Source organism: Theropithecus gelada, chromosome 20 (genome assembly GCF_003255815.1).
Source record: "Theropithecus gelada isolate Dixy chromosome 20, Tgel_1.0, whole genome shotgun sequence".
Classification (NCBI taxonomy): Eukaryota; Metazoa; Chordata; class Mammalia; order Primates; family Cercopithecidae; genus Theropithecus; species Theropithecus gelada.
In genome coordinates this window covers 18,075,448-18,147,536 of record NC_037688.1, presented here as the reverse complement: position 1 = coordinate 18,147,536, position 72,089 = coordinate 18,075,448, and positions in this window count along the sequence as shown.

Below are 72,089 nucleotides of genomic sequence, written 5' to 3'. Positions count from 1 at the left end.
TTACATGATATGCCTGATCTGGGCATCAACTGAATTAACCTCCTCATTGATACCCTTGCCTCTCATTGCCCAATCTCTTCTCTTCTGCAGTTCAACACATTCACCACTCTTCTGCCAGACCAATGTTTCTGAATAATTGTTTTTTCACTGTCAACTTCCTAAGAATAGCTTTTAGACATTTTTCCCTAATTGTCTCTCATGACATTTTAATACTGCAGGCATATTATGTATCTATTCACTTACGGCTTATATATCTATGCTTTATACATAGCAAGATTAAGATTTTTCCTTTCCCAATAACCAATTTTCACACCCTTGCCGGTGACATCATCCACGTTGAGAATGCACGACATCACCTACACTGAAAAAAAATTGACTGTTTCTCAAAGGACGGACTACTGATGTTTGGAGACATGTAATTGTTCACTCTGCAGGACCAATCCACAAATTTCAGGACCCTTAGCTTCCTTGAATCTTACCAAGTAATTATCAGTAGTATTTCTAGTCATTGTGATAACAAAAAAACACTTCCTAAGAAAAGAGACAAAGTTTCCTTACAGAAGAATTTCAAATAATACATGTAGATACTCCTTACTTAGGAGGAGAATCTTTATCCCTCCCCTCCCAACGGTGGGCTGGATGTATGACGGACTTCCAATTAAGAGTAGGGAAACTAGAAAAAGGTAAGGTTACCACGGAGGGACCTACAAATGCCATCCTAACCATGTGATAAAGTTTAACATCCCCAGTGATGTCATGAAAATATAATGGAGCCCCAGATAGGATGTGACAAGAAGAGCACATTGCATCTGTAATATTCTTTCAAAATAGCCATGAACTTGGTCTAACTAAGAAATCTTAGAAAAATCCAAACTGAGGAACAAGCTATAAAATTTCTGATCAGCACTCCCCAAACTGTCAAGGTCACAAATAACAACAACAACAAAAAACTGAGTAATGTCACAGACCAGAGGGCACTAAAGAGACATGACCATTTAATGCAAGTGACATCCTAATTTGATCCTGGAAACAAAAAGATGACATTAATGGAAAAACTGGTGGCATTCAATTAATGTCTGGAATTTAGTTAATTGTAACGAACCAATGTTAGTTTTGGAAAATGAGCTATAGTAATGTAAGATGTTTAACAATAGGGGAAAATTGAGTGAGTAGTACATGGAACTGTCTCTACTAGCATTATAGTTGTGGGGTTATTTTGAAATCTGAAATTATTCCAAAATAAAAAAGTTTATGTATAAAATGCCTTGCAAACACACACACACATGCAAGCACACACACACTGCCAAACTCTGAACAACAGTGCTCTGGGTTGAGAAGCCTGTTAGGCTAACCTTTTTAAAATGCACATCCAATCATGTCACTGCCCTGCCAAAATTCTTAAATGGCCATCTCCCCAGAACACTGATCATGGAAGACCTTCATTACATGGCTTTTGATGACCTTTCCAAGCTCATCTTCCTCCACTGCACCTCAGGTGCCCTTCACTAGCCCCAGCCCCTTTTATTTCTCCAAGTGCATCTATTGTTTCATGCTTCCATACCTTCACATTACCTACTATCGTGATAGGAGACATCATTTAGAAATGGATTACAGTGAAGATTTGTCTGAGTTTAAGAAAGATTACATAGGCCAACGAGAATGGCTGTTGGTGTTTACTTTAGTTATTCCCTGCTACCTGCAATAGTCATCCTGTCTGACTGAAACTTTTCATCAAAGATCTGGTCACGTAGATTATTGCTTGCTTGAAAAATGGCCTGTGGTGTCCTAGGAATAAACTAGAGATGAAGCAGTCCATAGTTCATGCAGTATCAGGCTTCCCAATTCTATCTCTCAGCTATGTTCATAGCAAAACTTTGACAGATGGCTCTCAGAAGTAATACATTTATTTTAAGCATTTGATTGTTGTGATAATGATAGGATAATAATGATGAACATGGGTTTAATCTCTGAGTAGATTGGAGCTAAAACATAACTTGTGTGAGAAATAATAGGAGGGTTTGGTTTTGTTTGTTTTAAGGGCATTATTTAGTAAAATATATAGGTTTATTATCTTTGCATCCTCTTTGATCCAAAAAGAATTTAAATCTCCATGGATTCAATGAAAGATTCATAATGAAAGAGTACCAAAACAGGACTGATCGCCTGGCTATGATTTTTTGAAGTAGAATTTCAACACGGGTCCTATGGCTTTAATAAATAATGCTCTTGCACTGTCACTCTTTGATTTTCCCAAACTAATTCCATTTAAATAAATACCTAGTTAAATAAAAGTTAATATTCATAAGCCAGGGGATTGCTTGTTGTTTGCAAATACTAAAGTATATTTCAATGAAATATTAAAGCCTAACTTTTGAAACACTTGTTTACATTTCCTTCTCAGACTGTCAAATGTGTAAAATTATTGAGCATCCATGTCTAGCTATGGAGAAGTCCTTTTTCCAAGCTGCTAAAAGACAGAAGGCAAAGAGGATGAAGCAGGTGAGTGTGTGTTGACTCTAGATGAAGATGAGGCATCATTAAATGACGAGTTTCATTTCAGGGCCATGAGAGTTTAGTTATTTCAACCAATATTAAGATTGCTGATAACCATTTTTCCTGGATGATTCGTGTCAGAAGCATAAAAGAACAGCAAGAGAACAAGATTCAGATTTCTAGGGAAAAAATGTAGAATTGCTACCTCCTAGTATCAGTAGACTCACATTTCACATCAGAGGTAGGAATTTACTCGCCCAGCTAGTGTCGCCGAAGCTAAGAACCCCATTAGAAACTGACTAGAAAGGCAACTGCTATTTCTCTATGTATCCAGCTTGTGTCTGTCAAGATTCTGTATTCTTAACTTAATTAGCCAGGAATTTCTAGTTCTGCCAATCTGTAGCCATAATACCACTGTACCAGAAAACAACATAAAAAAAGAAAAGAGAAAATTGGTGGCAGCAATCTTTCATTAGAAACTGCTTTAACTAGAAATATGAAAATAAGAGTTGTAATATACAAAGCTCCTCTTTTAACATTGGCAGAGTAGCATGTATTAGATTAATCATCTGATAATTAATATAAAATCTTGACCCTCTCTTTAAAAACACAGTAATTATACAAATGCACTGGAAAAAGAAAAAGCCAGAAACTGGAGGAAAAAAGGAAACTGCCCTCAGTAAATTTCATGTTTCCATGGCCTGAGTATACTTTCCAGTCTAGCCAGACTGTATATTTACAACTTCAGCAGAAATCTGTAGTCTTATTTCCTTCCTTCCTTCCTTCCTTCCTTCCTTCCTTCCCTCCTTCCTTTCTTTCTCCTTCCTTCCTTCCTTCCCTCCTTCCTTTCTTTCTCCTTCCTTCCTCCCTCCCTCCCTCCCTCCCTCCCTCCCTCCTTCCCTCCTTCCTTCCTTCCTTCCTTCCTTCCTTCCTTCCTTCCTTCCTTCCTTCCTTCCTTCCTTCCTTCCTTCCTTCCTTCTTTCTTTTTCTTTCGACAGAGTTTTGCTCTCATCCCCCAGGCTGGAGTGCAATGGTGTGATCTTTGCTCACTGCAACCTCTGCCTTCCCAGTTCAAACAATTCTCCTGCCTCAGCCTCCCGAGTAGCTGGGATTACAGGCACACCATGCCTGGCTAAGTTTTGTATTTTTAGTAGAGACAGGGTTTTGCCATGTTGGCCAGGCTGGTCTCAAACTCCTGATATCAAGTGATCCACCCATCTCGGCCTCCTAAAGTGCTAGGATTACAGGCATGAGCCACCGCACCCGGCCTATCTGTAGTCTTCTTGTCTTGAGAGGTGAAAGCATGAAATGTGAAGCTGCCAGAGTGTGTGGAGCATAAGAGGAAAATCATAGAATGGAGTGAACTACAGAGGAGGATCTTCAGTGTTTACTTAAAAGCTCTATGCAAATTCCTGGCAAAGTGCTGAAACTAGGCGTAGTAACCATAGAAGATGCCCCTTTGATTTTTTTTTTTGGCAAAAGATGCACCTGGGACACAGGGCAAAGACGGGATGGAACTTCAGATATTTCATCTGCTGCCCACCTCAGACAGGGAACTGTTTGGATTTGGAGTCCAGCCATGTTAAATAACTTCTAAAAGGAGTCAGGTGATCTGCCCATCTTGGCTTCCCAAAGTGCTGGGATTACATGTGTGAGCCACCACCCCTGACTCCAAGATGCTAATTTTAAAAAGCACAAAACTCAAGCTGGGTGTAGTGGCATGCACCTTTAGTCACAGATACTCAGGAGGCTCAAGAAGGAGGATCCTCTTGAGTCCAGGAGTTTGAGTCCAGCCTGGACAACATAGTGAGACCCATCTCTAAATGAAAAAACAAAAAATTCATCAAGCACCACACGCAATGAATACAAAAAGAATTATGTGTGAATACACAAAAGAGTTGAAAATCAAGGGTAAAGGGAAGATCTCGACAGCCATGACAGAAGTAAAATCACATTACATGCGTGCAAAGAAAGATATGAAATATGACTGACTTCTCATCAGAAATTATATAGAAGCTCTAGGCCGGGCGTAGTGGCTCACGCCTGTAATCCCAACACTTTGGGAGGCCGGCAGATCACAAGGTCAAGAGATCGAGACCATGATGGTCAAGATGGTGAAACCCCGTCTCTACTAAAAATACAAAAATTAGCTGGGCACGGTGGCACACACCTGTAGTCCAGGAGAATTGCTTGAACCCAGGAGGTTGCTGTGAGCCAAGATCGCGCCACTGCACTCCAACCTAGTGACAGAGTGAGACTCCGTCTTAAAAATAAATAAATAAATAAAAAATAAAGAGAGAATACATAGAAGCTATAATGTAATGGAACAATATCTTCACAGTGTTGAAAGGGGGAAAACACCTGTCAAGACAAAATTCTAGATCTTGAAAATACACTGTCTCAAAATTAAAGAAAGTTATAGCCATTTTACCATAAGTAGAGAATTCGTCACCAACAGACCTGCACTACAAGAAACACTAAAGAACAATCTTCTGACTGAAGGGAAATGACACCACTAGAAATATGGATGTAAGGGAAAAAATATATAAAGAATACCAGGAAAGGTAAGTAAGTATGTAAATGTAAAAGACAATATGTGCTACCTTTTCTTAATTACTAGATGAGATATCTGCCTGCTAATTACTATGAGAAATATAAATCCCACCATAGTATGGGGTTTATAAAATGTTAGAATACTGTATATGAAAATCACAGCACAAAGAATGGGGCACAAATAGAACTAGACTGTTACACTGTCGTTTGCATTTAATATTACAGCACAACGTTAAGTCTGAGTGGACTATATTAGTTAAGGACAAATATTTTAAGCAACCACTTAAACAATTATGCAAAGTTACGCACGTTTGAAGCCATTCAACAATCACCTCAAATAATAAAAGTGAAATTAAAACTATTAATATCAAAATTATGATTTATAATAAGTGGTAACTATGCATCAGATACTGCACTAAGTTCTCAGGTGTCCTTATTAAAATAAAGAGCAAGGAAATGAAATAGTGACTAAATGGAAGAACACGACAGAGAAGACGTGCTTGCTCTCTTTCTGAAACAGTCATTCAGGACATGATGAAAAGTCCACCAACACGTATCTAATCTACAGATTCCTATGGCAGGAAATAAGATCAACAAGAGAAACCAAACTGCCATCACTTATGCCACGAGAAGGAAATTGATTAGTTGAAGAATATAACTTTTTTCCTGCCAATATTTCAGATTTTAGAAGAAAAAGAGTAGCAGTTGGGGAAGCAAAAGAGTCAATTGATGTGATGTAGATTTCTGGAGATAACCTCAGATTCTCCACAAAAATGCGTTTGGGAAAGAATATGGCAAATCTTTTTCTAGAATGGAAAGAGTGGTTTGAGCCCAGTTTTACTGATAGGACAAGAGGTGTACAAAGTAAATACAAAGCTACATACCACAGAATTACAAGAATGACATGAATAAAAATATAGAGCTGAATATAGGTGATTGTTTGTATAATAAAAACATCAGAAAAAAAAATTGAGAAGTTGGCCGGGCGCGGTGGCTCAAGCCTGTAATCCCAGCACTTTGGGAGGCCGAGACGGGCAGATCACAAGGTCAGGAGATCGAGACCATCCTGGCTAACACGGTGAAACCCCGTCTCTACTAAAAAATACAAAAAACAAAACAAAACAAAAATACAAAAAACTAGCCGGGCGAGGTGGCGGGCGCCTGTAGTCCCAGCTACTCGGGAGGCTGAGGCAGGAGAACGGCCTAAACACAGGAGGCGGAGCTTGCAGTGAGCTGAGATCCGGCCACTGCACTCCAGCCTGGGCGACAGAGCGAGACTCCGTCTCAAAAAAAAAAAAAAAAAAAAAAATTGAGAAGTCTAGTGATACAGTTTGAGTCTTTGTTCCCACCCGAATCTCACCTTGAATTGTAATCTCCATGATCCCCAGGTGTCAAGGATGGGACCAGGTGGAGGTAATTGGATCATGGGGGTGATATCCCTCATGCTGTTCTTGTGATAGTGAATGAGTTCTCACAAGATCTGATGGTTTTATAAGTATCTGGGATTTCCCCTGCTTGCACTCCCTCCATCCTGCCACCCTGTGAAGAAGGTGGCTGCTCCTCCTTTGCTTTCCGTCATGATTGTAAGTTTCCTATGGCCTCCCCAATAGTGCAGAACTGTGAGTCAATTAAACCTCCTTCTTTTTAAATTACCCAGTCTCAGGTTATTTCTTCATAACAGTGTGAAAATGGACTAATGCAACAAGCAAAAATGAGTCATAACCCGAGATAGCACTACATCAGTATAGAATTTCGAATAAAGTGAACCTGATATTTTAATATAGGCTGGTATAGTATATCTCTCCCTCCCCTACCTTATTCCGCTAACATAATATATCTCTCCCTCCCCTACCTTAATATATATATAACATAATATATAACATAATATATCTCTCCCTCCCCTACCTTATTCCGCTCCTTCTGTAAAATATTAGCTGTGACTTTAAAGAAGTGTCTTCTTCTGTTTCATGTATGAAATTGTTTTCAAGATTTGATAAAAAATCATATGTTAGCATAATGCATGGAACATCATATTTACTAAATAGAAGGTAGCTGTTACTAATGTTATTTCATCAGCAGCAGCAACAGCAATGAATCTGAAAACAAGAAAACATAACCAATTAGCCAACTGTAGAAGCAATAATGTCTTTATTCATTAGCAACATTTATTAAGCTCTTACTACAAATCAAGCCCATCTGTCTGAAAAATATTGTGGGGACAAGTATGATTGGGGCAAAGAAGACAGTTATTCTTGACTAAAGAAAGATAGCAAAGACCCAGATAGAAAGGATCTTTTCAGGAGAGAAGCTGAAGTCTCACCAATTCTTGAAGAAATAAGTGTTAAGCATTATACATGTAGCATTTAGACTATTATTTTCATATAATATGGCCAGATTTAGGGAGAGGAATTGTCATTCTCAGTTAGGCAGCAGACTACCTTTCTCTCTTCAAACTCTGCTGTCTGCCTAAACTTGATTCTTCATCCCACAACACATAGGAATTACTCAAAAATGTTATTTGAACATCCAAACTATTTGTACAATAAAATGAATTTGAGAAGTACAGGAGTAATAATTACTGGGCTTCTACTAAGTTCCAGGAACTTGTAAAATCATTGATGTTAAAAATATTATGTGATTATTGCAACACTTAGAGGTAGAAATGAGAACCTGCAATTTTTAGATAAGGAAATCAGAAATCAGAGAGGTTCTGAAATTTGCCCAAGGACACACAGCCAGTAAGTAAAGGAGTGAGGAACCCCAGTCTGTTGGACGCACACTCTGATTTTCACTCTAGCACTACTGCCTCCCTAATCCACAAGCGATACCATGATTTTCATCCACTGTGCAGAATTACTGAGTCATATAGGTGGTAAGTATTTAAGCCATTATAGCAAAGTCTGTTTGATGTATCATGATTAGCAACAGTGATCAGCTAATCAAACTACTAATGATAACCTCATTGGTGCCATGTTTTATTGCTTACAAAGCACTTTCTGGTGATTGTATAATTTGATTCTTAAAATGACAATGTGTGGCAGAGATTTCCCTCCTTACTTTTGTAGGTGAAGAAAATTAAGACTCAAATAAATTGATCAACTTGACCCCAAACCATTCAGACTCTGAAGAGGAAAAGTTGGGAAATGAATTAATTCCGGCTCAGTATCATATGTTCTCCAAATACAATGCATGCCATTTTCCAGCAGGGCAGGATGATCAAGAGCAGAGTTCTCAGGAGTCCTTCCGCTTTTCAGCAATAATGTGTGGTATATTCCTCAGTGGGTAATTACCCTTTCATCTCCAGTCTTAGATCTTAGTTATGATTCTGGTCTCCTCTCCATGGAAAACATTTTTGAAAGGCCACTGAAGTGCCCTGGGAATACAGATTCTGGTCTGACTTCTTTCATACCACATACAACCTGGGAACATTTTTGTGATCTCAAAGAAAACACCGAAAGCATTTTCTGTCGTCAATTCCCATCCATATTTCTTATACTATGCCATAAAGAAAACATTTGTAGAGAAAAAGGTTATGCATTTTAGTTTATTGAGAAATTGTACTCCATATAGTATTCTCCATACTTTACAGTAGATTACTTCTGCTCATTAATATAACACATATAAAACATGAAAAAAATAAGTGTCTTATTTCCTAGTTTGATTTCCAAGACTTGTTTCAAATAATTGATATAATATTAGAATAATAGTCAGGAAATACTAGGAGAGTCTGTGAGAGAACAAAATCATACAATAAGGGGAATCTGTGAAGCACAGTTTTATATCTTCTTCCTTCTCTTCCTTACCTTTCAAAACAAAATTTCCAGTTGGTAGACTTGAATTTTAGTAGCAGACAAGTCCTAGTTGAACAAAATAAGATTTATCAGCCTTGTTTTTAAAGCACACATGCACACACACACCCATACACGAAAACTATAACATATATTCTAAAATTTAATTGTAGAGTTTTCTTCCATTTTATTTAGAATAGATATGTTCTATTGCATTTTTGCAATCCAAAGACCATTCCCAAATAGATATGGCCTAGAATTTTGCTCTGTCTGAGAATAACAAATGTCAGAATAGTAGTTGAAATAGAGTGGTTTCAGATTTGGACTTACACTCCAGTCAATCTAAGAAATTGAAGGAATATGAACAAAGTATATAAATGTCCTGAATCCTCAGTTGTTTATCTAAAAGTATAGAAAATCTAATTTTCCTTTTACCATTTTTGTGAAGACTGGATATAACAAACAGTAGATACTGTTATTTATTTGCCTCTACAATTATTCAGTACATTCTCTCTTACATGAAGTGGTTGAACAGTAACTACCTTTCTGCAACATTTGTAACAAAATTAGTACTAAAATGCATAAAGAATTTCTAAAGATATGTAGCTGATTTTTTAAATGTACAAATACATGAACAGGAATTTAGCAGAAACATGTTTGCACATATATGGCTTCATCAGTAATCAAAGAAATGTAGATTAAAATCATGATGGCTTTTTGTTTAGAGCTGGTTGATTCAACACAGCATGAAGTTCTTCCTCAAAAATTTTTATAATGTAAGTAGAGAGGACAACACCAAAAGGCACAATCACAAGGACAAAGACAAAAGATAAAGAATTGGTTTACTACTAATGGAGGGAGGAGTTAAGTAAAAGATTACATTTTGAACATTAAGACCCTCTCCCCAACCCTTCCCCTGTATCTCAGGACACAGGCCAAAAGGCTTTATCAAATTGAACACTGGAAGTGTCTGCTCAGAAATAAAGCATATAAATGTCCTGAATCCTCAGTCGTTTATCTAAAAGTATAGAAACTCTAACTTTCCTTGTACTATTTTTGTGAAGACTGGATGTAACAAACAGTAGATACCCAGTCTAGGTTAAAAAAAAAATAAAACTAGTAATGTCAGAGATTTCCTGGTGAAATGGATCAGCCAGATCACTCTACCGTCCGGCTCACGTTAAAAGAAGTCCCTTCCAGAGCTTTTCATCAGCTTTTTACTGCCCTGCTGTTAAAATGAGAAAAAGTCAGCAATCACCAGACAATTGTAAAAATTAACATGAGTAACATAAGCTAGAATAAGTAAAACATAAAAACAGGGACAGTCGGGCGTGGTGGCTCACGCCTGTAATCCCACCACTTTGGGAGGCCGAGGTGGGCGGATCACCTGAGGTCAGGAGTTTGAGACCAGCCTGGCCAACATGGTGAAACCGCATCTCTACTAAAAATACAAAATTAGCCGGGCATAGTGGTGTGCCTGTAATCCCAGCTACTCAGGAGGCTGAGGCAGGAGAATCACTTGAACCCAGGAGGCGGAGGTTGCATTGAGCCAAGAATGTGCCATTGCACTCCAGCCTGGGCAAAAAGAGCAAAACCCCATCTCAAAACAAAACAAAACAAAACAAACAAACGAACACAAAACAGGGAGGATATAGGACAAAATGACAGAAGGAACTTTGAGGAAACAAGCTAAAGAAGGGGAAGAGAAAACATAAAAACAACCCTTCAGAGAGACAGGGAGAGAGTCACATCTAGTAAACTGGCTAATAGTATAGAACACCTGACAATACCAAGTGTACAGGTTGAGAATTTAGGGAAAAAACAACTTTTTCACACTGTTTAGTGTTAAATTCACTGGAATTCAAAACTCACAGAATTGTGGTTCTCTGTATAGTGGAGGGGCATCAAAGGAACTCACGATGTTCAGTTTCTGGGCCATAACGAATTGCGGAGTGTCTTTACAACTCTACTAGTTGGCCAACAGAATGGCAATATTGGTAGAGAGAGTAGATAAATACAGGACATTGTTAATGTTATGTGAGAGCTTGAGAGATACACATGTGCACACACACACACATAATTCTCTAGCGTCTATAAATGCAGTAAAAATTTAAAAATGAAGTGAAAGCAGAAGACATTCACTGGCATGCTAGCCACATTTTCCTTTAAACTAAGACACATATTCCTTGATGCTAAGAGAAGCGAAGGCTTGGAGCTTCGAAAAATCTGGAATCAAATCCTGGTTCTGCACTTGACAGCTGGGTGAAGCTTGACAAACCAATTTATTTAAGCCTTAGTTTCTTTATCAGTGAAATAAATGAAATGAAATAATCAAATACATTCTATGAGGGTGTTTAAAACGATACACATACCAAGTTTGTAGCAAGGTTCTTAATCCAAAGTAGAAATTAAGTAAATATCCATTATTATTACTGTAGTAAAATATATGGAGTTTTCTTTCCACCGTGATGGTTCAGTCATCCTTATCAGATATTTTTTCTTCTTTATATTACTTTCTTAATTAAAAATGTAATTATTTTGTTAATCACAATTAAACTTTGTCAATGCCCCTTTGTTAATTAAATAACCTCTCCAGTTATCTATCTGTATCTATTGATTCATTGAGTCATATATATGTATATCTCATATACAGATATGTGTGAGACATGTGTACATATACATTTACATATATACAAATTTCAATTGTTAGATATATCTATTTGCCTGGACCCCATCTTACTGGGGAAGTCAAGTCTTTATTTTCCAGATGGGAAAACAGGCAAACACCTCCTAACTCTTATACAGAGTTTTAGCTCTGTAAGTCTTTATTCTAATCCTATGTGTTAATATAATACAGTCAGTTTAAAGGTTTTTTCTATTTATCTATCAAATATTTGCCAAATGTCCCTTTATAAGGGACTTTTTTTTTTTATTAGACAGGGTCTTGCTTGTTGCCCAGACTGGTCTGAACTCCTGGTCTCAAGCAATCCTCCTGCCTTAGCCTGTCAAGTAACTGGGATTACAGGCATGTGCCTCCACTCATGGCCCTATTTCAGGATGTTTCAGATGTTCTATGTATGGCTTGAAGACCTAATAATCAATTGTATAGGAAGAAAGACTATCAAAGAGAGGAGGAAGAGTAAATGAAGTATACAAGAGCTCCAAGGACAAAAATTGGTATTCTGTGCTAGATTGAAATACGTCCTACAAATATTAGCTTCTACTAAAACTTGCTAGGGATAATGTGCTTGCATTTTACATTCTCTAACTTACCCAGATTACACTTTGAGAAATCAGAATGATCTGTAGTTACAGTTGTATGATTACTGGTGAGTGCTGTGTCTTTCTTTCTTTATTCAGCAGCCAGACACCTGTAGCTGGTGGCAGGCATAAACCACAAAATTGAATGGAAAGGCATTTAGGCTATAATTCAATTCACACTTAGTGATTGCTGGAATAGTTAGCCCTGGTGACAACCACTTTATCAAAGAATCAAATTTGGATTCATTTTTTTCTCATCCTAGAAGCTACAGAAAAACTCATATTTGGCCTTGAGCAAGAGATCACCAAACCCTCCCTTTAAGCATTAGCTGTGAAGAGGTATTGTGTATATGTGTGTGTTGGTTTAATTTTGTTTGTTTTCATTTTTTGAACAGAAGTCTTTTGAGGTACTGGGTTACTTTGAATCTTTGCTGATGAGAACTGTATATTCACCCAGACAGCATTAACTTCTCTCAGGAAAGGTGTTATGGCTTCTGCTGAAATTATAATACATATAATGATAACAAACATTTATTGAACCCTTACCTTATGCCAAGAAAAGTGTGAAAGACTTGCCTTGATTAGTTCCTCTAATACTTAACCCCATGAGGAAAGTATTCAACTCTTTATCATATATATAAGAAAAGTGAGAACTTGAGAGAAGAAAAGAAATTATGTGCTCAATTCAATGAAGCTAGTGTGATGGAGTGCACCATGAGTTCCTCAAAATCCATTTTCTTTTACTGCATGTTAAGCTACATTTTCCAACTTTCCTCACAGTTAGGTGTAGCAACACAATTAACTTCTGGCCAACAGATTGTGAGAAGAAATGGTGTGAGTCCTTCCAGATGAACATGTTTAAGAAGTGGATGGGCTGGGTATGGTGGCTCACGCCTATAATCCCAGTACTTTGGGAGGCCAAGGTGGGTGGATCATGAGGTGGATGGTCAAGAGATCGAGACCATCCTGGCCAACATGGTGAAACCCCATCTCTACTAAAAATACAAAAATTAGCTGGGCATGATGGCACATTCCTGTAGTCTCAGCTACTTGGGAGGCTGAGGCAGGAGAATTGCTTGAACCCGGGAGGTGGAGGTAGCAGTGAGCTGAGATCACACCACTGCACTCCAGCCTGGCGACAAAGCAAGACTCCATCTCAAAAAAAAAAAAAAAAAGGATGGTCCGGATCAGTGGCTGTAGGAAAACAGCCTGTCGCATGACAAGAGTGATGCCATCTTGAAAGGAAACCACCATGACGTCCGATGTTTGGCTCTTGCATACCAAAGGGTTCCCATAGTAGAGATAACTCCTCACAAAGATGTTTAACTTTCCCAGTGGTCACTGGTTTTGCAAAAAGTCTGAGGCATGACCAACTGCATGCTTTACCAAAAAAAGCTTACTATGTAAAGGATATATTCTGGAGGGTGGATGGGGGGAACACCATCTCACAGCTGCCCGAGACATTGCTTTTGTCTGTAAATCTTTATTAAATGTTGTAATAGGGACTTATGTGAAGTCGCTACGAACCCTTGAGGAACACAGAAAAAGCTGCCATGCACCTTTTCAAGGGGGCTTCTGCCTTCTTTATGGAGTCCCAAGACACAGGGGAAGGTTTCTCTCAGGTCTAAAGCTCTGGTCTCTTTCGCATTGAGCTTCATTATATCTTTGGCTTTCAGGAGTACCAGGGATTATTACATTGTACTATGAAAGACTACGACCTCATGAGTGTGCAATGCTGACAAGTCACTGATGGGGGCTGCAGTTCTGGATGTGGCTGTACTTCTGGATGTAGCTGTCAGCATTTACCACGAGTGGTTATTACTGCAGGGGCTACTCCTTTTTGTTGGTGGTGGTGGTGGTGTTTTTCGCATCTTTAGATAAGAAAAGCATTGTTTGAACACCTAGAGTCTATGGAAACACTCAACACTGAGGGATACAACTCCCGTGGGGGATAAACTGATCACAAATTGGGTTGCCCACCAGCTTCAAAGGAATGTCCCTGCAGTGAGGTGCACTGTGGAAATGTTGCATGGTCTAGTCCCGTGGATTTTCCCTTTTGTGGGGGGAACCAGGATTAAATGTAAATATGGGGCCGGGCATGGTGGCTCACACCTGTAATCCCAGCACTTTGGGAGGCTGAGGCAGGTGGATCACCTGAGGTCGAGAGTTCGAGACCAGGCTGACCAACATGGAGAAACCCTGTCTCTACTGAAAATACAAAAATTAGCCAGGCATAGTGGCACACGCCTGTAATCCCAGCTACTCAAGAGGCTGAGGCAGGAGAATCTCTTGAACCAGGGAGGTGGAGGATGCGGTGAGCCAAGATCACACCACTGTACTCCAGCCTGGGTAACAAGAGTGAAACTTTGTCTCAAAAAAAAAAAAAAAAAAAAATGGGGCTGGGCGCGGTGGCTCACGCCTGTAATCCCAGAACTTTGGGAGGCCGAGGCAGGCGGATCACGAGGTCAGGAGATCGAGACCATCCTGGCTAACACGGTGAAACCCCGTCTCTACTAAAAATACAAAAAATGAGCCGGGCGTGGTGGCGGCGCCTGTAGTCCCAGCTACTCGGGAGGCTGAGGCAGGAGAATGGCAGGAACCCGGGAGGCAGAGGTTGCAGTGAGCTGAGATCCGGCCACTGCACTCCAGCCTGGGTGACAGAGCCAGACTCCGTCTCAAAAAAAAAAAAAAAATTAAATTAAAAAAAAAAATGGGATTCTTGATTTGGGGGGATCTAAGTGTTCTACCTTCCAGCTATATCTACTTTTTACGTAAGATGAATATTAGGCCCCAGAAATGGCAAATGCTTTGTGGGCCCTATTTGTTAATGGGTGCCGCCTTAAGCTCAGTGGTCCAGTTGGAAAATGGAAATAAAATGAGAAGCTAACTACATAAATGAAATTGATCTCCTTATAAAATCCTGTAGTGAATTCCTGTAATTTTGTGTTACCTTGGCATTCTTTTAAAATTTTCCTCCAACACACTGAAATCCCTTCTTAGAAAAGCTGAATTCTTATGCTGCACTTTCACATGTAAACTTGCTACCCTGTTTGTTCTAAAGCTCTGTAAGGGCTTTGGCCATGTGGGACAGATAAACTTTAGCTTGTTCCATTTACAAAGTTGGAATCAAACTGTCCTTTTAAGCTAGTGAGTTTTACCCTTCTCATAGCTAAAATTTAAAAATGAAAGCCATAAAAATCCTTATTTGTCTGTATTTTATGTACACTTGTGTATGTACCTGTTTGTATATTATCTACATAATGCCAAATTGACTTATAAATAAATGAGTGCCTGTAAGTCAATAAGCCCAAACACTATTCAAGTTTACATGACTTTGACTTTCTTCCAGATTTTTTAAAGTCATAAAATGGTGGCTTCTCTGATGTGTTTGATACTTGCTTAACTTGCCTGTGAGCTTACATCTTAGAGTCATTAGATTCTGTGCTTCGAACGGCCATTGTAAAGCCTAAGGCAGCTGAGCACTGCCTGGCCCAGTTGAGCTTCCTAGCTATGCCTAAAAAGGTCAGAGATCATCTTCATAGCTCTGTCCTTTGTCCTGAGCTCTACACTTGATGTGTAAGTTCAGGACCCAGATAGGTCCTAGCCTACATAGCCGTCCTTGGGTGCCAGATGAGTAGTTGGGGCCCAAGAAAAATGGAAAGGTTGGCTGGGTGTGGTGGCTCACCCCTGTAATCCCAGCACTTTAGGAGGCCAAGGTGGGTGGATCGGTTGAGCTCCAGAGTTCGAGACTAGTCTAGGAAACATGGTGAAACCCCATCTCCACCAAAAATACAAAAATTAGTGGGGTGTGGTCGCACCTGTGGTCCCAGTAACTCAGAGGCTGAGGTTGGAGGATCACTTGACCCCGGAGGCAGAAGTTGCCCTAAGCCCAGATTGTGCCATTGCACTCCAGCCTGGGTGACAAAGCAAGACCTCATCTCAAAAATTTAAAAAGTTAAAAAAGAAAACAAACAAACAAAAAAAATGGAAACTGAAGAAGTCATTATGGAGGGTATCTGTGTCATAGTTTCAATGTTTTTCGGTAATTTAATATCTTAAACTCATGTTACATTAAATTAAGTCATGGAACCAATAAAATATATAATTAATTAATTTTTAAAATAAATAATCATAAAATGCTGAAGTCATTTCTAGAAATGTTAAAATACTAAAACATTACTTATCAAACATAAGTTTACATTTTTTGGCATCTTATTTTTTATATACTATAGAAAAGTTAAACATATTTAAATCTCATAAACAAACATTAGGGAAACATCTTTCTAATAAATTATGAAATTTCTTTTCATCTACAAATACTGATATAAAACAGTTCAAGGCCAGGTGCAGTGGCTCACGCCTGTAATCCCAGCATTTTGGGAGGCTGAGGTGGGCAGATCACCTGATATCAGGAGTTCAAGACCAGCCGGACCAACATGGAGAAACCCCGTCTCTACTAAAAATAGAAAATTAGCTGGGCGTGGTGGCACATGCCTGTAATTCCAGCTACTTGGGAGCTGAGGCAGGAGAATCTCTTGAACCTGGGAGGCGGAGGTTGCAGTGAGCAGAGATGGCGCCATTGCACTCCAGCCTGGGCAACAAGAGCAAAACTCCATCTCAAAAACAAACAAACAAAAACAATAACAAAAAACAGTTCAAAATTACTTCCTAGATTTTTCACTGGAAATTAGAGTTAATAAGAGTTAAAATTGTAATCCATATATATATATTTAAAACTACTAGATATAAGAGAAAAAATTCAATATACAGAATGTATTAAAAAAGTAAGGTGTTTTTAAGAAAGGAAGGTTGTAAAAAAGACATGAGTATGTGTATTCTGCTAAAGGGAAAGTAATTTTTTCTAGTTTAGAGATTTTTTTAAGGTTGTTTTAAATTGAATAAGTAAAAAGAATGATAGCTGAAACTGAATGAACATAGAAAGCTAGGGAAAGAAAAGATATAGAACAACTTGTAAGAAGTTATAAAAGGTTTATGAAAATCTTATCTTTTGTGGTCTGAAGCTAAGAATGGATGAATTTGTTTATAAGATTTTATTAAAATTAGATTTAGTATTGATAATACACTAATATAAAATAAAATTTGATTTTTTTCTTTGAATAAGAACTTTAGGTAGTATTAATCAGCAGTAGTAAATGATTTTTGTTCACCTTTTGAATAAACTGGTAATTAAAAAAAAAAAATTCCATCTCATACTGTCTTTCTTAGTTCTGTCAGTTTGAAAAACTGAGTCTCTTCTCTACCAAAGTAAAGGATATTGCTTTTTGAAATCTTTGAATTATCACTCTGGTTAAATGAAAGACTATTATCTTACAGTGACCTGTGATTCTATTTCATTTTGATCAAGTGCCTTAAGCCCTTCTTATTTTGACGGTGTTTTAAACTTTTCATATTTGATATACTTTCCAAAATCAAATTTCAAATTCTAAAATCAAGGTTCTTGGGCCCCAAATAACTTTGAGATAACACATAGTTCCCCTGAAAGGCCAGGAGAGACGTGTTAGGCTTATTCGGTATGTTAAAATTATATGGGAAACATTGTCAAGTAAGAAATGGTGTTTCACTTTCTTCGAGTTATATTTGTATTAATATGTGTTTCAAAATTGTATGAGATACCTAAAAATCTATGTCTTGGTGTATTCAATAATTGTTTTATTCTGATCCCTTTTTCTAAAACCCTTTGGCAAATCCTAAAGTTTTGTGTCTTCCAGAAATTTCATGAAAAGGACCTTGACAAGTAAGTTTGAATACAGGTTTCTGATAACTTTAGATAACACACCATTGGACTCGGAGAAAACTTTAAGAACTGTAATAAAAAGCTGATATGCAGCCGGGGGTGGTGGCTCATGTCAGTAATCCCAGCACTTTGGGAGGACAAGGTGGCTGGATCACCTGAGGTCAGGAGTTCGAGACCAGCCTGACCAACATGGTGAAACCCTGTCTCCACTAAAAATACGAAAAAAAAAAAAAAAAAAAAAAAAAGCCACGGGTGATGGCGGGTGCCTGTAATCCCAGCTACTTTGGAGGCTGGGAGAATCGCTTGAACCCGGGAGCCGGAGGTTGCAGTGAGCCGAGATCACGCCATTGCATCCCAGCACCCCAGCCTGAGCAACAAGGGCAAAACTCCGTCTCAAAAAAAAAAAAAAAAAGATATGCTCATGAAGATGGCTAATCCAGCAGCAGAGCAAGAATTACATGGGACTAAACTGGTAAAAAACTGAAATAATCTTTATGACTTTTTGTTTGAAACATTGCTGCTTCTTCTTAGGCTTTGTTTTCCAGAGTTAAAAAAGCCTTTTTCCCCCTTGTTAGTGATTTATAGCTTATAGCAATTAGGTAAAGTGTACTTTCGTGAGCAAAACTGAAACATTTAGCTTTCTCTCTACCTGATTTTTCACAATTTGGAATTATTCATGGGTATTCTTATTTTATAGCAAAATAGATGCTTGTATAAGTTCAATAAAAATGTTTTCTTTTGTAACATGACACTGTGGAGACACTGATTATTTTGCCAAGGCTGTGACTGGAATGGCATATTTTCAAATATAACCAGACTACTTTGAGGAATTAAAATTGACTTTATAGAGCCAATAAAAAGCCCCTTGGAAAGACTGGCCCGAAACCTCGTCTGTATGACGCCCTTACAAGGTTTCTGACCTTGTAGTAAGTAAAGAAAATCACTTCATGACAGACCCAGACACTTTGGGATGTTTTAGGACTTCCAAAAAATAAAAATTGACCTAATTTATGTAAGGGTTACAGGCATAGACTTTCTGAGAAACCAGATTTGTCAGCCTCTTTTTTCAGCCTCTCAGCATCCTAGGCCTTTGCGGGTAAGTTTGCAATGTACCTACTCACCACGGAACACAGACTGAATGGAGGACATGCCAAAGTCATTGGAGGATGATGAAGCCACCAAAGGCAAGAGTCTAGATCTTGGATTGATGTTAAAAAGCACCACCTCTTCACAAACTCCCTTAGGCACTCCTTAGACTTTTTCTAAGTAAGAAAGCAACTTTTAAAATGTCCGTGGCTTAAGACAATACGATGTAATTGTTACTAGCTATAACATGTATGTAAATGCTAGCTCCTGTCAGGGTCATTACTGAGTGTGGGAGTCAGATTGTGTCATTCAGGAGACCAAGATATCAATGGCTATGCTATACATGCGTCTACATTTGATGAACAAATTCTCCTCAGTGTAATTCTGAATACTTGCCTCTATTCGATTCTATTAGCAACTGCCTTGCTATTGTGTTGGTTCGGGGGCTTAATTAGTAAATTACTTTGACTGCATTTCCAATAAAAATAAAGAGATATATATATATATCTTGTATTTATTATTTTTCTTGTATATATTAATATTTTCAAGAGAAGGGAATAGGAAAGTCACCTTTTGGAAGCCTTTGTTTTGAGCCTTGACTATTTTAAGACTAATAACTTAAGAAATCTGACAAACCTGATAAAGATTATACACACTTTTGCCTCCAGAATGCATATAAATATATTTTGCATAGAATCCCAGGGTCCACAGAAATGGATTTAGGACTCCTGACATATGTGATTTCATATAATTCAAACAAAATATTTGGTAGCTGTTTTATTACCAATAATATTTATTAATAAATTATTAATGATGAATTATTATTAACAAATAATATATATTATTGAAATTATTTGGTTCTTTAAAATAATAAATATGAAATGATATTATTTAATTTCACTTTACAGATGAAGAACTTACAACATACATGATAAGTGACTTACCCAAGCTCAGACATTTGTATTTACCAGAATTGGGAATTAAATTCACAACAATTTAATTCCACAGTCCATTCCCTTTCTACCGCTTCATGGTTCTTCAGCACCTGTAGAATACTAAAACACTGCCAAGTTTTGGCCAGGCGCGGTGGCTCACGCCTGTAATCCCAGCACTTTGGGAGGCTGAGGCGGGCGGATCACGAGGTCAGGAGATCGAGACCATCCTGGCTAACACGGTGAAACCCTGTCTCTACTAAAAATACAAAAAACTAGCTGGGCGAGGTGGCGGGCGCCTGTAGTCCCAGCTACTCGGGAGGCTGAGGCAGGAGAATGGCGTGAACCCGGGAGGCGGAGCTTGCAGTGAGCCGAGATCGCGCCACTGCACTCCAGCCTGGGCGACAGAGTGAGACTCTGTCTCAAACACACACACACACACACACACACACACACACACACACACAAAACATTGCCCAGTTTCTCATAAATAACTAGACATATCTTTCTTTTAAAGAGAGGTTTTTTTGATCAATATGTCAGCCCTTTTCCATTCAAAATATGTATTATTTGTGCAATGGTACAAAGTCAGTGTGTGTATGTGAAAGAGGAAGATTAATAGATATTTTGAGACTGAGAGTTTAAGGGAGAGATTGAAAAAGACTGAGAAAGCTATTATCTTTATAAATTATTATGTAAGGCATTATCTTTAGCTGATGTTTATTTTTTAATCCAAACATCTTGCAGAAATTCATGTTATAGCAAACATAGTGTAGCTTAATGTGCTTATTTCCAAAATTCACCCATCCTCCATCCATAAAGGGCAATTTGGAGTTGCCAAAAAAAAAGGGCTTCTTTCTTTGGTGCCCTCTTGTTTTTACCTAGATGTCTCTCCAGCTAGGATTTCTTGGCCCTCTTTGCCTTGCTTTATTCCACTCATCTTACTTAACACTGTCTCTAAATGACCAAGCTTTTCTCCAAAAGACAAAACAAAATGAGTAAACAAACCAAAATAACCCACCATTCCCTCACTTGTGTGGGAAGAAGAACAGTTGAGGAGGTCAAAGTACAGTGGTGATGTATACACAACCTTAAGAATTTTTTTTAAAAAAATTGAATTATACACTTTAAAAGGTAAATGTTATAGTACATGAATCATATTTCAATAAACAAATGAAAAAGTACGAATTCAAAATCAACCTGTGTTTGATTTTTCATTCTACTGCATATTGTCTGCATGAGCTTCAAGGAGTTATTAAACTTTGTAAATTCCAATTATTTAATCTGTAGAATGAGGATAATTATACCTGCTCATTAATGTTTTCTAAAGATTAAATGAGATTATCTGGGCGAAATTAAGACAGTCTGAACTGTCTGTGACTAGCAATGACAGAAATAAATATATCCACATGAAATGAATATAGCCCCATATGTGCAAAAGTTATGCACGTACGCTAAAAGTCAAAATCTTAACTAACAAAAATATTCTTAATCCTTCTTCTATCTTCAATGTTACATTCCTTTCTTCTTCTGAAAGAATACCATGTCTTGCTTTCTTTTCTAATATATATCAGATTATCTTTTCCAGATGTATATTCTACTTCTGCTTATTGTTAAATCTCTTCTCCAAATGTTGACTAGCATCGTTTTTCAAATAGATATTGCAAGTCGTTCATTTATGAGTCCGAAGACTTTCCTCCCTTTTGAATTCCAAAGTAATTCTAAAGAATTAGATGGGAGGAAGCCGGGCGCGATGACTCAGGCCTGTAATCCCAGCGCTTTGGGAGGCTGAGGTGGGCGGATCACGAGCTCAGGAGATCGAGACCATCCTGGGTAACATGGTGAAACCCCGTCTCTACTAAAACTACAAAAAATTAGCCGGGTGTGGTGGCGGGTGCCTGTAGTCCCAGCTACTTGGGAGGCTGAGGCAGGAGAATGGCGTGAACCCAGGAGGCCGAGCTTGCAGTGAGCCGGGATCGCGCCACTGCACTCCAGCCTGGGTGGCAGAGGGAGACTTTGTCTCCAAAAAAAAAAGAATTAGACGGGAGGGATTTGGGGTTGCATATATGTGTAAAAGAGAACTTATAAAACTACTGTGTTAAGAAATGAGATTGGTAGCCCTGGTCAGTGGTAAATCACTCTCATTTCTTCTTGTTTGCCATATTCATAGTAAACAGTACTAATCATATTTAAAACACGTCTTATTTCCACAACACTGTCCTGCAGTAAGCATTCACACAATTGGCATCCTGATCATGATCTACAAATCGGCAAATCTCTCCCTTGCCAGCCTGATCATAGGCCTTTCATCATGCCCTGAGCCCCACAAACAGGCATTTCCTCCATTCCTAGAGCTGCCACCCTCATCTCTACCTTGGCACCTTTGCCAGTGCTTTCTGTTCTTTTGCCTGAAATGTTCTTTTCTCAGTTATTCACACCAATGGATTTTCTGATCCTTGTGATCTCAATTAAAATGTTTGTTTTCCCCAAAATAGCTTGTCCACCCTATCAAAAGTACATTCCATATTCTACCATCTTATTTCCTTTCAGAATATCCAGGTTGTGATAAATAATTTTACATCATCCTTTCAGAACAATTATTTATTTCTGAATTGTTTGATTTATTGTTCCTTCTTTTCATTGACTATTCTCCAATAAGACAATGACTATCATCTCCTGTATTCTCTATTGTATTCCCCACACCAGCACAACTCTTAACACAGAGTAGATACATAATATTAGTTTAACTACTGGAGAATAGTAGCCTTTCCCCAGTCCAGCGATTTGGGGAAATCTCTAAGGATGATAGAGAGAGTCAGTGCTCTCCTTCCTTAATGGCTTCAGTAGACCTCCCACAGTTGTATTTTTTAAAATCTGACTGATGAGTCAAGCCTGATGGGTCTCACACTAAGAACAATCATTGCCTCTTCCTAAGAGTAGACCACAGATCCTAAATTGCTTTTCCATTCCTCTGTGAAGCAGCTGAACTGGTACTTGCAAAAGGGCAGATGGCGTCACTCTGCCACACTCTGGATATGTCTGTCTTAGTTCCTTGTTGAGAACATCCGCTTCTTTCCACTCTTTACAACAGCAATTCCTCACCAGTGGGGAGACACACACCAAGGGCTCTGGCCTCCACTGGGGCAGGGAGCCACTTTGTGCTAATTCAGAGAGATGTCCAGAGGTGAAGGCAGGCAGTAGATGACTAGGCACCCAGTGGCACACACATCCTATAGCAAAGTACCAATATATATAGCTGTTGTTGGAACAGCAATATACCTTAATTTCTACATCTGAAATTTGAGGGAAAGAAAAGAACAAGCTCGGTCTTTTTCTTACTGACTTAATTAAATTATATATCAGAGGCCAGGTACAGTGGCTCACACCTATAATCTCAGTACTTTGGGAGTCTGAGACGGGCAGATAGCTTGAGCTCAGGAGTTCAAGACCAGTCTGGGCAACATGGGGAGACCCTGTCTCTACAGAAAATATAAAGATTAGCCAGGCATGGTGGCACACACCTGTAATCCCAGCTACTCGGGAGACTGAGGTGGGAGAATCGCTTGAGCCTGGGGGGTTGAGGTTGCAGTGAGCTGAGATCGCACCACTGCACTCCAGTCTGGGAGATAGAGCCAGACTTTTTCCAAAAAAAATACATATATATATATATATCAGAGACACCAAAAAGGAAGAAAAAATCATTGAGTTGGGAAGACCAGGCTTTGCATCCGCACTTCTTCATGTATTGACATTGTCCCCTAAGATTCGCTAATGTCTTGTGTCTCAGAGGAACTTTCCTTGCTTATGAAATGGATATAAGTAGGTCTGCTTCATGGGCGGCTATGAAAAGTCATGTTTCTTTTTTGACTTATTTCATTATTTCTCTACAATCATGCTTATTCTTTTTGTATGTCACTTATCTCAAAATGTCCTTAGACAACGTGCATCAGAATCACTCACTTCCCAGGTAACTGGAAGACATACTAAAGATTTTTCTAAGTCATTTGATTAGATCCAAATCTCAATGGTACAGGCTAGGCCACAGGCAAAAGGTATATTTTTCCCAATCTGAGAATTACGTTCCTTAAAAACTCATGTAGAACAATTTATAATCAAGAAATCTGGGACTTCATATATTTAAAAATTAGTTTGGCAAAATGTATGCTGTGGGTAAACTCCTCCCCCCGCCACACAAAGACTTTACAAAATTTTGAGCCTACAATTTTTTCGTATAGACAGAATACATTAATATAAAATTAGTGACAAGATTGTATATATCTTGAGACATCAAGATGGTGGGGTTTTTTTTTTGGTTTTTTGTGTGGTTTTTTTTTGGGTTTTGTTGAGATGGAGTCTCACTCACTCTGTTGCCCAGGCTAGAGTGCAGTAGTGCGGTCACTGCTGTCTACAAACTCTGCCTCCCAGGTTCAACTGATTCTCCAGCCACCTGAGTAGCTGGGATTACAGGCACCTACCACCACCCCCAGCTAATTTTTGTATTTTCAGTAGAGACGGGGTTTCACCATGTTGGCCAGGCTCTTCTCAAGCTCCTGACCTCAAGTGATCTGCCCACCTCAGCCTCGCAAAGTGCTGGGATTACAGGCATGAGCCATTGTGTCTGGCCTAAGACAGTGTATTCTTGATGGTGGTATTATTAACATCTGTCAATCATATACTTAGAGATATCCCTTTCCTACATTTTTCTAAGAGACATAGATAATTCCATCTGGCTTTGTAGCAGATCATCAGGGAATGATGTCATGCCTCTGCAATGTTTAATATGATTGTTATTTTAAAACAAGATTGGAGACTGGAGAATTTAATCTTTGTTAACTAACCATTACATACATTCACTATAACATTTGCTTAGTTTCCAAAAGGATAGCATATAGAATTTATAGTTTCATTCTCATGAATGCCCAGGATACTGGCAGCTAGGAAAAATCACCGACCCAGCAGCAAGCCAAATCCAGGATCTATATAGACAGGATTAGCTGACAAGCAGTATGTCCATACGCAATAGATTTACAGCAGGTCAGCAGGATGGGAAAACTGCAGTCTGGGGATTGAAGCTAGGTTTAGAACAGGGCACAATGCTGGTGGAGGAGGAGGGGAAAAGAGTCAGAGAAAAAACAGCAGTGATTATCACTTACTGATTTCTTAGTAACTTAACTACACTGTCTCCAGCCTATGGAAGGGGTTTTATCAGCAATAATGGTATAACTGGATAATAGTAACTCTTACATTTTTCAGTCAACAAACCAAAAATAACAAACCATTTGAGAAAAGAATATGAATCTAAGTCATCTGACAGCATTCCACTGGCACTCTCTAATAAAATTAAGTACCAGCAATTTTTTAAAACAGTGATATTGGCATCACAGAAAATGGAGTAGGAAGCATCAAGTCACTCCACTGAAGCAATTATAAAGCTGGAAAACACTGATGGAATTAACCTTTGTGGAACTCTAAAATCTGAACAGAACACTTACAACAACCAAGTGAGTACTTAATGAAAAAAAGCGGCTGCTAAATTTTGGTGAGAAAGTGGTACGGTGATTTTGCTCACTTGCCTATCACCAACATTCTCCAATTTGACAGTAGTCATGGTGGTTTTTGAAGTTACCAGAAGGTGCAATATGAATCCCATTAATATCATGACTATGCTTTTTGGCCTGTCTGATAATTGTCCAAGCGACCGGCACAGAAGCTTGCTTTCATTTTGCCCACCTCTGGCTGGAGCAGCTTCCTGGGCTGATGTCGATCAAAGCATTTAAAGACCTGTACTACTTATAGCTCCCTAAGGCAAGGCACAGAAGATGGGGATTGCACGTGGGCAAGAAGCAGACAGATTATAAAACCTGAGAAAGAGAAGGCTGAGAGGATAATTCTTGGGAAATAAGGGCTTTTAAGGGTTACTGTGTATATCAGGGACTCCGGAGTGCAAGATCAGGATGGGATACGAGCTCAGGAAAGACCTAAGAGGACCCTAAGCTTCACCCCTGGCCAATCTTTGAGCTCTGTGCAAGCAGAAGGTGAATGTTAAGTCAATGCCAAGGTGGGCTGGCTAAGCATTTCGTAAGTGTCTCAGCTCAGAGATAATCTGCAAAGATAGGGATAGTAAGTTCATTTTCTTTTGGGTTCCAGGTGTTCAAAGAAATTTCTATCTGTTACTAGCTTACTGCTGGGATATCAGAACAGAGATTCTGGTGACTACATCTGACAAGAAAGACAGCCTTTGCAAAAACAGTTTGGAAAAGTCTCTAAACAAATGACTGCAAACCTCAATCAGCAACAACAGAAAAAGTTGGGGAGGGTAAAGGGATAATTCAATCTCCAGATGTACCACATAATAGTATTCAAAATGTGTAGTTTTCAACACTAAATTACAGAATATGAAAACACAGGAAAGTATGACCAATTCACAGGAAAAAAAAATAATAGAAACTGTCTCTGAGAAAGCTCAGACATTGGACTTACTAGACAAAGACTAAATCAAATGCCTTACATATGCTTAAAGAGCTAATGGAGGCCAGGTACAGTGGCTCACTCCCGTAATCCCAGCACTTTGAGAGACAGAGGCAGGTGAATCACCTGAGGTTGGGAGTTTGAGACCAGCCTGGCCAACATGGTAAAACCTTGTCTCTACTAAAGTTACAAAAATTAGCCAGGCATGGTGACAGGCACCTGTAATCCCAGCTGCTCAAGAGGCTGAGGCAGGAGAATCGCTGGAACCTGGGAGGCACAGGTTGCAGTGAGCCGAGACTGTGCCATTGCACACTCCAGCCTGGGCAACAAAAGCAAAACTCTGTCTCAAAAAAAAAAAAAAAGAGAGAGAGAGAGAGATAATGGAAACCTAAGAAAATAACTAAAGGAAACCAGGAGAATAATATATGAAGTGGAGAATATCAAAAAAGAGACAAAAATTACCAAAAAGAACAAAATAAAAATTCTAGAAACAAGTCAATAGCTCAAATGAAAAATTTACTGAAGTATTTCAACAGCAGACTTGAGCAAGCAGAAAAAATAAACAGCAAATTTGAAGATAAAACAGTTAAAATTATCCAGTACGAAGAGTAGAAATGAGAAAATGCAGAAGAATGAATAGAAACTAAGAGATCTGTGGGACACTATCAAGTTTATCAGCATATGCACTGGGGGAAATTCAAAAGTAGAAAAGAGAGAGAAGCAGGTAGAAAGAATATTTGAAGATGTAATTGCTGAAAACTTCCCACATTCCTACACATCTGAGAAGCTTAGCAAACTCCGAGAAGGATAAACTCAAAGAGATGCACACAGAGATACATTATAATCAAATTTTTCAGAAACAAGGACAAAGAGAAATATCTTGAAAGCAATAAAGGAGAAACAATTCCTCACATAAACAGCATCCTCAATAAAAGTAACAGCCAATTTATCATCAGGAACCTTGGAAGCCAGAAGGCAGTGGGAAGACTTTTTATTTATTTATTTAATTTTTAGAGACAGGGTCTCACTCTGTTGCCCAGGCTGGAGTGCAGTGGCATGATCATAGCTCACTGCAGCTTTGAAGTCCTGGGCTCAGGCGATCCTCCCACCTCAGCTTCCCAAAGTGTTGAGATTACAGGCATGCATCACTGTGCCCAGCTGGAAGACATAAACAGCTTAAACTAAAAAAAAAAAAAAACAAAAAACAAACAAACAAACAAAAAAGTCAAACAAGGATTCTCTAACTGGCAAAATTAATCTTCAAAAGTGAAATCAAAATAAAAACACTCCCAGATAAAGAAAATTTGGGGCCTTCCTTTGCTAGTATGTCTATCCTATAAGAAATGCCCGGGAGGCTGAAGCAGGAGAATGGTGTGAATCCGGGAGACAGAGCTTGCAGTGAGCCGAGATCGCGCCACTGCACTCCAGACTGGGGGCGACAGAGCAAGACCCCGTCTCAAAAAACATAAAATAAAACAAAATAATAATAATAATAATAATAATAATGCTTAAGGGAGTCAGGCTAAAATGAAAGAACACTGTACTGTAACTTGAAGCCATACGAAGGAATAAAGAATGCTAATTACATAGCAAAACATGAAAGCCATTGTTATTGGGTTGTTTGCTTTGTAACTCCTCTTTTTCTTTCACATGTGATTTTTTTTAAATGCATTAAACAATAATTATGAATCTACGTCAAGGAGCGCACAGTATCTACAAATGGAAACTGTAGCAATAACAATATAAGGAGGGAGCACAGCTGTATAGGAGCAGAGAATTTGCATGTTGTTGAAGCTAAATTGTTATCAATTCAAACTACATTGTCAAAAATTTAGGATGCTGGCCAGGCACAGTGGTTCACATCTGTAATCCCAGCATTTTGTGAGGCTGAGGTGAGTGAATCACTTGAGGCCAGGAGTTTGCAACCAGCCTGGCCAACATGGCGAAACCCTGTCTCCACTAAAATTACAAAAATCAGCTGGGCATGATGGTGCACGCCTGTGATTCCAGCTACAGGGAAGCTGAGGCAAGAGAATTGCTTGAATCTGGGAGGCAGAGGTTGCAGTGAGCTGAGATCATGCCACTGCACTCCAGCCTGGGTAACAGAGCGAGACTGTGTCTCAAAAAAAAAAAAGAAAGAAAGAAAGAAAAGAAAAAAAAAATGTTAGCAAAGATGTGAAGAAATTCAAAGACTTTTATGTTGCTGGGGATATATAAAATGATTTAAAATGCTATAACCACTGTTGAAAACAGTTCCACAATTCTTCAAAAAGTTAAGTACAGAATTACCGTATAACCCAGCAGTTTCATTCCTGGCTACATACTCAAGACAATTGCCAAGAAGTACTCAAATATTTATACACACATATTTATAGCAGCAATATTTATAATAGCTGAAAGATAAAAATAACCCAATGTTCATTAACCAATGAATAGATAAAGAAATTGTGGTAAGTATACATAATGAATATTATTCAGCCATAAAAAGAAATGAAGTACTAGTCAGGTACAGTGGTTCATGCCTGTAATCCCAGCACTTTGGGAGGCTAAGGTGGGCAGATGACTTGAGGCCAGGAGCTCCAGACCAGCCTGGCCAACATGACAAAACTCCAGCTATACAAAAAAATACAAAAATTAGCCAGGCATGGTGGTGAACACCTGTAATCCCAGCCACTTGGGTGGCTGAGGCATAAGAATCGCTTGAACCCAGGAGGTGAAGGTTGCAGTGAGCCGATATTGCACTGTTGTACTTTAGCCTGGCCAACAAAGTGAGACTCTTGCTGGAAGGAAGGAAGGAAGGAAGGAAGGAAGGAAGGGAGGGAGGGAAGGAGGGAGGGAGGGAGGGAGGGAGGGAGGAAGGAAGGAAGGAAGGAAGGAAGGAAGGAAAAGGGGGAGGGACAGAGAGAGGGAGGGAGGGAACAGAGGGAGGAATTAATACATGCCACAGTGTAGATGGACCTTGAAAACATTTTGCTAAGTGAAAAAAGGCAGACACAAAAAGTTACATATCATACAACTCTTTATGTGAAATATCTAGAATGGGTAAATCCATAGGGACAGAAAGAAGATCGTGTTTGCCAGGGGATAGAGGAAAGGAGCAATGGAAAGAGACTGCTTAATGAGTATGGTTTTCTTATGGATGATGAAAATGTTTCAGAAGTAGGTAGAGGTGTTGGTGGCTCAGCATTATGAATATACTAAGTGCCACTGATGGTACACTTTAAAATGGTTAATTTGATGTTATGTGAACTTTAACTCATTAAAAACACATATACACAAAAATTGGATTCAGCAGCTTGTAAGCAAATCCCAGAGTTACCAGTGAAGCCCCTCGTTTAGAAAATGTAACATTTGTGTTGTATTAACGGCAAGAATGTTAGAAAATACAACATTATCAACACTTTTGATGACATAAAGGATGATGCTGAATGATAATAAACAAGCACCAACAATTCTAAATAAATTTCCAAAGAGCTGCAAAGGGTCTGCCTCTGAATCTTAAGATGATGTATAAATGCCTAAATTCTAACACATTTCATACTAGAGAGAGAGAGAGAGAAACACAGATGATAAAAATGAAATTTGTCTACAAAAGTCTACAAGAAATGTCTATAAGAACTTACTAAAATTATTCCAAGTGTTGAAAAAGCATCGTATTAGAGTACACTTGGCAAATACTTATTTATTTTGTACATAATGCCATGGTGTTGTATTTTGCAACTAATGGCATCTTGAGTTTTGTGAAAATTAGCAGATAAAATCAAAATATTACTACACTTTCAACAGATGCTTTATATTACAATGGTGACCCATTCATTCACGTACTCACCTTCACTAATCAAGGCTCTCGAATGTGCTGTGCTGAATTCAGAATCTACATGATTAAAAATTTCACTGTGGCAAATTTGAAGAACATTTGATTAAAAAAGGATTTAGCATCAATTTCAAGAAGCATTCACCACCTTTCAAAAGTTCATTATTAAGTAGGAGAGAAACCTAAGAACTTTATTGTAAACTGAGTGCTATTGCAGAGGTAGTTAAAAGATACGGTTTGGTTTCAAAGCAGTGACTATGGCTTCCTAGAAGTTTATAGGAGGCTTTGTAGAAGCAGTAGTGTTTTAGCAGCTTTTTTTTTTTTTTTTAGACAGAGTCTCGCACTGTCGCCCAGGCTGGAGTGCAGTGGCGCGATCTCGGCTCACTTTAGCAGCTTCTTACAGGACAGATAGGAATTTTGAGTTTATCTCATTAAAATAAAGCAAGAAGACCATTTCAGGCAGAGGTAATTAGCGGGGGAAAAGGGTATAAAGTACTTTGTGAAGAGAATGCAAGAGGAAAGGGGACAGGTAAAGGGTAGGGAAACAGGAGATAAGGCCAAAAACCAAATGAAGAAACTGTTAAAACACTGGATTTCTAAGTATCACATCAATAACACTTTCTTACTTAGCTCTCTTAACAGAAAGTTAAAGGCATTAGGCCATGCCATTAATCTTTATTGGTCTTTTTGATAAACCAAGTTTGATATTTATAGTGACAGGAAGCAGCCAAATGCCTAGACAGATAGGGATGGGTGCCCAGTGAATCTCCACCTCCAAGCCAAAGACAGTTTAAAGTCTGAAAACCAAGCTACAACTTCAATCCTCAGACCAGATTGAGAACTTGTCTTCCTGTTTGATGGACTTCCCCTTGATTGATCCCCACCCTTCCTATTTTACATATACCTACCCTTTCCTATTTGCTTTTTTGCAGTATCACGCTCACCTTTGAGTGGTGGCTTCGTTTTAACCTTTTTTGCACACTGACAAACCAATCAGCATGCACTCCCCATCCTGTGCTTATAAAGCTCCCAGACTCAGTTGATGAGGCAGAGAGAACCACCCAACTGCAGGGATTGGGGACCAGACCACTCCCTGTGTCTCCTCTCCACTTATTCAGTCACTCAATAAAATCCTTCTCTGCCCTAATCATCCTTCAATGTCTAGCATATCCTTATTCTTCTTGGGTGTGATACAAGAGATCGGGCACCACTGAACACAGGTACAAGCTAGGACACAGACAAGCTGGGGCATGCCAGCATGGCCAAGTGATATCCAGGTGAGGATATCAGTTGGTGAGGTGAGTTGCTGTGAGGCATTGTTGGCTAGGGTTCCCTGGCTTGCAAAGTGACCAAGAAGAAAAATCCTACATCAATATAGTACCAGGACCGAAAGAAGGTTTAGACTTTGACCTGTATCCATGGCATATTATCTACAATCTCTACTCAATTAAAAAAAAAAATCAAAATGCTAACCCTATACAATAACTCACAATTATTGAGGATCTTCTTTTATCCCAGTAATAAAATTCAGTATACACACACACACACACACACACACACACTCACACACACACACGGATCTTTCAGCCAATATAATCATAGGACCGCTTAAAAGATTAAGAAATATAACCTCATAGAGGTCTGACAAAATTTGCATTATCACAAAGCCGTAAAGCTGCTTAAGTCAACATTTAAGATTTCATCCTTCATTTACTCACATAAATGTGTATTGAGTAAAGGTCTGCATTATCCATTTTTATAAATTATTTAAAGAATCTTTTATGTATAAGAGTAATATAAATGTGTTTTTTCTAATTTCTCTGGGCCAAGCACTGATTAAAGCAGATGTGCTATGACCTCATGATCTCAATCCTGAATTCCCTTGGTTAATTTTGCAAATGGTGTGTGTGTGTGTGTGTGTGTGTGTGTGTGTGTGTGTGTGCTCTGTATAAATGATTAATCTAAAGAAATCAGAGGTGAAACATCTATTATTTTTGTCACAAATTGTCTTTAGTAGTGGCATAAAATATACTTCTGGGAGTGTTGACGCATATGAGAATCACAAACAATGCCATCTTTGACATAATCCTGTGATATTCCTTTTTGAACGTTCAGAAATCAATAGACAATTATACCTATAATTTCTTTGAAACAAATTTTTGAGACCTGCAAGTATATCCCTTTACTAGAAAGAAGAGACTCGCTGAGAACTGTGGTTAAATTATTTTTTAAAACAGAAAGAAATTATCCATGACATACATGTTCATGTTCATAATACTGACATTGTCAAAACATATTTAATTTATCTTGGAATCAATGCTGTTATTTATATTATCATCTGTTCTGCAAATTTGGTATACTGCACATTTCAATTTATTTCTCTACTCATGTCCCTTCCCCTAACACCATGAGTTGCTTGAAGGCAAGAATGATTTCTGATTAACCTTTTTATCCTCAGATTCTAGCATTACTCCAAGTATGGAGCAACCTCTTGATAATTGTATGAACTGGTAAAAAGAGAATGAGAGTGTGTTTAAGTGAGTGACTGAGTGAACATATCAGTAAATAATTGAGTAGGTAGCTCAATTATTGTAGGTTTCCCGTTCCATAAATGAAGAATTTGAACATTAGAGAATGCAAGTGATAAAATATTACATGCCATGATTATTATCAAGAAATGATTGTGGAACAAGCATTCTAAGTTATTTGTATGTGAAATTTTCAAGAGATCTTTCCTGAGACTTTTGAAATCTACATAAGATGGGCTTGAATTTGGATGTCCATACACTTTATTTTACAAATGGCAACAAATATGAAAGTGCAAAGTATTAAAAGAAAAACTGTAGGCAAATTAAATTTAACAGTTTATTTGAGGAAAGAATGATTCATGAATTAGGCAGTACTCAGAACCAGAAGAGGTTCGAAGAGCCCTGCCCAGCAGTGTGAGCAGTAAGCTTTTATAGGTTGAACAAAAGCAAAGTAGATGATTGGCCACGACTAGGTGTCTGCCTTGTTTGGGCATGGTGTGAGCAGTTGGTCACCTGTGATTGGCTGAAGCTCAGCTATTTCTGATTGGCTGAAACTTGGAGATTTGTTAAAAACAATACTTCTGAGTTTGGTTTTAGTTTGTTGACATCCTAAGTTAGGTTGTAGTTTGTTATATAGGAATTCAAAGTACAGAATAAGCCTCAGACTAGTGGCCTCCTGCTTATATTTAATTTAACAAAAAAGGAATTGTTAATAATTCTCTAGGACAATAGAGGCAAACTAGAATTGTTCCAGGGGAACTGAGATTAATTATCAGCCTACCTTAAACTGTAATATCATACAATTTTTTTTTTTTTTTTTTGGAGACAGAGTCTCACTCTGTCACCCAGGTTGGAGTGCAGTGGCACTATCTTGGCTCACTGCAACCTCCACCTCCCAGGTTCAAGCAATTATCGTTCCTCAGCCTCCCAAGTAGCTGGGAGTACAGGCGCTTGCCGCCACACCTGGCTGACTTTTTTGTATTTTTAGTAGAAATGGGGTTTCATCATGTTGGCCAGGCTGGTCTCAAACTCCTGACCTCAGGTGATCTGCCCGCCACAGCCTCTCAAAGTGTTGGGATTACAGGTGTGAGTCACTGTGCCCGGCCAGAAATTTCTAAAAAATTATTTTTAGACTATCTCTGTTCATGTCTGGCTCTGTGCTCCAGACTCATGAGAGAAAGAACATAGCTACAATTTTGGAGCAAATGTAACAAAGAATAGCATCTTCATAAAGCATTTATTAACAAAGCAGATTGAGCTAGTGAAGATTTGGAGACAAAAGTGAAAGAGAAATTTTAGCAAAACACAACCAAGAAGCTTGAGTTGAACATGAAGCACTGAGAATTTAAGTTACCCCATAAGCAAATTTCTACTATCCAATTTCCCATATAGAAATAACTTCAAAGAACCTATCTTACTGCTCAATCTTCTCACTTCCACTTTCCTCACTTTCAACTGTATAGGCATAAAAGGACAGATATCCTCTGTTGTTTTTGTTTTTGTTTTTTTAATGCATGGAGTTTCATCATCCCTTAGTTACCTGTGGTTTTCTTTCCTTCCTTTCTTTCTCTTTCTTTCTTTTTCTTTCTTCCTTCCTCCCTCCCTCCCTCCCTCTCTCTCTCTCTCTTTCTCTCTCTCTCTCTCTTTCTTTCTTTCTTTCTATCTTTCTTTCGAGACACAGTCTCCTGCTCTGTCACCTGGGCTAGAGTGCAAGGGCACGACTTTGGCTCACTGCAACCTCCACCTCCCAGGTTCAAGAGATTCTCACGCCTCAGCCTCCCAAGTAGCTGGGATCATAGGTTCACCACCATGCCTGGCTAATTTTTGTGGGTTTTGCATAGACAGAGTTTCACCATGTTGGCCAGGCTGGTCTCGAACTCCTGACCTCAGGTGATCTGCCTGCCTCAGGCTCCCAAAGTGCTGAGATTACAAGTGTGAGCCATTGTGCCTGACCCAGTTACTTGTGTGTTTGAAAATCCTTCATGGACTTATCTTCTATTCCAAAGGGAATATCAAGGTATTTCTTATTTCTGAGGCCAGGGCTGGTGGCTCACACCTTTAATCCCAGCACTTTCGGAGGTTGAAGCAGGCTGATCACTTGAGGTCAGGAGTTTGAGGCCAATCTGGCCTACATGGTGAGACCCTGTCTCTACTACAATTACAAAAATTAGCCAGGTATGGAGGCGTGTGCCTATAGTCTCAGCTAGTCGGGAGGCTGAGGCAGAAGGATAAACTGAGCCTGGGAAATGCAGGTTGCAGTGAGCCAAAATTATGCCACTGTACTCTAGCCTGGGTGAAAGAGCAAGACCCTTTCTCACAAAAATAAAAAAGTGCTTCTTATCTCTGAAATCAGCGACTCCTCTCTTCTGGAAATAATTCAGAGACAGTTTTACATTACATTTTACAGTGTCAACAGAATTTAAAATATTTGTGACAATAACTTGTGAATACTTGAAATCACTTTTGCAAAATTATGACTAAGACACTGAAAGAAATCTAACTTAACCAACTCCATCTTGCTTCTAACCTCCAAGCTGTCCTTGCTCATTCCAGGGCATAGACTGAACTAACTTTGAGAGGAACTTAGTTTATAAGTTATAGTTTAAAACAAAGACGATAACAGCCCTTTCCCACGAACAAACCTCCTTCTTGCCTGGGGACTGGACTACTGACATCAGCCACAAGATTAGAAATTATGGTTTAGGAGTCAGGCAGCTGGAGGCTAAAAGACTCTGACCCTCTCTAAACTGCTCCTAAGATCAGTGCTTAAGATGTTTGGCAAACCCTGCACTTGATGGATCAACGGGCACCACCCAGATCCATAAAGCTGGCTCATCTGATCTTGTGACCCCCACCCAGAAACTGACTCAGCTCAAGACAGTGACGCCCTATGATTTTATCTCTGACCCAACCAATTAGCACTCCTTGACTCACTGCCTCTCCCCACCCACCAAATTGTCTTTAAAAACTCTGATCCCTGAATGCTCTGGGAAATTGATTTAAGTAATAATAAAATTCTGGTCTCCCGCACAGCCAGCTCTACGTGAACAGCTCTTTCTCTATTGCAATTCTCCTGTCTTGATAAATTGGCTCTCTCTGGGCAGCGGGCAAGGTGAACCCATTGGGTGGTTACATACCTACTGCTTCTAACTTCCTACAAAGGAGTCAGGTTACTTGCATGTCCCACCTAAGCTTTCGCCTAAGATCCTAGCAGAGTACCTAAGAGTCTATTTCTTTCCTGTTCCTTACAGTTTCATATCTTACAACTGGGATTTTTATCCCTAGGATGTTGTCTGGAGGAACTTCCCTTCTCTGACCTCCACCTGCACTCGACTTTGACAATGCAACTCTGAAACTGCTTCAGATCATCTCTCAAACTTGCCTGGGACTGATCTGGGTTCTAACTTCTTGTTGTATGGGCACTGTAAGTATTGTTCATCCTCTCTGAATTATTAATCTGTTAGTTATAAGTGACAGAAAATCAACTAAACTAGATTATTCAAAAAAACAAAACAAAAAATATACTGGCCAATGGCCATTGTGCCCTGGGGTTAAAAAGTTCAGGGTAAGTGCTGGATTCGGTGCCTTGGTATTTTATTTGCTGTCTTCTTTACCTTACATTAATCTTATTCTCAGCCTGAAAATGATGGCAAGATGCCAAAGGTAGCATTATCTTTAAATCCTCCTAGATAGAAGTACCTTTGAGAAAGAAGATCCTCTTTGTATTAGTCCTTCCAAAACCAATTGAGTTTCACTCTCATTTAATTGGCTTACATTATATGTATACTAATCACTGAACCAATTTCTGTTGCCAGCAGCATTTGGGTCTCTGATATACCTGGCTTGGGGTCATATGCTACAGGCCTGAAACTTAACTCCAACTAACATGAGATGAACATAGTAAAATGTAGTAAATGAGATCTACATAGTAAAATGTAGGTCTCAATAGGAAGGGAAGGGTTAGTAAAAGGCAAACAGCAAATGTCTTCTACAACTTCATTTTCAGATTACTTTATTCTCCCTCAGTTTTCTACATTCCTGCTCATGTCCCTTCCCTGTAAATTAATTACTTATCATGTTTCCTTCCACCAAGGTATAGGGCCACAGTCCTGAAGTTATTAATACTGACATAGTGGGAAAGATTGTGAACAACACAAAAAGTGAATTTCTCAGTTTAAACTCCTCTCACCATCTTTTCCTGTAGCATACAAATAATGCAGCAGTAAAGCAAGAATTTTGCAAAATGTTCACAAGGCAACACGATACGAAGTAGGCACTTGATAAATATTTGTTGATAGATGTTAAGTCCCACTAAACCACTTCCTGAAAGCCCCTTTGGCCCAATTAATATCTTTGTAAGAAAAGACAGATCCACAGAGTCATGCTGAAAAAAAAAAATAGATTGATTTTGTATATAGCTTAGTCTATAATCTTCAAGATATATATTGCTTGGAGAGGTACTCAAGGTAAAGGTTTGTCATTGCTATCTTGTCTCGTTAGCATCAATAAAGAATATGATAGGGAAAAGAACACAATTTCCCACTAAATATTGTAGCAGCAAACACTAAGATTTACTAGAAAAATGAAAAATATCAATTTGTTTTCTATGTTTAAAGCCATTACTCAAAGCAAGTTGGCTTTATAAAGAATGAGGTGTCTGTATTCTTTTATTTTCTGATGAAGGCAAACATAAAGCAAAACAAATTTTTGGCAATCTGGAGTGGGAGACTTCACAATGCAGTTGTATTTTAGTTTACATAGAAATGCTTCTATATTCACTGGGTAAAGTGGCTCACTCTTGTAATCCCAGCACTTTGGGAGACCGAGGCAGTCAGATCACTTGCGGTCACAAGTTCAAGACCAACCTGGCCAACGTGGTAAAACCCTGTCTCTACTAAAAATACAAAAATTAGCCAGGCATGGTGGCATGGGTCTGTAGTCTCAGCTACTTGAGAGGCTGAGGCAAGAGAATTACTTGAGCACGGTAGGGAGATGTGGCAGTGAGTCAAGATCATGCCACTGCACTCCAACCTGGGCGACAGAGTAAGACTCTATCAAAAAGAAAAAAAATCAAAGAATGCCATAAAAAACTATGCATAAAACCAACAACGATAACAGCAAAGAGACAGATCGGAAAATTATTATGATATCTTATGAGACTTAAAATACTATTTTCTTGTGTTATTTGACTTACAGAATAGAAATTAGTCAGAATTGGGTTTTTTAAGCATTACTTGCATTACACACCATCCTTGTTTCTCAGTTTCTTGCTGTAAAAGAGAATAATGGTATCTACTTGCTGACAGTACTGTAAAGAGTCAATGAGAAAATGCTAATAATATCATAGTATAATGATGAATAAATATTAATATTACTTTCCTATTAACACCTACCATTGCACTCAAGAGGCCATGATCATAAATTGCTGGTACATCTATGAGCACTAGCCGCATCTCCCTCACTGTCCTGTGCTTCTCTGCAGTCTACTCAATGAAGTGTAAGGAGAGCTTCTTTAAATGAATATCTGCTGTCAATCTTCTCCATGAAGTCTCAGCAACGCTTCTATCTCAGGTTAAAATTTTCTGTCCCATCAGCATTTAGAGCTACGTAGCACTCAACGACTGGTTGGGACAGAAGTGGTACACGGGTTCATTTTGAAGAGCTCCTTTTGTTAGGGTTTCCACAGGAAAGCAATTTTTCTTTGGCCAGCGATACTGTCAAAACTTTCCAGAAACTCATGTGGCAGAAACTCTACAAACACTCATGTCAACTGAGAGGATGTTACTGTGAAACATGGACATTTTTTTTTTCCTCCAGAATAGTGTTCCCTGCCTTTCTATTGTTGTTCCTGTTTTCATTTCCTATCATAAGAGTTAGGAGGAAGAGTGGTAAAATAGTGTCATCTCTAGTCATCTCTTGTTAAACACTGCTTTCTTCCTGCATATGTCAGAATGACCTGAGGCACAGGTAGCAAATGTGGTTATCAAAACCATGAAGCAAATGTTTCTCTGTTTTTAAAACATTCTGACCACAAGAGGAGTCATTATCATCACTCCCCTTGGTGAAAACTTGCCCTGAAAGCAAATAATTTCAAAAAGGCTCAAAGAACAAACATAAACAACACAACTTTGAGAAGAAAAAGAAATGGCAACGTGATAAAATCATTTACTGATGGCAGAAATTATTGCTTAGAGTGAAGTTTACAATATGGAATTTGAATTGGACTTTGAACTCACGTTTTGTGACCTTGTGATTAATCGCCACAAGTGGATCTTTGTTTCGTAACCATTTAATCAGTGAGTTTCTTCCCTAGAGAGAGACTTTATTTTCAGTAGAAGAGTATCTCTTAATCGGCTCAGCGTAATATCCTCGTGTGTATTCAATAGCAACTTTTCATTTGGTAAAAAGTACTTTCAGGCTTCGGAATCAGAAAACTGTGTTTCAGAATTCACGTTGATGATCATGAGTTATAGCAATTTAGGTGCTCTCTCTCAGTCTTGAAAGGTCTTTCTACCATGATAAACTTTGTACAAACAAATTATTAAATGAAAAGAGGAGAAGGTACAATAGGATTTTGAAGCAATGATAATTGAGGTCAGATTCACACTTGTTTCTAGTATCTCCCTAAGAAACCCTTAGAAACTCTCTGAGGAAAACAGTTTGAAAAACAATGATCTCCTTAAATTCAATCCCTTTTGTAAAAGGCTAGAAAATACCCCTCCTCCAAGATATACGCATCTTAATTCCTGGAAAGGGTAAATGTTATCTTATTTGAAAAATAAAATAAAAGGGGTCTTGAGAAGAGAAAATTAACATAGCAAAGTCATTCCCGCATTTCATACAAGACTAGACTGTCAGAATTGTGGTATGGTTCTTCCCTGAAAATACTTTCATCTTCCACCTTCACTGAGCATTTGAGCAACAACCTGAATTATAGTAGTCTTACTATCTTCTGTATCAGTCAGAGAACAGTGGACACAATATACACTATTAATCGTAAAGGGATTTATCACATTTTAAAAACACAACAGCCTGGGTGCAGTGACTCGCCTGTAAACCGAACACTTTGGGAGGCAAAGGAGGGTGGATCACCTGAGGTCAGGAGGTCAAGACCAGCCAGGCCAACATGGCAAAACTGTCTCTACTAAAAATACAAAAAATCAGCCAGGCATGGTGGTGGGCGGGCGCCTCTAATCCCAGCTACTTGGGAGACTGAGGCAGGAGAATTGCTTGAACCCAGGAGGCAAAGGTTGCAGTGAGCCGAGATTATGCCATTGCACTCCAGCCTGGGCAACAAGAATGAAACACCATCTCAAAAAAAATAAAAATAAAAAAAATAAAAATAAAGGCCGGGTGTGGTGGCCCACACTTGTAATCCCAGCACTTTGGGAGGCCGAGGTGGGTGGATTATGAGGGCAAGAGATCGAGACTATCCTGGCCAACACGGTGAAACCCCATCTCTACTAAAAATAGAAAAATTAGCTGGGTGTGGTGGTGCAAGCTTTTAGCCCCAGCTACTCAGGAGGCTGAGGCAGAGGTTGCAGTTAGCCGAGATGGCGCCACTGCACTCCAGCAGGCAACAGAGCAAGACTCTGTCTCAAAAATAAAATAAAATAAGAGAAAATGAAAAACTCAACACAACAAAAAAGCTGGCTTCAGAATTGTTGGAAAGCCTGAAGACACAGGTCCCTAGCTGAGCTTCTAGTAACGACTTCCCAAGCAACAATGTAGGAGGAGTTTACTGAAGGAGCTGCTGTCCCTGAATGAGGAAGCTGCAGAATGAGAAAGTTATCTGTTGAATGAATCCCTGACAAGGCAACCAGCTCCATAAACATATGTCTCCTGGACCATAATACATAACAGAAAAGAATGAATGTCTCCTTCCCTGCCTCTTTACCTGACTTGTTCCAGATCAAATTTAATTCAGGCTTATTTGATTGGCAGAACCTAAACTAACAGAGTTGCCCCCTCTGTCCAGGAATATGGAAAATGTACTTTTAAACTTTCCCACCATTGCTTGCTTGAAGAGGGATGAAATGTAATGTAAGCTAGTTGATTCTCAGTATCTACCTCCCTGTCTGAAGGGAAAGATATTAAATATGATTATACAGCTTCTGTATTTGATTCGAGGGAGCCACAGAAATTTTAAGTGTCTTTGGAGGTTAAATTCTCATCCTAGAAAGACTTTGGTATAAACAAAAACTTTGACTTTAGCAAAACTGGCCTGAACAGTGGAAAAATGAGATAGTGAATGAATATAGAGGCCCTATAATATGTAGGCTTTAGGTAAGGCATCTTATTTAATGTTTATAATGTCCATATGGGATGGGAATTCTGAGGCTTGGAGAAGTGTCACAATCTTTCAACATTAAAAAACAAAATTCCTACTCACTCCATTTTACAACATCTCAGGCCTCTTGATACTCTGGCACCTTAGCTCACCTATTTTGGTGAAGTTATGAAAGCCATATGTGTGACACCCTCACATTTATTTCACTCTTGCTGTACTCAATAGCTCAATAACGTGGGGGTAAAACTGCACAAAGTATGTAATATACCATTTTGCAAAATCCCAGAACAAAACAACTGAATATAGAAATGTACGTGTACTCCCAAATGCCCACAAGAGAATCTTCAGAAAGGCAAATTTCCCATAAAATCATGTCATTTGTTCTGAAAAAATTAATAGTTAAAAAGCAAAGCTGAAAAAGACAAGAGCTGAAGGAGAGTCACTTGAAAGCTTATGTGAGAAAAGAAGATTTGCCCCAGAGACGCAGAAAGTAGAAAGTATATTAGACGAAAATATGTGAAAATGTGTCAAGAAATATTCATCACCAGGCTGGGCACAGTGGCTCATGCATGTAATGGCAGCACTTTGGGAGACTGAGGCAGGATAATCTTTTGAGCTCAGGAGTTCAAGACTAGCCTGAACAACATGGTGAAACCCCATCTCTACTAAAAATATAAAATAATTAGCTGGGTGTGGTGGTGCATGCCTGTAGTCTCTGCTACTCAGGAGGCAGGAGAATGACTTGAATCCGGGAGGCAGAGGTTACAGTGGGCCGACATTGTACCACTGCACTCCATCCTGGGCAACACAGTGAGACTGTCAAAAAGAGAAAGAAAGAGAGAAAGAAAAAAAGGAAGGAAGGAAGGAAGGAAGGAAGGAAGGATCACCTGAGTAACAATTTTATGCATATTTCTGTGTGTTCCTGAATTTATAAGTACAGATTAGGGGAACAACCCTAGGCTATACTAAGAGAAGGTCACTTTAGGACCTGTATGTCTCCAAGGTAGAAGGACCTGTGGGTATGAAGTGAGTGACCTCCCACACCAGAGCTGAGAGGTATTCTTTGAAAGGGATTCCATGGTAAAATTAGTTAAGGAGATGCTACTTAATCCACTCAGTTTCTTAAAGAGTTGCCCCTCACATTCCCACAGGACTTCTCAGATCCTTTAAAATCAAAGTTTGTACACATATTTAACAAAGTTTTTCTCAAATCTATTGACCAGTGAACCATTTGTGGATGTGGACATGTGCGCACGTGTGCATGTGCGTGTGTCATGTATCTGAATCTATACCTATATCTACATAATACTTGTTCACATTCTGTAGATATGAAGACACTAAAGTAAAAATTCTGATCTGACTCACCCTCCAACTCCATCAATTAACAGACAACACTAGATATGGTACAGGGAAGTGCGTCACAGGAGACATACTACAAAAAGCATATGCAAGCAAATGGCACAGCCCAGCTAAGGCCAGGTAGAAAGCAATCATATATATACCTAAAGGAAAAATATGATTTTGAGTATTCTTTAAGAAAAACAAAATTGTTAGGGTCTTCTACCCTAGATGGAACCCCTCAATAAAAGCACTTACTTAGACCTACTGAAATTTCAAAATGTATCATAACAATTAGCAAGTGATACAATTTATGTTCCACATTCTGGATAACATTGACAAAGTAATTTTATAAAAGATTAATATCAATCTCAGATGAATACCATTTATAGGACTTGGTGGAGCCATAATAAATTATTCTGAATGGGGCTGGGCAAGGTGGCTCATGCCTGTAATCCCAGCACTTTGGGAGGCTGAGGGAGGCAGATCACAAGATCAGGAGTTCAAGACCATCCTGGCCAATATGGTGAAATCCCATCTCTACTAAAAAAAAAAAAAAATACAAAAAAAATTAGCTGGGCGTGGTGGCACATGCCTGTAATCCCAGCTACTAGGGAGGCTGAGGCAGGAGAACCACTTGAACCCAGGAGGCAGACGTTGCAGCGAGCCGAGATGGCACCGCTGCACTCCAGCGTGGGTGACAGAGTGAGACTCCATCAAAAAAATAAGTAAATAAGTAAATAAATAAATAATTCTGAATTAATGAAACAGACATTGTATATTTGTTAGGTTTCATTTAAATGTGGTGAATATGAGTGTGAATAATAATTTTGTTAGGCAATGCAGCACACAAATAGAACCAAATGATAGCGTATTGTCTTAGATACATTTCACATTTACAATATTTTACTTTTAAAAAGCACCCACTTTTAAAGAAACAATCATCAGAGGATAAAATTACACAAAGCTCACCTTTTCAAGCTGTTAACTTAGAGCTCTTTTTCTTTTTTTCTTTTACTGCAGTCTAGACTTTTTTATTTTCAACTCCTAATAAATATTTATTATTTGAAAATTGTTGTTCATATCCCTTTTTACCTATATTTTCTCTCCTTAGTATTTTCCCCTCCTATCACACAAAACACCTGGACTAATCTCTCCCGCCTACATCCTCAGTTCATCTCAGTGCTGTGGGAGATAAGATTAGAGGCCTTGATCCCCCTGCTGTTAGAACAAGACCTCAATCTCTCACTGTCTCTATTTAATCAGGTCCCTATTTTAGCTGCCACAAAGCTGTCAACAAAAGAAAATAAGCTGTTCCCCCATCAAGGGGTTAAATTGGATTTCACAGTGTGCAAAGGCTGTTCTAAACAAAATTCCACCTGCACCCTCTGTCAGGCAAATTACTTCTGACTTTTAATTTATTTCCCCAGGAAATGGAAAGGTATGGCATCACCAAAGTCAACAGGGAATAAAGTACAAGGTATAATAAGGTGCTCACCAATAGCAGGCCCCCTTCACTGTCAGCTTTAATAGGTTCTCAGAACACATAATTTATGGGATGCACAACGTGTCCTCTCTGTTCTGAGTTTTGTTTTGGACTTGTCTAGTTAACGGCCCCAACAAGTGACAACTGATGTTTGCTTGATGCAACAGTGCCTGGAAGATACGTACATCATACATTGAGTTTAAGTCTGAGAGGCTGCAAAATAAGAATAGTAATTAAACTCTTGGGCTCTTGGCTTCTTAATGCATAATACCTACACTGGAGAAGAAATCTGATTCAGATGATGGCGATATTCATTTTGGAGAATTGTGGATGTCAAGTATAGGGGCGCATGTTGAAAACCAAGAAATATATATTTTTCAGATGAGGTTACCATATTGTGGCCAAATCACCTTAGCAGCAAATCATTAAATAATTCAAATAATACAGTTTAATACATCACCTTTTTCAAAATTTAGCTAAATATAAAAGTATATGATTTAATTTCACAAAATCAATTTTAAGGGATGGAGTGAATTTATGTGAATTAATAACTGCAAGTACATATTGCTTTGGGGGAAATGGCAGGCGTTTTTGTCTAAGAAATTAAAAGTCAAAAATTACAAAGGTACAAGTTTTGTACGTGTGCCCAGGGAATGCCTCTTCAGTGAAGGAAAAAGGAAATAATGAGGATAATTTTATTTTCATTCTAAATTAAGAGCTAGTGTAAATTCAGATACATGACACACACATACATGCACACATGTGCACACACATATCCACATCCACAATTACAAACTTGTAGGCAGTTTTTTTGTTTTTTGTTTTCTGATGTTATTTAATGTTTGATTCAAGCTTGCTTTGATTTTCATACACCCCCAAAGAGTTTCAGTCCTTCTTCAATTGTAAAATACTGTCGACTAATATTATATTTTGATCAAGCATTTGAATGGTTAACAGGAGGATATTTATTGAGTGGAAAATTAGGGGAGGGTTATTAGGCAGTAATAATGTTTTCCAACTGTATATAAATAAAACATATTGGGTTCACCTAATAGAATAGACTTGGAAATTTTTTTTGGATATTTATAGTGGTTTCATTGGTTATTTAAATCAACCTTGGCAAACCAACTGTAGATTATAGATTTCAAGAGGATATGGGTTTTAAATGAGGATCTGGTTATAGAATGAGAAAATCCATACTCATTGTTATAAATGGGGACCTGTCCACGGTATTCTAAACCTGGAAAGTTACTTCTGTGATTTTCCATGAAAAAGACTTATGGGCTTGAATCACTCATAGAATACATAAATTGACTATATTAAAAAAAAAAAAAAACTGTAGCGAGCTCTCATCTTTAACAGCTATCTTATTGGTACATATAAAAAGATACAGCAGAAATATAACCCTAAAAACTCCCTTGGCAAGATTTTCTATAAAGCAGAAATCAGATCTAAAACAAGTTAAAATCCTTTGCATGCTCACACTACCAGTTCTGGATCCTCTGCAGATCTGCAATGAAGGGCACTCCAGCTTGTACTCTAGTAGCTAAGATTCTACGCTTTCACTGCTGCAGCCTGGGTTCGATTCCTGGTCAGGGAACTAGTCCCCTGAAAACGAAAATCCTTTAACTCAGGATAAAAATGAAACACTTATAAGAATCGGTTCAAATCATTTCTTTTGAATGTGTATTGTTTGCCTCTTGACTTTTTGGGGTACTCATGTATTATTGATCCTTTGCCTCCAATGGACGGTTGTTGTTTCCTGTTCATCTCTAAGTCTTTGTTTTGTTTTGTTTTCTTTAGATGTTTTTGGGGATGACTCTGGATCCTGTGAGGACTACTTTGTACCTCTTTGGAGACATCTCATGTGTTCTTGGTTAAGTCAAAAAAACTTAATTTTGTTTCTGAGTCACTTGGTATATACCTTTGGCTTAGCAAAAAGAAAGTTCAAAAACCAGGAATATTGACTGTTTAGGCTGCATAAGAATAGTAAGAGATGTAAAGTTTTGTGGGGTTTTTTGTTGTTGTTGTTGTTTTAAGGGCTCTATGATCAGAAGTCAGCTTAATTAAAAGCTAATATTATTAAAAGTTGATATATATTTATATAAAATATTTTATACACACACTCACAGCCTGAAGTATATACATATATATGTGTGTGTGTGTGTGTTTGGTTTCTTTATTTCCTTTCTTGACATGTTTTTGCTCAAAAAACTGTATTGCATTGGTCTTTTGGGGAAGCTTATGATCCTCCCAAACTGGTTCTGCCAAGACTTATTCTTCCATTTGCTTCTACTCCTCTTTCGTACCACCTATGACCTTCCATTCAGTTCTTTTAAATCATTAATATTTTCCCTGTTAAGCCTCTACTTTTTTTTTCCATTGGTGGTCAGTGGATAAATAATAAGAAAGGACATCCCAGGTATTTCTTTGCATATTTAGATAAGAAAAGCCTCGGATTTCTGACTGAGTCAAACAGAAACTAACAGTAAGTGGCAATTTGGTATGAGAAAGTCACTAACTAGGTTGGTCAGTGAGGAATCTCAGACCCAGGACGAAGGCTTGACAGTGAGTGCTGTTTGGTCGTTTGGAGGCTGTGGAAACACCTCCCCCCAGGAAAAGAAAGCCTACAGGGGACGAGCTAATCACAGAGAGGGCTGGTTGGAGTTAGGTCACCCACCAGCCTCAGGGCAATGTCCTTGCAGTGAGGTATCAGACCCAGCTGGTGGTATTTTCCCCTTGCGCCTTTGCCTCCGCTTTGGGATACCTGAGATTCAGTTCAGGAATGGGATCCTTGATTTCTGGAAATCCAGGTGCTTCATTTTATAACTGTACCTGCCTTTTACATGTCTGAGTACTGGGCCTGAGAAGCTTCAAACGCTTCGTCGGCCCTATGTATTTATTTGTTGCTTCTGACTTCAGTGGTACAATTGAAAAGTGGAGACTAAACTGAAAGCTGTCTATCTAACTAAAATTGAGCTTCATATAAAATCCTATGATACACTGTGGGGAAAAGAAAGAGAGATCAGACTGTTACTGTGTCTATATAGAAGGAAGTAGACATAAGAGACTCCATTTTGTTCTGTATTTGAGATGCTGTTAATCTGTGACCCTACCCCCAACCTTGTTCTCGCAAGAGACATGTGCTGTGGTGACTCAAGGTTTAATGGATTTGGGGCTGTGCAGGGTGTGCTTTGTTAAACAAGTGCCTGAAGGCAGCTTGCTGGTTAAAAGTCATCACCATTCTCCTAATCTCAAGTACCCAGGGACACATACACTGCGGAAGGTCGCAGGGACCTCTGCCTAGGAAAGCTAGGTATTGTCCAAGGTTTCTCCCCATGTGATAGTCTGAAATATGGCCTCGTGGGAAGGGAAAGACCTGATCGTCTCCCAGCCTGACACCCATGAAGGGTCTGTGCTGAGGAGGACTAGTATAAGAGGAAAGAAGGCCTCTTGGCAGTTGAGATAGAGAAAAGCATCTGTCTCCTGCCTATCCCTGGGCAATGGAACATCCCCGTGTAAAACCCGATTGTATGTTCTGTTTACTGAGATGGGAGAAAACCGCCTTAGGGCTGAAGGTGGGACATGTTAGCGGCAATACTGCTCTTTATGCACTAAAAAGGTTTATGGAGATGTTTGCATATGCATATCAAGGCACAGCTTCTCCTTAAACTTATTCATGTCACAGAGATCTTTATTCATATGTCTTACTGCTGACCTTTTCCCTACTATGACCCTATTATCCTGTCACTTCCATTTTCTAAGATGGTAAAGATAATGATCAATAATTACTGAGGGAACTCAGAGACTGGTGCCAGCGCGGGTCCTCTGTATGCTGAGCGCTGGTCCCCTGGGCCCACTTTTTCTTTCTCTATACTTTGTCTCTGTGTCTCATTTCTTTTCTCAAGTCTCTGGTTCCACCTAACGAGAAACGCCCACAGGTGTGGAGGGGCAGGCTACCCCTTCATAAATTCCTATGATTTTGTGTTGCTGTGGCATCCATTTTTAATCAACCTCTGTGTCTCCTCTGACACACCCAACTCTTTCTTGTAAAAACTTAACAGTGTTGGACCAGGCGCTGTGGCTCACGCCTGTAATCTCAGCACCTTGGGAGGCTGAGGCGGGCGGATCACAAGATCAGGGGATCTAGATCACCCTGGCTAACATGGTGAAACCTCATCTCTACTAAAAAAAAACAAAATAAAATACAAAAAATTAGCCAGGCGTGGTGGCACGTGCCTGTAGTCCCAGCTACTCCGGAGACTGAGGCAGGAGAATCGCTTGAACACGGGGGCCGGAGGTTGCAGTGAGCCGAGATCGCACCGTCACAAAAGAAACAAAACAAAACAAAACAAAAAACTTAGTGTCTCTCTGTGCTTTCAGATGTAAATTTGCTCCCTTATTTTTTCTAAAACTCAGGAGCTTCTACTATGTGCAACAGATTAACTTTGTTCCATTTAAGTCACAGTTTGAATCCAACTGTCATTTTAAGCTAGTGAGTTTTTCTTATCTTACGGCTAAAATTGTAAAGCTAAAGCTATAAAATTTATATTTCTGTTTGCATTTTTATGTATACGCATGTACCTGTGTTTGTATACCATCTGTGTTTCTAGTGGGTAAATCTAGGACACAGATAAGCCCTGTCCTTCATAGCTACCCTGGATGTTATGTGTAAACCCAGGACGATTGGAGAAGACACTGGGGAGGGTACCTGTGTCCAGTATCTCACACACTTTGCTTAAGATAAGACTGACGAATGCAGGATCAGCTTATTTTTGCTTTTTCAAAAGAAAAATATAATATAATTTAAATGGCTAGCTTTATTTTTCATGAACAATTCAAATATAATTGTTAAAAATGAGTAAATTAGATAAGTCTAAACAAAATAAACTTTTTAATAATAATTACATTTCATGATCAGTTTACTTAAAAGTTTTCAAATCTCTTTGATAACTGGTAAACTTACAGTTACGCTTAGCTAAATTAAATGAAGAATATTCATTTAATATCTAGATTATTTCCAAATTTAACATAATGCCAAAACAATCATGACTAAATGAGTTTAAGCATATATACTTTTGTCTTATTTTAAAGAAACAAAAGATATTTGAGTTTGTTGGTAAATGTAATCTGTTTCACATTGAAAAAATTGTTCTACAAATGAGCCTATGCTTCTAGAAATTATAAAATATGTATTCCTAAAATGTTTTGGTACATAACAATTAAAATTTCTTACTTCCTATATTTTTACGGAAAATTAAGGTTATGAAGAGTTACAACTGGCCGGGTGTGGTGGCTCATGTCTGTAATCCCAACACTTTTGGAGGCCGAGGCTGGCAGATCACCTGAGGTCAGGAGTTCGAGACCAGCCTGGACAACATGGTGAAATCCTACCTCTACTAAAAATACAAAAATTAGCTGGGCATGGTGGCGGGCACTTATAATCCCAGCTACTGGGGAGGCTGAAGCAGGACAATCGCTTGAACCCAGAAGGTGGAGGTTACAGAGAGCCAAAATCGCACCATTGCACTCCAGCCTGGGTGACAGAGTAAGAGAGTAAGATTCGGTCTAAAAAAACTATAGTTAATATATGTAATTACAAGGGTTAAAATTCAGAGAAACAATTTCACATGCTAAGTACCAAAAACAAACAAACAAAGAAAGACATGTTTTTGATGAAAAATGTTTTAAGGAAGTCATGAAGAAGTGGATTTTATTAAAAGAAAATTAATTTTGTTTAGTTTGAGAGTTATCTAGATGTTGTTTCAAAATTTTAAAAAGGCAGGCAAAAGTGAGAGGATATAAAAAGTTAGGAAATTTTTTAAAATTTTAAGTGGTTATGAAAAGTGTATGGGTATCTTTGTGTGGTCAACGCTGAATGATATTAGACAGATTTGTTTATAAAGTTTAGTTAAAATTGGCTTTAGTATTAAAGACACATTTGTACAAAAGTTAAGTTTGTTTTTCTCTTTTCAACAAGGTTTTTGTGTAATATTAATACAAGATAGCAAAAGATTTTTATTCACCTTTGAGTGAACTACAAAAGGGGAAAGTTGAGAAAGAGGAGAGATTTTGGGTGTCTCACATTGTCTTTATTAGGCCTTTTGATTACTTGGAAAATTTAGTTTTTTCTCTCCTCAATGAGAAAAGATTTTTGATTTTTAAAATGTTTTACTTATCACTTTGGCTAAATGAATGACTTAATTTACAGTGACCTATAATCTTTTTTTGATCAAGTGTTATAAACCTTTGAAATATTTGACAATCTTCCCAAATCAAATTTTGTATTCTAAATTAAGTCTTTTTGACCTCAAACTAACTTTGGGAAAAATACAGAGAAACCCTGAAAACATCTGAAAGAAAGATAATAAACCCAATCAGGCTTATTTAATATGTTAAATAATATAGAAGACAAATAAAAAATGATGCTTAGCCTTCTCTGAGTTATATTTGTATAAATGTGTTGTTGGTATGCACCCCAAACTTGTTTATGATTCCTAAAAATCTGATACGTTAAATTGTTGTAACAGAAAGTAACCAAATTTCCTTGTCAGTTCCATCTTTAACTATGGCCATTGTAAGTCTTGTTCTCCACAGTTAAGAGCTTTAATTCTGATTGAAACTAGGCCTCATAAAACTTAGAAACTAGGCCTCATAAAACTTAAAAAAATTAACACCAGGTGGCCCTGGATAGGGTCCCACCCTGCCTCGATAGAGTCCCACCCTGCCTCGATAGGGTCCCACCCTGCCAATTCCGGGAAACAACCTCATGGCGTCCCACCCTGCCAATTCCGGGGGTCCCACCCTGCCTCGAAGTTCCCGGAATCAACAACTCCAGGAAAGAACCTCATAAGGTCCTGCTCTAACTAATTAGAACAAGACACCTTGCTCAGGCCATAGCTAGACCCAATCATTTTGCGCCTTAAGCTTTGTTTGAATTTCCCGCCATAAGCTGTGTTTGAACTTGTGTTTGCCTATATAAACAGCCTGTAACAAGCAGTCGGGGTCCCAGGGCCAACTTAGAGCTTGGGACCCTAGCGCGCTAGTAATAAATAACTCTCTGCTGTGAATCTCGTGTCGGGTGATCCTTCGCGGCGACCCCTGCCCAGGAGGGAATCGACAGTTCGGTTCCAACATGATGATTCTTCTCAAAAATCTTTGCAAGCAACTATAATTCTAAAGTATTGTGTTTTCATGGAGGTTCTTCAAAAAGGTTAAAAAGACTCTGACAGGTACTCTGAAATACAGGCTTCTGCTGATGACTGAAATTATTCAATTAAACAGGGTAAGAATTTCAAAAGCTCCAACAGGAGAAAAATTGGATTCATAAAACTGCTAACCAAACATCAAGCAGAACAAGAATTAATCACATGGGACCGAACTGATGAAAAATTATGATTTTTTATAACTGTTTTTGTTTGAAACACTGCTGATCATGTTATAAGAGTTATTAAGAAATTATTTTAGGCAGATAAAGAAGAAAAGGGGTCCTTGGGAAGTTTTTGTTTCTTTTAAAGCAGCTCCAGAAACGTTTCTTGTCTAGCAGGAAAGTCCCGACTCTTAGAGCTGGGCGGACAAGTTTTGATATGCAAATGCAGCCATTAAAAACTGGGTCCACCCTGACATTGATATTCCCGCCATCTTTTCCCTTCTCCAGTCATGCGGGCCTGGCAACATGGCCACCTCCACATAACCACACGTGTGTTAAACATTATGGTGCCCTGTATTTGCATATTAAAAGGCTAGGGTGGGAAAGTCAGTTTTTTCGCAGGCTAAATGAATGACATACCTGGGCAAACCAAACCCCTGAGCCCTATGCAAATCAAACACCGCCTCCTCCTTCAGCCTCCTCATATAACTGGCTGTTTGCCATTGCACTGGGGGTTTCTTCTCTCAACTTGGAGCCCGCCTCCCTCTGTCTCTGTAAAGGGGAGCTTCTTCCTTCTTTCTTGCCTTTTAAACTCTCCGCTCCTTCAAACCACTCCACCTATATCCATGTCGTTTTATCTAAATCAGCCCAAAACCAAGGACTCTGGTGTTCCTCCAGTCATTGAAACCTTATCAATAATTTTTATATTTTGTTTTCCAGAGTACAAAAAGCTTTTTTTCTTTTAAGCTATTTATAGCTTACAGCAATTGGGTAGACTACACTTTTCTGAACAAAATCAACACATTTGTCTTTCTATTTGATTCCTCCAGAATTTGGATGATTCGTGAGTATTATTATTTTACAGCAATACAGTTATTTGCATAAGCTCATTAAAGACCTGTTTTCTTTTGTAACAGGACACAATTGGAGATGCAAATTATTTTACCCAGACTTTGACTGGAATGTCATGTCTTTAGACAGCTTTGAGAAGCTGGGATTGACTTTATAGAGCCAACCTCATACCCTTGGAAAGACTTGCCTACAACCTTACATACACAGTGCCCTCATAATATTCCTAGCCCTGTGGTAAGTAAATAATGTCACTTTTTGAGGAAACTCAAAAAGGAAACTCAAGAGAAGTTTTAGAGACCTCAAGAAGAGAGAAATTCACCCAATTCATACAGGTATTACCAGTCTGAAGGTGAGTCAAATCCTTGGCTTGGTTTCTTAGCCTTCAGTGGCTTTTAAAAGTCTAATCTTGGATTCCTTTTGAGAAGTTACAGCAAAGCCGATAAGTAGAGCCTGTATGATAAATCATTATCTGTAACTTTACAGAAAGTTACAGGTCAAATTAATGCAAGTTATTTTACAAACAAGTTAGTCTTTCCATAAATAACTTTGATGGAAATGAGGGACCAGAGAAAGAAAAATTATGTTTCAGAAGAAAATTATTGCACATCTACTATTAGATTCTAGCCCTGTCCATAATTTTTGAGTTATATTTTATTATCTGGACTGAATACTGAATTTGTAGCTTCCTCCAATATCTGGCTGCAACTCTCCATACTGTTTCCCATTTCCCCCCACTTTTCTGACTTAAAATCAGCAGAAATTAAAACTTCCTTTTTCCTGAAGCTCTATAAACTGAAGTTAGACAGCTTGATAAATAGGAACCACAGAAATCACCACAATGGCTTTTGTATAGACAACCTTTATGCTAGGAAAATTTGTGAGATTGCCACTACCCTCCCTTCTCTAACCAAAGATGCTTCAGCTTAGATGCAGTTGTCTTTGCAACTGGCTGCCTTCCAAACTAGAGAAAAACTAGTTTATAGACTACTGTACACTGTAAACTTTGGGGTTTTATTTTTCCCCCTTGTTCTCATAAAAATACCTCTTATTAACAGTCTTTTGGCCTGTATCATATATAGAGGCCTAGCTTTGAGAATACATCTGCAACACCATCTTATAGAATGAGAGACAACTGTTTAATTGACTGGCCTATTCCCAGAAATGAGAGACTGGTTTAATTGGGTGTGAAGAAAAGTGCTCAGATTCATTCTTTTCTATGTATTCATTCTCATCCTAATCTATTTTGTTTTCTTCTTTCTCAGATCCCTTGCCATTTAATTACCAACCTGATTTCTCTCTTCATAACCACCAATCCTATTTTAATATGTGAAACTTTCTAAAAACATTATTTAAAATGGGAAACTGAAGGAAATCAGAATATTTTATCCTGAAATATGGCTGAACTAAGGAAACGACACCAGCATCTGTCTGACCTTCCTCCACTCCTGCCTCTTCACCCTTTGTGTCTCCCAAAGCATTTTGGGAGGCTTTTCTCTGAAGTTCTCTTACCTACCTAAAATCTGGGCCCCCGAAGACAAACGCAATCGCCTTCCATCCTCTCCCTAAATTCTCATTATCTATGGTAGAAAAGAAGACTGAGGAATGCAACCACACCAGGAAAGAATTTTTCACATGATAATGTCTTCCTCTTGGGTTCTTTCAAATTTCAGACAGAATTACTTACAAGTTAATTTCTGCCTTCCATTCCCATTCACCCTCTCTAAAAATCAATTACTGCCTCTCAAAAGAATTGTCTGTGTGCCCTGCCTTCCCCCTACCCTACGTGAAGGATAAGCTTTTGTACCCCATTGGGTTATTGGATAATCACGCTTCTGCAATTTTCCCACTGCTATGTGTGTTAAAATGAGTTTAGTATGCTGTTTGTTTGTTTATTTATTTATTTATTTATTTAAGAGATAGGTCTCACTCTTTCATCCAGGCTGGAGTGTGGTGGCATGATCATAGTTCACTATAGCCTCAAACTCCTGAGCTCAAGTGATCCTCCTGCCTCAGCTACCTGAGTAGCTAGGAGTACAGGTAGGAGCCACCACATACAGCTACTTTTTATTTTATAGTTGAGATGGGGTCCCAGCTATGTTCCCCAGGCTGATCTCAAACTCTTGGCCTCAAGTAATCCTCCTGGCTTGGCCTCCAAACGTGTGGGTATTGCAGGCGTGAGCTACCACGCTTGGCCTATGCTTTTTCTTCTATTAATCTTCCCTTTGTCAATTAATTTTCAGTGAAACTTCAGAAGGTGAAGGGGATGTTTTACTTAGCCCCTACAATACAAAATAAAAACTAGTTATTTAGGAAATCTACTGGCATAGTCATTAAGCAGTGCTCCTAAACTTTTTCTTATCAAGGAGCAAAGGGAAAGTGGTCTATTTTTAAGATGCACTGTGATAAATAGATGAGTTTTCTCTCAGCCAGGAAGGATGAGCCCTAGGACCTTGCCATTTGTCTCTGAAGACTGAATGAATCAATATTTTGTCATACCTCCCAGCTCACCAGTGTGCTATGGACTATGCCTTAATCATGATTAAGGGCTTTTTTATGAAAGACACACTTGTTGACAAATTTTCTCAGGCCTTGATACAAGTAAGGTCTATGTTTTCCTAAGACTGACTCTTATTATGGCCTTTAATGCAAGTCCATGGGACAAAGTCCCGTTCAGTAAAAAGCTATTCCATCATAGGCTTAAAGATTATGGCCCAGGTACCTGACTTTGTGATTATCTGAGTAGACCCAGAGAGAAAATTTACCATATCTAGAGAAATGGATAGAGTGCTTATCCTTCAGGCGTATTAAATCCCTTCTAGTTGATAAAACCTTGAGTAATCAGGAAATGAAGGAGACTAATAGATTCACCCTTGATGAAAATTGACACCCACATGCAAGTCTCAGGGAAAGTGAATTTTCCAGACAAAACCTGCTTGGGTAATGTAAATCAGGCCTGGGAGGCACCATTTGAATGCAAACAGACTTAAGGACTTAGTGCAATTGCTTTCTGTCATCTGGATCACAAATAAGATGAACAGATTTAAAGTGAAAGGCTTAGCTATAAACCTGGTGGAAAATAGAGCTAGATCATTGTACAAAGAAATGAAGAAACTTAAAGGGGGGAAGCAAACATCCATCCAATAGCTCTAAAATTGAAAGACCTTATCTTCTTCAGGGGCTTGTTCAGATACTCGGTATCTTTTTTATTCCATCATCACCATTAAACTCTACTCTTAAAAACGACTTAGTTTTTAAATGTTCATAGGTGTTTTCTCATTTATTTTCATATGTAACTAAGGAGATTAAGGTAGAAAGAACTCTATAGGCATATAATCCAATGTTGTTTGGGGCACTGTAGTTTGTCTTTTGTGTCTTAGTGATGTTTAAATGTAAAACAGAAAATATCTGTTCATTGGACTGGTTATACCTTTTATGGCCAAATTTTCTTCTTTGCATCGTATTACTTGCAAGGTATCCTAATTTATCCTATCTAGATTTAAAAGATTACAGATGTGTCATAAGTGGAGATATTCTACCACTGTCAAATTCAACATTAAAGAATAAATTCATTCTGTTGACAAAGGGAAAGCAAAAATAAAATGGTAGGTGAAGTAGATCATCTTGGTAAGAAAGCTAAGAATTGGCGGCAATTTCTGTGACTAGGAAATAGGCGAAAAAGAAAAAGATAAGCAATAGTGAATATATCTGCATTCCTCAAGTGAGAATAAGAAATGAAATTGTGGCCAGGCACAGTGGCTCATGCCTGTGATCCCAGCACTTTGGAAGGCCAAGGTGGGCAGATCACGAGGTCAGGAGATCAAGACCATCCTGGCAAACACTGTGAAACCCCGTCTCCACTAAAAATACAAAAAAAGTAAAAAACAAAAAATTAACCAGGCGTGGTGGCAGGCGCCTGTAGTCCCAGCTACTCAGGAGGCTGAGGCAGCAGAATGGGCTGAACCTGGGGAATAGAGGTTGCAGAGAGCCGAGATCAAGCCACTGCACTCCAGCCTGGGCAACAGAGCGAGCCTCCATCTCAAAAAAAAAAAAAAAAAAAAAAAGAAATTATTTGGGAGTGTTTTCTTGTGTGTTTGTTTGCAAGTGAGATAGAATTCTATCCAAAATGGATTAAGTCATATGGATATTTGACGGCTATGGTAACTGACAGGACCAGGAATTAAGGGTTTCCAGCATAACTGATTGAGAACTCAAATTATAACATCAGTTCTTATTTGTTCTGCCTCTTAGGTCTGCCTTTCTTTGGTCATTTAAATCCCACCACTTCACGGAACTAAGATGCTCTAACTATAGCCTTCCATGTCTCAGGTTTATGACTGACTAGTGGAGAAAAGAAAAGCTGAAACAAAAACCCCAGGTTTTCTCTGACTTTTCCAATGATCTTAACTTAAATCCCATGGTTATGACATCTGAACCAATTGCTGTCAAGAAGATTGAACGCACTCAATGACTGAACCTAAGTTATAAGATTCCCTCCTAGATGGAAGAAGTAGGCATTGGTGTTGTGGAGAGCCATCAGATCATCATAGAGTAAGTGTGATAGAGGTGTGCACAAAGGGCTGTCACTAAATGTCGTGTAAATGGATTTCATCAGTCTAATAAGAGGAACAAACACAGCACCAAAAATAACAGCAAGAAGAACAGAAATAACAACTAACATTTACTGAGAGCATGCTATACACCAGGCCTTATTATATACCTTGTTAGCTCATTTAATCTTCACAACAATAGGACGCCTCACATGGTACGGGGCAGAAAGATAGGAAGCTAGCTCTCATGTTTCTTCTTACAAGGGTGCCAATTCCATCATAAAGAATTCACTCTCATGACATGATTACCTCTCAAAAGTTCCACCTCAAAATGCTATTACACTAGGGACTAGGTTTCAACATATGGATTTTAGGGGGAAACATTTAGTCCATAGCAATCTACTTCACCCAAAGTGAATGTCAGACATTCTTTCATGATTATGCTTAATGTGCTTCCTGAGATATACATGATCTGATATTTGGTTCATTCACCAAGATTTTGTCGACTTAATTTTAGCATTTAATTTGTGGGAGATACTTGTTGTTTAGTGTGGTACAACATATATATATGTGTATGTATGTGTGTGTGTGTATATATATATATATTTTTTTTTTTTTTGAGACAAAGTCTTGCTCTGTCCGCCAGGCTGGAGTGCAGTGGTGCAATCTTGGCTCATTGCAACCTCTGCCTTCCGGGTTCAGGCGATTCTCTTGCCTCAGTCTCCTGAGTAGCTGGGATTATAGGTGCCCACCACCACGCCAGGCTAAGTTTTGTATTGTTAGTAGAGACAGGATTTCACCATGTTGGCCAAGCTGGTCTTGAATTCCTGACCTCGTGATCTGCCCACCTCTGCCTCCCAAAGTGCTGAAATTACAGTCATGAGCCACCAAACCCAGCTATTTTAGAATTTTATAATAATAATTTGTTATATATTGATGTATATTTATGTGTTGCACACTGTACTAATGGATATACATTAAATTTTATCTTTACATCTTTCCAACAACCTTATATTTTAAAATTGACCTAACTCTCCTTCTGAAAATAGTTTCTTCCACTTTTGCTTTTTGTGACACCACATTTTTCTAACCTCCTCTTTCTTCCCGGCAGTTTTTCTTCTTCTTTTTTTTTTTTTTTTTGTGAACTATAGTTAGTCCCTATCTTCCAAACTTCTAAATGTTAATATCTTTGAGGTTCAGTTCTTTATCACATTTTCCCTTGTTTAATACTGTATTTAAATGACATATCATTCCCATGGCCTAAAATTCATGCTATAACCTTCTTTTTTTTTTTTTTTGAGACGGAGTCTCGCTCTGTCACCCAGGCTGGAGTACAGTGGCCGGATCTCAGCTCACTGCAAGCTCTGTCTCCCAGGTTTATGCCATTCTCCTGCCTCAGCCTCCTGAGTAGCTGGGACTACAGGCGCCCGCCACCTCGCCCGGCTAGTTTTTTTGTATTTTTAGTAGAGACAGGGTTTCACCATGTTAGCCAGGATGGTCTCGATCTCCTGACCTCGTGATCCGCCCGTCTCGGCCTCCCAAAGTGCTGGGATTACAGGCTTGAGCCACCGCGCCCGGCCTGCTATAACTTTCAAATTTGTTCAAAGTTACTCTTAACTCCCAGTTTGGACCCAGAACTATTCTGGATAGCTGTGCAACACTGATATGAGTCTGGGTGATGAGAAGTTGTCTTAGTCTGGTTTGTGCTGTACAACAGAATACCAGAGCTTTGACAATTTATAATAAACAGAAATTTATTTAGCCCACAGTTTTGGAACTGGGAAGTCCAAGAGCATGGTGCCAGCATCTGGCAAGGGCCTTCATGCTGTGTCATCATCATCCCACAATGAAAGGTGGAAGGGCAAGAGAGGACAAGACCAAGAGAACAAGAAATGACTAAACTTGCTTTTACAACAAAGCCACACTTACAATAACAAATCTACCCCTACAAGAAAAACATTAATCCATCATAAAGACAGAGCCCTGTTGACCTAATCACCTCTTGAAGGTGGCACTTTAAAAATGGGTACGGAATATGCAGCCATCATGTTTAAAAAAAAAAAAAATTACTCCCAGAAATAGGGTAAGAAAGCACAAAGACTCTTATAGCCACAGAGAGTTAGAAACAGTCTTTGTGCATACAGTGTCTCTAGTACCTCACAAATTGGTGGAGACTTCCAGTCACAGAACTGTTAACCTGGGATACTGGGTAGATCTTCTTGGGATTAGATTTTCCCAGGACTGACTAGGCAACAAGAGTTAAGACAGCAGAAGCTTCTTATATATAGGACTTTTTAAGAAACATTTTCCTGACTGGGCACTGTGGCTCACACCTGGAGTCTTACCACTTTGGGAGGCCAAGGCGAGTGGAATGCCTGAAGTCAAGAGTTTGAGACCAGCCTGGGCAACATGACAAATGCCCATCTCTGCTAAAAATACAAAAAATTAGCTGGGCATGGTGGCATGTGCCTGTAGTCTGAGCTACTCGGGAGGCTGATTCAGGAAAATTGCTTGAACCTGGGAGATGGAGGTTTCAGTGAGCTAAGATAATGCCACTGCACTGACTCTGTCTCCAAAAAAACAAAAACAAAAAAAGAAACAAAAAAAGAAAGAAAGAAAAATTATCCTGACAGCCTTGCCCATTAGGAACGAAGAGTATGCTGCCTAATATCTGACGTGTCGCAGTACTCCAGTCCTTTCAGAGTGGCCACTGTATATGATGCAAAAATCATGCCTTCCAAATGGTAAAGATCAAGAGTGAGTGCTCCCACTTGGTCACAAGTCACCATCTCATGGACATAAAATGAGAAGGAATCTACAGAAAGACAGAGACAAAGGACAAAGTAGAGACTATTTTGGAGAGGAAAAGGATTGGACAATAGGAGTATTTATACCAAACGTAGACCAGAGTCACTACACCTAAGACTAGTCATACAAATGCTTTTCTCTCATTAATCTCAAATTTGAAAAGGAAAAACAGTGATTTTTATTATCTATCGCACTGGATTCCACAGAGAAGAGACCAGGACTGCTAAGAATTTCTTACCTTTGCCTGTTAGTCAAGCCCTGTATTCCTTTACAACTGTGGCTTCCAGAAGAGCAGAGCAATATTGGTTACTCTGCTGATAGCACCAAAACTGTAGGGACCAAGAGAAAATGGTGCTTTTGCCCTCTGAATATTCACTAAAAAATCACCTGACAAAAGGCAGACTAATAGGAGTAAAGGCATACAAAATTCATTTTAATATGCATAGCATGGAGAAATTGCAAGAGTCTTGAGGTTTGGCCAGCCGGCCGGCCGGCCTGCCTGCCTTCCTTCCTTCCTTCCTTCCTTCCTTCCTTCCTTCCTTCCTTCCTTCCCTCCCTCCTTCCTTCCTTCTCTCCTTTCCTCCCTCCCTCCCTCTTCCTTTTCTTTTCTTTTTTTCTTTCTTTCTGTTTCTTGGAGTCTTGCTCTGTCACCCAGGCTGGAGTGCAGTGGCCTGATCTAGGCTCACCGCAAGCTCCACCTCCTGGGTTCACGCCATTCTCCTGCCTCAGCCTCCCAAGTAGCTGGGATTACAGGCGTGCACCACCACGCCTGGCTAATCTTTCACATTTTTAGTAAGACGAGGTTTCACTGTGTTAGCCAGGATGGTCCCAATCTGACCTCATGATCTGCCCACCTCGGCCACCCAAAGTGCTGGGATTAGAGATGTGAGCCACCATGCCTGGTCTTTGTTTGTTTGTTTGTTTTTGAGAGGGAGTCTTGCTTTGTCCCCCAGGCTGGAAGGCAGTGGCATGGCATAATCTCAGCTCACTGCGACCTCCACTTACTGGGTTCAAGCGACTCTCCCACCTCAGCCTCCCAATTAGCTGGAACTACAGGCATATGCCACCACACCTGGCTAATTTTTGTATTTTTAGTACAGACGGGGTTTCACTATGTTGTACAGACTGGGAAGTTTCATTCAAATCTATGTTTGTTTTATGACTTTAGTTTGTATGTTTACAGGTAAGTGCATGCATACCCTTTGTGAGTGTGTGTTCGTGCATTTTCTTTTTTTTTCTGTTTTATGGTAAATAATTCTGTTAGTCACTGTCAAGAGAGACAAGGTGACATATGGGGGTAACAAAATATTTAAAAATACAAATATAGGATGTATACATTACCAAAACTGATTACTTATGAAACAAAACAGTTTTAATTTATTCTCAGGCCAATTTAACATATAGTAAAATTCTATCGTCTTTTCAAATAAAGGCCAGTAGAAGGTGTGTTTCTCATAGTAAAACTGAAAAAACATAGCAAAAAGTAAACTTTGGATTTTTAAAATACAGGAACAAAGTATATTTCTATTGTTAAATTCAGTTAATCTCCTCAGTTAGTCAAACTTAAACAACATCACAGCTGAGAAGAGACAGTAAAGTAAATCAAATGAAAACAACAAAAACAAAACTCTGTTATTGAGTGTTCCTTTGAGAATACAGTTACTGATTTTACAGCATCAAAAAGGAGGGAGATACGTTGATTAAGGAAAAACAACATATCAGAACTTTATTTGGATGCCATTCACTCCATTGCTAACCACTCTGTGAAGTCGTATTATGCACGTCTTACAAATGAAGCAACTGAGGCTTATAGAGTTTCAGTATTTTCTTTAGGAAAACAGCATGTTAAGTGTCATCGCCAGATGCAAACCGAAGCAGTGTAATTTCCACTACTAGAATTTGTCTTTAATAAACCCATAAACAGTCTTAAAACACTTAACAAGTCTTCGTGGATACCAGTTATAAATGTAACTGATCATTTCCATCTGGAGAAGACGGTAGGGCCAATTGTCCAGTGTGGAGTACGCCCTCATCCCAGAATGGTCTTTTGGTTGTCTAAGTCCTAATTCAGGTGGAAGAACAGAGCAGCAATAGAAATCCAAATATGATGGAAAAGGGGGAAAGTGAATGTCTGCAAAAAGCATATCTTCTGCTTTCCAACCATGCTCAGACATTATCTAGAAACCTGACTAGGAATCCTCTGCAGTACTTATTGGTCTTTGTACAACGTGTCCTCACTGTCTGGTTTGGTTTTAATTCCATTCTACTGGCTAAGAAATTACCTGACCTTCTATTTTCCTATACTTATTCGTTCAGCCATTGTTTAATATGCTAGGTGGTCTCACCATTGTCTCCTATACATACTTCTGTCGTAGAACTTAACCAATTGTTGACATATTTTTGTCTTCTTTTGTATGAGAGTTCGTTTCTTGGATAATTCTAATTCCTAAGGATTCAGCAATGTGGAAGACACAAAGTCAGCCCTTGAGATATTGGGGGTGCTTGTTACTAGGCACCTATGCAGGCTGATGATATGAATGGATGAATGAATGAACATTTAGATTGGCCAACTTGACACTTGTGGGAACTTAAAGAAGAAAAAGTTCACATGATGGTCTGTATCAGACCTCTGAGCCCGAGCTAAGCCATCGCATCCTCTGTGACCTACACGTATAAGCCCAGATGGCCTGAAGTAACTGAAGAATCACAGAAGAAGTGAAAATGGCCTGTTCCTGCCTTAACTGATGACATTCAACCACAAAATAAGTGAAAATGGCCAGTCCTTGCCTTAACTGATGACATTACCTTGTGAAATTCCTTCTCCTGGCTCATCCTGGCTCAAAAAGCTCCCCCACTGAGCACCTTGTGACCCTCGCCCCTGCCCACCAGAGAACTACCTCCTTTGACTGTAATTTTCCTTTATCTACCCAAATCTTATAAAAATGGCCCCACCCCATCTCCCCTTCGCTGACTCGCTTTTCGGACTCAGCCTGCCTGCACCCAGGTGAAATAAACAGCCTTGTTGCTCACACAAAGCCTGTTTGGTGGTCTCTTCACATGAACAAGAGTGAAAGTCTGGTGACCTATTAGCACACTTATCTGATAAGAATAAGGGAAAGGCTTCAAAATATTCATTTGCACATATTTAAAATCCAGTGCTAAATGCTCACATAGGTGCTAGAGAAAACATAGTCAATCTTCTTGGATGCAGAATCTCTTCCTCATGTGAATAAGGCATATTGGTAGTGGCAGGGCAGAAGAATCCATTCCTTTATTTTTTAATGTGTGCAGTCATTGGGGCTCACTTTAATCTTCTGTGAAACTGTGAGACAGATTGATAGCTATTCAGTACAGATGTAAAACTGGCTTTTGACTAAGCTACTACCTCTACAGAAGGATGAAGGAGCAGACCAGTGTCTAGGTATTGGTTTAAAGTTTGAGAATCACTTTAAGAACATGTGGGGAAATGCAGGTTGCCAGGCCTACTCCAGGCATTAAGCTTTAATAGATCTGCTGTATGAACTTAGAATCTATGTATTTATGTTCCTATTTTATCAGATTTCTAGGCAACCGTAGCACCAATTTGGGGAAGCATTTCTTCATGCACGTACGACCCATGAAATGTGATTAGACTGATGAGTGCCCAGGGGACTGTTGAACTATGCCACTAAAGAAAAAAAAAAAAAAGATTTCCAAAAAGTATTTTTTTTCCAAAGAGTATTTTCCCTTTTCAATCTTGAGAAAGATCTGCAGAGCTTATTCTCTGCATTGCTAATGAAGGCAGTGCTTTATATTAAAGGCTCCCTGCTGTGGAGCTATCAACGTCAGGACCAGCCTTGGCTTTTAAGTGTTAATGATTATCAGCCCTCTTTCCCCAGAGGAGTGAAGCGAGCTTCTCTGTCCTCTTTAGGGGCTCTCAGCACCAGGCTCCAGTGTGGGCCTGATATTCTGGGAACTGTCAGACAGCAGAGGCCTTCTTCTAAGGTGTAGATGTGTTCTTCTCCAAAATCACTCTCTTACTTTGCCTGTTTGCTGCCTGTAATCCAGGGATTAATGACGGAATCTTTCTCCACACAAATGTCTTTCTGAAAATCTGTGAGTACATCGAGTGTGTGAGAAACTGATAGAAAGGCTTGTAGTCGGGTGGACCTGGTTCAAAAAGGGATTGGCCACTTACTAGGTGTCTAACATTTGCTACTTGATACCTCCAAGTTTCCCCATCCGTAAAATGAGAATAGTAAATCTGCCCTCAAAAAGTTAATTCTCGTAATGTGCACGTATACATTGATTGACTTTTAAGGACCAGGCACACTGCTAGGATGGGCTATATGTTTATTAATAAAGTGTGCTTGGAGGGGCTGTCTGTTCATAAAGAAACAGTCAGCGTCTCTGCCTTTTGGAATTTGGGAAGACAAGGAGTGCTGATAAAAACAGCTAGATGCCCAATTTCAAATTATGGTAACTTTCATGAAGTAAGAGATGCAATAAAAGATTATATCAATGGCTAAAGGGTGAGATTGGAATACTTAGAATGGCAGAATCTTCCTGGGGAAGTAACTTGGGGGAACACAGTTAAGCAGACAAACAGTTGGAAATGGCATACAAAGTAGAGAAAAATGTGAATAAGGTCCTGAGTTAGTGGGGACTTCACCAAGGAGAGAACAGGAGAAAAGGCCAATGGCACCAGGAAAAAGCAGTAAGTTTGGAGTTTGGAGAGTTGAATAGTGGCACAATCATTAACAGCCTAAGGAGCCAGAGATAGGAATTTGGGTTTTATTCTAAATATAATGAAAAATTATTTAAAGGGAAAAGAATATTCCAATTATGAGAGTGATATTACATATGACAGTTTCTTGTATATAACAGGTATTCTATGAATAGTAGTTCTTCAGAAGTCATGATTCAGATTCCCAGTATAACTAAGCTTTCTATCCCTGAACGTGACAGAATAACAGAATCACATTGGTTAAGGAACTCATCGAATTTTTGACTGTCACATAAATTGGAAAGGCCCAATCTATACAATACTCCAGTTCTCGTACCTGTGACTTGATCATATTTCCTACAAATGCTGAAAAAAATATCAAAGGGCATTGTTTCAAAATATAGAATGGGAAAATAGGTACTTAAGGAATAGTGAGTGAAATAAAATATTTTTAAACAAAACATTTTTATGTACAAAATCACTTTAAAGCCTATATGGAATAGAAATTTGCTAAATACCTACTCTGTTAATTTCATGGTGGATATCATTAACTAATGCTCGCTGATGAAGAGGGTATGCTTCGGGGTGGTTAAGTAACTTTTCCAATGACATCCAGCTAGTGAATGAGAGCTGGGAAGACCAAACAAGCCGTATCACTGTTTCTTGTATTTACAACTATAAATTCCTAGACTGCGGAGTTCCTGTAGTTTTCATTTGAAATAGAAAACAACACAAGTAGTAGAAAAAAGAGCAGGTTAACTAGGCAATTAAACGTAAAGTTACCAATAATTGATAGCAGGTAAAAAGATTATGCAAGTGAGCTATGCGCTGTGGCTCATGCCTGTAATCCCAGCACTTTGGGAGGCCAAGGTGGGCAGATCACCTGAGGTCAAGAGTTCAAGACCAGCCTGGCTAACATGGTGAAACCCAGTCTCTACTAATAATACAAAAAAATTAGCCAAGTGTGATGCTGGACACCTGTAATCCCAGCTACTCAGGAGGCTGAGGCAGGAGAATTGCTTGAACTGGGAGGCGGAGGTTGCAGTGAGCCGAGATCGGGTCATTGCACTCCAGCCTGGCTGACAAGAACAAAACTCCATCTCAAACAAAGAAAAAAAAAACCATTATGCAAGTGAAATATTTAGTATTTTGACTGGCCTAATGACAACAGAAGACAACAAAACCTCAGCTCCCATGGGACTAAGAATGGGATTAAACCAAATCACCTACATTTGAATAATAACAAAAACCTCACTTGGTTAAAAATTAGTAAGGCCATTCCAACTAGAAATTAAATCTAGTGGCATTTAGCATTTAAAATAGAATAAAAGGGCACCATTACTCTTCAAATAATATCTAAACCAATCCCCCCTTTCAGTTCATGCTTCTGGATTTAACAAGGCAATCTTAATTTATCACCATAATGACTTGAAATGATGATGTTAGTAACCATGCAGTAATGAATACATGGTGAAATGCAATTTCGAAATTGTAATACAAAGAAGAATGATGCATGAGATTTCTGAATAAGATGAAAAGGACAGCTGCTATTTAATCAGACGTCCTGGCTCTGCCATATGTATGGCATAGGTCCTTGTTCAACTGAAAAGCAGCTGGCCTCAGTTTCCAGTTACGCTTCCCCAACTATAAAACATGAAGAACACTCACGTTCATAAGATAATGAAAACGAAAACACTTTTCAACACCATGATGGTGTTTGTTGCCACATTTAATGAATCTAAATCACTTATTTTAATTTATTTTTTATTTTTTTTAGGAGCAGAGGTTTAATAGGCAAAAGAAAGAGAAAGGAGAAAGGAAAACAGCTCCCCTCTCTAGTGAGAGAGAGGGGACTTCCGAGAGAAAAAGGTCCTCTGAATCACTTTTTAAAAACAATTCCTTTAACAGGGATATGAAAAACCACGTAAAATACAAATGTCAGCAATCAATGTAGATGTTAGAGTCACATATCCTTCCTCCAAATAATCAATTCTCTTCAAACGATTTGCTTATTGGTGTTACTGGTGTTTTGGTTTTGTTTGTTTGTTTGTTTTGTTTTGTTTTTCCTCCCTTTTCTTTTCTCCTTCCAATCACAGATATCAAAGATGTGTTTCTTCGCGGAAGCCAGCAGGTGGCTCTCTGGTGTACTGCTGCCAAAACCAAAAAAAAAACCCCTCAAATCCCCAACTTTCTCATAATCCAGTTTGAAAATTTATAATCATCCCCAAAACGGACAGCTAGAAAGCTCATATAAAATCATTACTAACATCACAACCCTCCTTTAGTGCACTAACTTCAAAGTTGAAAAACAGTAGTTTAATTTCTATTCAAAAGTCAACAAGCTAGAATGAATTTCTCACCATTCTGACAGCTTCACATAGGGAGGTAATTTGTTTTTTTCCTCCTCCCTATAGTAAACAGTAACCACTAGAACAAACAAATGACAACAAGCAAATTCAACGAAGAACACAAACACGAATACCTAAAATGGCAGAGTTTACATTTCTGGAGGACCAGTGTTAATAAAGTAAATGACATGAATTTAGTATTGATTTATTTAAAGTCATTATTATCCTTGTAACACTCATTTCATAAATCTCAAAACAACTTTGAGCCAAACTCAGCTGAAGTCATATTGTTACAGGAAAGGGGTCCCGATCCAGACCCCAAGAGAGGGTTCTTGAGTCTCATGCAAGAAAGAATTCATGGAAGCCCGCAGTGCAAATGGAAAGCAAGTTTATTAAGAAAGTAAGGACTAAAAGAATGGCTATTCCACAGACAGAGCAGCCCCGAGGTCTGTCGGCCGCCCATTTTTATGTTACTTCTTGATTATATGCTAAACAAGGGGATAGATTATTCATGCCTCTCTTTTTTAGACCACATAGGGTAGCTTCCTAAGGTTGCCATGGCATTTGGAAATCGTCGTGACGCTAACGATTTCCAAATGGTTCCAGTGAGGACTACCAGGGGTCACTGTCGTTGCCATTTTGGTTTGGGTGGGTTTTGGCTGACTCCTTTACTGCAAGCTGTTTTATCAGCAAGGTCTTTGTGACCTGTATTTTGTGCTGACCTCCTGTCTCATCCTGTGACTTAGAATGCCTTCACTGTCTGGGAGTGCAGCCCAGTAGGCTTCAGCCTCATTTTATCCAGCTCCTACTTAAGATGGAGTTGCTCTGGTTCACTCATCACTGACAATTTTAATATACATTCAGTCAAACTTCTGGTCGGATATAATAGATTAGTGTGTAGTTTCTGATAACTGATCATTATCCCCAGGTTTCACAGGTATGCCATGCCATGTTCACTACTCAATTGAATACATTATACTCAGAATCCGGTTTGTGATTTACAAGATACAGATCTAGGGGAATAGATTATGATATTATACCACAGATCTCTGAATTTGAGGCACAAATTGCTGTTTGGATAAAGATTGTTTAAAAGACAGTTACGTATTTAGCTTTTTAATCATAACTAGCTAAAACAGGTTATCTCCAGCCACACATTTGTTTTTGCCAAAGGAACTCAGAGTTTACTGTAAATATGGTTTATTAGGAATCAAACGCTACAATTTGGAGTGCTACTCAAGGCTGGTAACTTGAATGAATTAATTACTTATCATGGCTTTAAAGTTAATTCTTACTTGAGGCTTTATAATCATACATATTTTAACATCAAAAGCTAGATAGTAGAAACTAAAAATAATTTTTAAAAATTCTCACAGTACTCCAGATTTGAAATGAGCAGGTTGTTTGTGTGTTATTCTGTAAAGGAAGAAAATTAACTATCCTGGATATATATTTTTTTTTCTTGGGGAAAAAAGGAAAAAGAAAAGGAAAGTAAATACCCAGATTTTGGCTTCCCATCTATTTGTGGAAGTTACAGTGATGAAACGTGATTTTTCTTTTTTTGAGATGGAGTTTGGCCCTTGTTGCCCATGCTGGAGTGCAATGGCACGATCTTGGATCACCACAACCTCTGCCTCCCGGGTTCAAGAGATTCTCCTGCCTCAGTCTCCTGAGTAGCTGGGATTACAGGCATGTGCTACCACGCCTGGCTAATTTTGTATTTTTAGTAGAGACAGGATTTCTCCATGTTGGTCAGGCTAGTTGGGAACTTCCGACCTCAGGTGATCTGCCCGCCTCAGTCTCCCAAAGTGTTGGGATTACAGGCGTGAGCCACTGCACCTGGCAAGACAAAATCTGTTTTTTCAAGATTCATAACGATGCTGTAGAATCAGGACATCAGAATCCGCCCCACCCCCGCCACACACACACACTTACTGACTCTTTTGCTCAGGACTGTCGGGCAATCTTTTTACACCATCCTTCTTGTCAAGGCAGCTAGGAGTTATATTTACAGGAATGCACATCTGCAAACTCAGTCTTAATCAGTGACCAAAACTGTTACAGTAGGTACTGTCAGTTGAGACAAATGACAAGACAAGTCTCAATCATTTTAGGAGGTTTATTTGTCAAAGTTAAGGACGTGCACCTGTGACACTGCCTCAGGTGGTCCTGACGACACGTGCCCAAGGCAGTTGGCGCACAGCTAGGTTTCATTCATTTTAGGGACACATGAGACATCAATCAATACATGTAAGAAGTACATTGGTTCAGTACAGAAAGGCGGGGACAACTCAAAGCAGGGAGGGGCTTCCAGGCCACAGGTAGGTAAGAGAAAAATTGTTGCATTGTTTGAGTCTCTGATAAGTCTTTCCAAAGGAGGCAATCAGAATTTCACTTGCGTCCGTGTGAAGAGACCACCAAAGAGGCTTTGTGTGAGCAACAAGGCTGTTTATTTCACCTGGGTGCAGGCAGGCTGAGTCCGAAAAGAGAGTCAGGGAAGGGAGATAGGGATGGGGCCATTTTATAAGATTTGGTTACGTAATAGAAAATTACAGTCAATGGCGGGGGGAGGACGGAGCGGGGGAGTAGTTGTCTGGAGGTCAGGGGCGGTGGGCAGGGGATACCAGGTGCTCAGTGGGGGAGCTTTTCAGCCAGGATGAGCCAGGAGAAGGAATTTCACAAGGTAATACCATCAGTTAAGACAGGAACAGGCCATTTTCACTTCTTTTGTGATTCTTCAGTTACTTCAGGCCATCTGGATATATACATGCAAGTCACAGGGGATATGATGGCTTAGCTTGGGCTCAGATGCCTGACACAGAACATGTATCCATTTCTCAGTGAGCAGAGGGATGACTTTGAATAGAATGGGAGGTAGGTTTGCCCTGAGTAGTTTCCTGCTTGGATCTTACTTTTAGCTTAGTGATTTTCGGGGCCCAAAGTATTTTCCTTTCACAGCAGCTAGTCAGACATAAACAGGGCAGGAGAGGGCTCCACCCTCATCCCTCCATCCAGGAATATCAGGTGACTCAGGCGATGGTTAGGTGGTTGTTAACTGTCTCTCTACGCTGTCTAAAATAATAATACATGCAGATGGCACCAGGGAAAGGCAGCCTCCACATAGAAAAACCTGAAAGTGGTGATCAACAGCTTCCCGATAAGATCTGGGGTGAGTGACTCAAGCTTGCTGAGTAAGAGGCAAAATGGCAGAGTTTAACCAGTAAATGACCTCGCAGGGACATTGATTTGGTAAGGGAAGAACGCCTCAAGTGAGCATGCTACAACTCCAATAAACACAACGAGAATGCTCACTTCCCAAGTGCTGGTAGGTCACTGCACATGAGGACGGCTGAGTCCAAAGGAAGAATCATGGGAGAAGTGACACATGACCTCAGAGGTATGCCATCATCTAGAACCCCAAGTCAAAAGGTCAATCCGTGCTCTTGTTCTTCAAGTTGCTCACTTGGCCCTCTGTCAAGTGTCCTTTCCTTCCTTTTGTTCATTTCTGCCCGAAAACTTTTTCATAAACGTTCACTCCTGCTCTAAAACTTGCCTCGGTCTCTCCTTCTGCCTTGTGCCCTTCTTTCTTCTGAGGAGGTAACAATTCAGGTTGCTGTAGACCCGTACTGATTCGCCATCTGTAAAAAACCTTAGTGTTCCTCTGATTGTCCATAAACTTTTTTTAAAAAGACAAATTTGGCCGGGCGCGGTGGCTCAAGCCTGTAATCCCAGCACTTTGGGAGGCCGAGACGGGCGGATCACGAGGTCAGGAGATCGAGACCATCCTGGCTAACACGGTGAAACCCTGTCTCTACTAAACACATACAAAAAACTAGCCGGGCGAGGTGGCGGGCGCCTGTAGTCCCAGCTACTCGGGAGGCTGAGGCAGGAGAATGGCGGGAACCCGGGAGGCGGAGCTTGCAGTGAGCTGAGACCCGGCCACAGCACTCCAGCCTGGGTGACAGAGCAAGACTCCGTCTCAAAAAAAAATAAAAATAAAAAAATAAAAATAAAAAATAAAAAAATAAAAAATAAAAAATAAAAGACAAATTTTAGAGCAAATTAAGTCTCCAGTGTCTCTGTTAAAATAATAAAGGCTGGAAGGTTGATTCAGGTGAGACTGGATTGAGGAGGCTTCTGTGGGTCAAATTTGTTCGAACCAAGGAACAGTATATTTCTCCCTGCCACACAAACACACACACAAACACATGCATGGGCAAATACACACATCTCTGAAATTTTAATTTTTTTTTTCACTTGCCTTGAGGGATTTCTGCTCCTTAACTCAATTGTGTGTTCATCTCCCTACAATCTAAAATGCAAATGACATCCCAATTGACTGTGTAAAAGGGAAAGATTATCTGTGCCTGACAGATGCAGAGTCCCTTGCACTATTCCACTCTTCCCCATTATGCACTATTCTTCACAAGGAGGCAGAGGCTATAAAAGCCACTGTCAGTCGGCCCCCCATCTCCTGCTGTTGGTGGTCGATATCCTGCCTTCCCACTGTGCTAAATCATTCAGTTCCTCTCCCAGCAACACCTCTCATTGATTACTCCAGAGGGGCTGCCACTGAAAATGTTGATTCAACTCGGTGGGGAAGATGGGCTGGTGCAGACGGAGTGGGGAGGACTGGCAGAGACTCTTGAAAACAACATACCTCCTAATTTTCATTGGCAGGAAAAGCAAGCACATCGGCTCCTCCAACCCCACCCCCGCACCTTTTAAGCAAACTTCTGCCAGCCTGGCGAGTGATTTCAACTTGAAGTAAAGAAGGGCAAGTAGAAAATTCATCACACTGCATCACACAAAACACCTGTTTATGTCTGTCCTTGCCCTATATGCATACTCCCAGAGAATCTGAAATGCAGCGGCTTTCAGAGTTCTCCTGCCTCAATCTGTCTGGATTCTAAACCTGGAAAATTGAGATTAATGAAAAGTACTTTTGCCACTAAAAATACCTTTCCCAAAGCAGTCATTTCCTAACCCACAACTGTTTAGACTAGCATCGTTTAACAATGTTTATAAGTCATAAAACATGCATTGGGTTGATGTATGAGTTTGTATCTTTGGAGGAACTAGAATTGCAAACAAACAAAAAAAAACGCAGGGAGAGAGAAAAGAAAAACGTTCTAACAGATGTGTTCACTACTAAATAGAACACACAACATGTGCTGAAAAATAAAAGAAGCATTTGGCAACATAAAATATCTTGGCATCTGTGTTAGATTTGTAACCACAGTAAAATATTGATATGGATCATAAAATTCAAGTTCTCTATTTCTGGGCTTCTGGGTGACTCTGCTTTGAAAGACTTTTTGCACTGTGGAATTGTTCTTGTTCATCAGAGACATTTTATGACAAACCTGCTTTATGACATTGCATGATTGGCTCATTTTCAGAAAGTGGATGCAAAAAATAGAAACGTCCATTAATCCCAAAGCAAGGCATAAATTTGACATCTTAAATGAGCAGAGAAGAAACAATACAGCTTGAACCTAAGGGAGGAGACCACCCCTCATATTGTCTTATGCCCAATTTCTGCCTCCAAAGAAAGAAGTAAAAACTAAAAGGCAGAAATGAAATCCACAAGCAGATAGCCCAGCACCACACCCTGGACCTGGTAGTTAAAGATCGACCCCTGACCTAATTTGTTATGTTATCTGTA